The sequence below is a fragment of the Capsicum annuum genome, chromosome 5 (genome assembly GCF_002878395.1).
Source record: "Capsicum annuum cultivar UCD-10X-F1 chromosome 5, UCD10Xv1.1, whole genome shotgun sequence".
In the NCBI taxonomy this organism is placed as follows: domain Eukaryota; kingdom Viridiplantae; phylum Streptophyta; class Magnoliopsida; order Solanales; family Solanaceae; genus Capsicum; species Capsicum annuum.
The window spans coordinates 101075821-101147909 of record NC_061115.1 but is presented as its reverse complement, the minus strand read 5'-3'; the positions used below and the strand labels follow the sequence as shown (position 1 = coordinate 101147909).

General features: G+C 37.3%; 1 protein-coding gene across 8 annotated transcripts; it reads right to left on the bottom strand.

Annotated features, from left to right (window-relative positions):
- Positions 1-39110: 39110 nt before the first annotated feature.
- On the bottom strand, positions 39111-58571 carry LOC107870734 (VIN3-like protein 1). Of its 8 annotated transcripts, none has more exons than XM_047413111.1 (6): positions 58361-58571; positions 56734-56809; positions 55869-56111; positions 42024-42632; positions 40733-41043; positions 39111-40630 (listed from the first exon to the last, which is right to left on the bottom strand). In XM_047413111.1, the coding sequence occupies exons 4-6, from the start codon at positions 42473-42475 to the stop codon at positions 39456-39458; spliced, it is 1938 nt and encodes a 645-aa protein (XP_047269067.1). In that variant the 5' UTR covers positions 42476-42632; positions 55869-56111; positions 56734-56809; positions 58361-58571; the 3' UTR covers positions 39111-39455. The 8 variants fall into 8 exon arrangements, with proteins under 8 accessions (XP_047269067.1, XP_047269066.1, XP_047269064.1 ...); XM_047413110.1 differs by having other exon boundaries at positions 56734-56788; XM_047413108.1 differs by having other exon boundaries at positions 55869-56107; positions 56734-56788.
- Between the last annotated feature and the right edge of the window lie 13518 nt (positions 58572-72089).

The following is a 72089-nucleotide window of genomic DNA, read 5'->3' as shown; positions in this document are numbered from 1 at the left end:
GTGGTACTTCTGGGATTAGTATGGGCGGGATCGGTATTGGGGTCAGCCTTGGCATTAGAATAAGCCGGTGGGCTGATATCATTGGACGATATTGTTGGTTGTTCCATCATATTACATTTTGGATTGATTTTCATATTATGTTTTGGTATTTTCTTTGGTTTATGGTCTATAGGTTTGGTTTGGTTTGGTTTGGTACGATTGATTGGTTAGTTAGGTACGGCTGGACTCGGTTGGTTTGGTCATAGTTGTGACCCTATCCTAGAGTCTTAATGAGAACAATAATGTTGTCTAGTTATATGTTTGAAATTTAGCCCATCTAAGGATGGATATAGGTGGTTGGGTTGGGGAACAGAGGGCTGTCTCTAATCCTCGGTGGACTTGTGTGATACCCCAAAAAATCCAAACCAATATTAGAGCCATGTACCAAGCTCATTCATAGTACATCATGGTTCTTTTATAGTTTTATGATTAAGTTAGATGTATATTAAGGCTTCAAATAACTCCCAGCTATCAGACGAATCAAAACATTCCTTACCGATTGAATTCTTGAGAAGGGTATTGGTATAGTGAACTTTAACCTAGAATATATATCATTATACTTGGAATTTTTGATCTCATAACCTATCAACACATAGATAATTGAATTAGATTTCCAACGATACCAATTTCGTCTAAATCCGATATCAGAGCAAAGAGTTATTCCTATTTTACTCCAGCATGTCAGGCTGGAAACTGTGTGACGACATTCGTGGTAGCTTACCACATTTGTGACGCCTTACCACGAAGGTCGTCAGCCTTAGGCAGAAATCAGCTCCTAAGTGACGACATTCGTGGTAGCTTACCACATTTGTGATGCCTTACCACGAAGGTCGTCATCCTTAGGCAGAAACCAGCTCCTAAGTGACGACATTCGTGGTAGCTTACCACATTTGTGACGCCTTACCACGAAGGTCGTCAGCCTTAGGCAGAAACCAGCTCCTAAGTGATGACATTCGTGATAGCTTACCATATTTTTGATGCCTTACCATGAAGTTCGTCAGCCTTAGGCAGAAAGCAGCTTCTGTGTGACGACATTCATGGTAGCTTACCATATTTTTGATGCCTTGTCACAAATATCGTCAGCTATGATTTTTTAGTAACTGGAAATTTATTTCATAAGGGTATTTTGGTCTTTTTCCTTCACTTCCCACAACTTATAACCCTAAAGAGGCATAATTTTTCTCATTTTTTTGTTCAGTTAAGCATCTCAAAAATCCTCTCTTACGCTCTCAACCACAAGATTAGGGTTTCCATCAAACTCATCTCTCAAAAGCAAGATTCAAGCCTTTTTTCAAGATAATCAAGAATTTAGTTTCCCAATCCAAGAACTCTCCAGCAAATCATCAAGGTTTCCTTTCTAAGGTATGCGTAGTATTCATCTATGGATCCAATCCCTTCATAGATCTCAAGAACCATGATTTAAATATTATTTTGTAAACGTTTTATGGTGATATGAGTATGTACATGTTGATGATTGTTGTTTAAGTTTCAAGATGATATCTAGCGGTGTTTTCATGGAATATATATGCTTATTAGTTGAAAATTATAAACCTTAGATGGTGTAAAATGGTACAAGTTATGAAACACACCTATGCCTTAAATATTGTATGCAAGGTGTTCGATAAAATGCTTAGGATGCTAGAAATTCATGTTTATATGGTTCCATGATGTCTAAATGACAAGTCCATGTTAGCTATATATTTTAATATGAATTCTATGCTTTTCATGTGTTGCTATTGTTGTGGTATAAAGCATGTATGATAATGGAGATATACAATATGCACATGAAATATAGCTACGCACTCCCTACCATGCTTAATATGTTGAGGAATTACATGATGTATAATATCCCCTACTTATGAAAATGTGAATTGTGGACTCTAATCTTATGATCAAGTCAGTCATGTTGTGCTACTTTCCTTCTATCGAGTCCTGGGGGTATTCGTACCCAAAAATATAGTTGTGTGCCTAGATCCATGTCATGTTATCATGATACTCTCAGTCAGGCCATGATCTATAGAATTCAGCCAGTCATGTGACTCAGGAAAATCCAGTAATCTCAGTAGTTCAGTAATTTCAGTGATCTCGTACTCAGTATTATTTGTAACCTCAGTATTCAAAGTCAATCTCAGTAACTTCAATACTCTCAGCCAGTCCTCAAAACTCAGTACATTCCGTCAGTCGTCGGAATCCAGTAAACTTAGTTTAGCTCCGCTAAATAATACCACTAGTATCAATTTAGTTAATCAGTATCAGTTCAGATAATCAGTTTAATTCAGTTATTTAGTTTAGCCTAGTTATTTAGTTCAGTTTCTTTCAGATAAAAGTAGGATTCAGCACCGAGTAAGCCTAGGGATGGGTACGCACCCACTAGATTAGGACTGAGATCCTTAGAAGCAATCCCTAAGTTTCAGAACTACATGCTAGCGTAGGTATGAGATGGCACTCGTTAGATAGGACTGACATACTCAGGGGTCACCCGTTAGCACATTTATATGTATAGGACTGATCCCAGGAGTCATCCGCTAGATTAGGACTGACTCCACAGCAAATGTCTTTACTGGTGGCGCGGTACTGACACCCTTCCAGTCAGGGAAGAGATTGGACCCCGGTCAGCTTAGCTTAGGGCATGTCAGTTAGATGAACACATCCCACAGTTTCAGTTACAGATTTAGGACTGCCAGACACAGTCAACTCAGCTTAGTAGTACAGATTCAGTACTGTTAGATACAGTCAATGCTTATCATTGTAAATAGACTTCAAGATCACCCATTAGCTAGGACTGATCTTAACTATGATTAATCAGTATTAGAATCATTAGATTTAAAGATCACCCTCTAGATAGGACTGATCTCAAACTAAGTCAAATCATCCTTATTATCAGTATACTCATGATCACCCGCTAGATAAGACTGATCTTAGATTTAGTTATTCCAAGTAGAATGGAACTCTGATAGTTCCATCAGAACTTAGACTGTCAGATACAGTCGCTCAATATCGGTTATATTGATTAGTCCGATCATTACAGTTATATCAGCTACATCAATTGTCATAGCTCACGTACCAGTATTCATTTTTAGGACTGTTAGACACAGTCATTCAAACCAGTTCTTCATAATTTGAACTATCAAAAATAGCCAATAATATTTTCAGTACCTCAGTAACAGTAAAGTCATGTCATCAGCATTCAGACTTAGTAGTTAGCATCATCACGAGTTTAGTTATAGTTGTTTATGCATGTATGTATTCTTACATTTATATTAGTCAGCATTGTTATGCATATAACCCTTTGCATTTAGCCTACCTCACTCGTATATTCTGTACATTCAGACGTACTGACACATTTGCGTTATAGTTCTTTCTCTTATGTTACACCATAGGTTCAGAGGCACAAGCTCCAGATCAGTAGTAGCATTCCAGTGTTTAGAGTTTGCAGTGAGTCCTTTTCATTCGAGAACGATATGATTATTGTTATATTTACTATTCAGTTGCTAGATGGATTTAGTTAGAGACATGTTCCTTCAACTCCTTATTCAGTTCAGTTAAAGGCTTTCAGACTAGATGTCAGATTAGATATTCAGATCTCATTATTTTCAGTATTTATGACTTGTTTTGGTATTGTTATACCTTTTTCATACATTTTGTTATCAGACATTTATTCAGTTCAAACCTTATGGCCTTTCATGTTCATGTTTCTGTATTTTATGATATATTATGCAGTATACAGGTACAAATATCTGTCATGGGTTAGCTTGTGGTCCTTCGGGGTCATGAGCACCGTGTAGCATTCCGATTTAGAAAATCTAGGTATTACAACTTGGGATGCCCATTACGACAAGGCTCAAGGTCGAGTCGTGTCAAAGATAATACTAATATTGAAATAGATAAAATAAAAAAATATCAATCTTCTATATGGGTGTCTGCTCCAGAAGCTACATAGAGCATATTTGCTCTTCCTATTAGTGAAATAAGTCCATCTGTTTATCATCTTCAACTACATCTTGAAGGCCAATAATTTGTATCTTTTAAAGAAGTGGACAGCTTAGACAATATTAAGAATAACCCTATGATTAAGAAAACAATGTTAATAGAATTTTTATTGATTAATAAAAATATAAAGATGCTAAAAAACTTGACTTATTACATATATAGAATTTTTCCAACATTTTGTGTGGTCAACAACATACAAAATGTGGACACGAAGTCACCTATGTAATGTTATTGATCGTATTGTCATGTGTCATCCTACAGAAGGAGAAAGATACTATTTAAGGCTTTTATTAATGAATATATATGTCCAAAATCATACAAAAATCTTCAAAAATAGATGAGAAATATTGCGAAACATTTAGAGAATCTGCTGAAAAAAAGAATTGTTACATTATAAGAACAACTTAGTGGAATGTATGTTAGAAGTTTTATCTTATCAAATGTCTTATAGTTTACGTCATATATTTGCTACATTATTAGTATATTTCAATCTTGATAATCCAAAAAAATTATGGTAATAATTTGAATATTAAATGTCTAAAGACTTCAATAATTACCATACATAAATCTAAAACATACTCAATATTCAGTTCCAAATCATATTAATGATATATTACCAGTGGCGGAGCCATGATTTTCACTAAGGGGGTTCACAAATGAACATACGAACTAATTGAAGGGGGTTCAACATATGCTATTTATACATAAAAAATAATCTTAACCATGTAAATGTAGTATAATTTTTTGCCGAAGGGGGTTCGGATGAACCCCTATACATAGGGTAGCTCCGCCCATGTATATTACATAGCATGGGACATGATATTAATGAGTACAAACTTGTTTATGAAAATATCTTACACTCAAGAATAAAATTAGAAGCAAAAGATATTGCCTTTGAAAGAAATATAATTGTTAATGGAGAAGATTTACTATTGTATAAGAAATCAAACACCGAATAAAAAACAGCATATGATATTATTATTCAAAGGATTTTCATAAATAAATCAAGAACTTTTTTTATTGATGGTTTGGGAGGAAGCATAAAACAGTTTTATACTGTATGTTATTAGCCACTATAAGATTCAAAGGACTTATAAATTTGGGAACAACAACCTCTGATGTTGCAGCCTTAATTCTTTCTGGGGGATAAATGGCCCATTCACATTTTAAAATTTCTATTAATATTGATGAGCATTTATCTTGCAATATCAATAAGCAAAGATCTAATGGGTCGTTAATTCATGAGGCATAATTAATTGTATAGGATGACGTATCAATGTCAAAAAAAATGATTGAAAGTTTTTATTCACTGATGAAAAACTTAACAGACACAAACATGCTCTTGGGTGGAAAAGTAGTAGTGGTCAGTGCTGATTTTAGAAAACATCTCCTATTGTCCGAAGTGGAACGAAGGAATACTTTATTTCTAAAATCTTATTGAGCTCCCAAATTTGGAATCAATTTGAAAAATTGAAATCATCAGAAAATATGTGTGCCAAAGTTGATCTTGCTTTTTGAGAATACCTCATGTGAATTGAAAAAGAAAAAGAAAAATAATATCAACAGTAAAATAAAAATTTCAAAGCAGTTTATTATTCATTTCACTACTAAAAAAGAATCATTAGATCTCTTGTTCAAAGTAATATATCCAATGTTACATGACTCTTTTAATGATTCTTCTTTTATGACCTCTCGAATTATCTTGAGTATAAAGAATGACTTTGTTGATGAAATAAATAATAGACCCATAACTTAATTTCGAAAAAATTCTAAAATATTCATCGCTACTAATGAAATGATTAAATCGAATGATCAAATTCAATTTGAAGATTTCTTGCACACTATAAACCTTTTTGTCCTACCTCCACACAAATTAATATTAAAACAAAATTGTTTGTTATATGATTAAGAAATTTAAATTCTTCGGAAGGTTGATGTATTGGAATACGACTGGTATGTTGCAATTTTAAAAAGCATGTTATAATTTGTAAAATTTGAAGTGGTGATTTCAAGTATAAACATATATTCATACCTAGAATACCATTACAATCATCGGAGGATGAAAAAGTACATGTTTCTTTTAAGAAAATATAAGTTTCAATGAGCTTGTGTTTTCCTATGACGATAAATAAAGCTTAAGGACAAACATTAAATTATGTTGGTACCTATTTATGTGAACCATTTTTTCTCACGATCAATTATATGTTGCTTTATTGAGAGTAAAAAATTTCAACTGTATAAATATATTGATCAGGTCACCTACTGTATCAATGATGATAAATCAGTCGACTTATAAAAATACGTACAATGAGATCATTCAAAAAGCTTTATTGTAAACATATTTATGCTATCTTTATACTAAAGTTTACCTGTTTGCATTATTTTTATCAAATCCCCTCAAATCTCACTCCTTAAAAAAAATTACCTGTTTACGTTATTTTCATTGATTTTTCTTAAATCTACCTCTAATTTCCTTAATATGCATCTCTGGTTCCTCTTTCTCTACTATACTCAATTGTTATTCTTAATGATATGAAAATTACAAAAGAAGCACCAACATTTTTCATGCTAAGATAATACAAGTCAACTATCAGGTACCATTGTTCTATTCTGGTTCATTGTTGAGATTTAAAAAATCAGCTATGTTGGAAAGGTACGTCGCCTTCAGGGTAATCATGATGAAAAAATTCTCAATATCAAATTGTTCCATATACTTAATATCTTCCTATGTGACTTAACAAAAAAATGTTAATTTGGTTGGGTCTAGCTCTGACAACTTTCATAAGGTACCATTGTTCTATTCTGGTTCATTATTGAGTTCTAACAGTTGATTATTCTTTGATCTATTCCGATATAATCATGCTACCATAATTAATTATTCGGAACTATATCATAGTTAAAAGAATCAGAAATAGTTCATGGCATCTAAGCTAAAAAAAACAATAAAGTTTTTGAGTTTGTATTCCAATTACTTTAGTTATTTTAAAAAATTATTTATTTTTAATTATTCCACTCTATTCATTTTATTTGGCCCATTTTTTATATAGTATCATATATCTTTGTCCCTACAAGAAATACATATTTCATACAAAAAGAAATCTAAGAAAAATAAATCCCAAGAAACTAAGAGGGTGCGGGAAGATGAGATGATTTATATGCCAGCTTGAAGTATCAACTGCAGTGTACTTAAGTTGTGATTCAAGGTAAGTTGTTGTGTTGTGGGGCGGCTTAGAATGTAAATAAAAGAACATGAAAATTGATCAAAAAATATAATACTGAGTTAGAGGATGTACCGCGTATCAAAACAGAAAAAAACCATTCTTCTGTTTTGACAATTTCTAAGAGAGATCAATAAAATGGTTCTAAAATTGTTCCTTCACTGCCTTTATTAGATAATTCTTTCTAGATTATAATTTTTTTAAATGTGATGTTAAAAACATTTTATATTTACTAATTGAGAAAAACATCTATAGTGTTTATGGTGGTGGCATATATTTATTTATTTATGCAGGTTGTTGTGATGAGAGTTTCACTTTATTGTCAAGGTTGTGTTGGTGATGTAAAGAAACATCTCTCTAAGATGGAAGATACATGTGTTAGAACCCTTGGAGGTTGCACCACACAGTGAGGGACCAGGTCCCTCAAAGTCAAACACAAGCAAAAACACAGTAAAGCAAATAGGAATAAAAGGCAGTGCAGGAAAAGTACAAATACACGATCTTAACGTGGAAACCCCTTGCTCAAGGAAGGAACCATTGATTGCCATTACAAGTACCTCAGAAATCCACTATAATTAAATTCTTGATTATAGACTTGATTTCAGCCTAACTCTAGGCACATCCTGCTTGTAGTAACTCTACTACAGTTTAACCTTAGAACCTTTACCAAGACGCCCTAACCACTGGTTAACTCTAACCAGTTTTAGACTTAGTCAACTCTACCTAAACACTCTCAAACAAGAATGAAAGTTCATTACTCTTATAAACCAAGCAATTCATTTACAAATCAGGACTCACTTAAGACACTCTCTAATTTAGCACACAAAAATAAGAACTTGAGCTAAACTTGGGTTTTTGGCTTTTTCCTCTCTTCACTCTTTAAATTTGCAAAAACATCATTTGATGAAGAAGCATCTTTTTCCTTTTATAGAGCAATAATGATTAGGGCTAAAATGTCATTAGACCAGGTAACCTAATCAGCATGAGTAACACCTACCAATTTGTTACGTAAGAGGACAAATTTGTGCAGCCAGGCATGCCAGCTGTATTGTAGCCATGAACATCTAGGGACCTGGTCCCTTGTAGTCATCTTATCATCATCAAAACTACATATATAAATTTTTACCTTTTTTGATGATGACAAGCCAACCATAAATCTTTGAACATCAATGAACATTCATCATATTTAATCAGTATGATTACCACTCTTAAGATGAATGTTCTCCTCATCATCATGTTTCTACCATCATGCAACATAGGGACCTGGTCCCTTGTTTTCATTTACTTATCAAGCTTTAAATTATTTCCCCTGTCATCATGAATTATTCATTCATCTATTCAGCATATCACTTACTTCCTCCTATCAGCATGCCATTTAAATCTATAACTCAACTCATCATAAGCATCTTCATCAGTTGCACTACACATGTTTCTCACACAACTATTTAAATCTGCAACTCAACTCCTCATAAACATATTCATCAGTTACACTACATCTATTCCTTACATAATAAACCAATATTTACCCTTTTGGCATCATTGAAAAGTGAGTACAGTGAACCAAGAGTAAAATAAGCAAATAAGCACAAATTAGTTAACGCATGGACACTATGCACCACTAAAATGAAGAACCTTTTTAAGGTAGAAATAGATAAAGATAATAAAATCAATAACTCATTCATAGTAAACAAATTATGTATCATCGCAGTGAAAAATTTACATTTTATGTACATAGAAAAAGACAGAGAAGTTGGAGAAGTTAAAAAGGTAAAAGATTTTGGAAGAAATTTTGGAGAAGTAAAATCATCTTATGATAGTGTAACTGTCAGGATTTAGAATTAACAACTTTGTTGTTTAATTCAAGCTCAAAAGCTCATCGAATAGAGTGGTAACCTTCTTCTTTAGTTCAAGCTCAAAACTTTTTTAAAAATTTCTGACTTTGCAGACTTTTATTTTTAGACTATCATTTTGGTTCTTGGGACCATCCAAACTTATTTTTGTATGTATGTAAGGTTTGTGTGCATATGGATGTTTTACTTTATTTATAATTGGCATTATTTTATCCTTATCTTGAGTTTATGCTAGCGTTCACCCGCTAACCCATCTTTAGGCAGCTGTATCCCCACGTAATGCAAGAACCGGTCATTTTACTCCATCTGCTTAGGATTTAAACACTTGGGGGATAGCTTTGGATTGAAGTAGTGAGCTTTCATCTATTTGAAAGTGATACACTACTAACTTGGAGCGTATCAAATCTACCACAAAATCAGTCCAAACACACTTTAATTCCGAGATCTTGAAGATAACAACTCCAATATGTGAAGACAACAACAATCATGAAATTTTGAAGGAATACCAACACCAAAACAGTAGCTACACAAGGAGAACAAGGAGATAACAATAACATTAAACAATGGTTCAACAACAAAAGATAATAGATTACAAAGAGTACAATGTTAACAACAAGAACAACAAATGGCAGTAACTATAGTGAATCAAAAATTAGCCCCACACGGCTTTACTAAGTTACTACAAAGTTTCAAGAGTACAAAATGAAAGATAGTAACTTGACACAAAGATATCTTAGAATCTATGAACCCTAACTTGAAGAAAGGACCCTAAGACCAAAAGATTTCAGTACCAAGTTCTTACTTAGACAGGAACTCATGAACCTCAAGATCTCAAGTTTCTAGCCAAGAAACAACACAAGTGTAACTACACTTGTTGGACAGATTTCAGGTTCTACTCTCAAGAACAAGAGAGAGAAATCTTCGATGTTACAAGACTTGTTGTTGTAAAATATGAAGAATGAACTAAGTGCTGAAAATAACCCAAATAGCATCTTTTTATAGTACACACAAAATGAAGGACAAATGACCTTCCTACCCTTCAGTCATGGGGTGCCCTTAGAGTGTAATTTATTACACTTTAAGGCTCATTTTCACACTTAAAAACGTTGAAGCTCTTTGGCGGATCAAGTACCAACTCACATGCAGCCATTTGCATGAACATGGCTTGTAGTTTTTGTAACACCTGAGCTTGACTTCTTGTGAATGGTCAAGAACGTATTAGACAGCTTTGTACACCCATATCATCCTCTCCATCTTGAGAGGAATTTGACCTCAAATTCAGCATTTGGTCATCCTCAACCGCATCCACTGGAGAAAGATCACACAGGTTGAAAGTGTTGTGCACTTGGTATTCCGGGGGAAGGTCAATCTTGTAGGCATTATCATTGATCCGTTCAAGTACTTGGAATGGACCATCGCCTCTTGGCATCAATTTGGACTTTCTTTGAGATGGGAACCTATCCTTTCTAAGGTGAACCCACACTCAATCTCCCGATTCAAGAATGATTTTCTTTCGCTCCATGTTGACTCTCCTTGGAATGTCTTGATTTTTCTTCTCAAGTCGAAGCCACACCTTCTTATGTAACTTCTTCATCGAATCTGCCCGCTTGCTTCCATCTAAGCTAATCATAACATCACTGGGTAAAGGAGTTAAATCAATAGGGGTAAGGGGGTTGAGGCCATATATGCACTCAAAGGGAGTCATTCCCGTACTTGAGTGTATGACACGGTTATATGCAAACTCAATCAATGGTAGGTGTTCCTCCCAAGAAGTTAATTTTTCCTTTACCATGGAATGTAGCATAGCACCCAAAGCCCTATTTACCACTTTCGTTTGATCATCAGTTTGTGGGTGGCAAGATGTAGAGAATAACAACTTGGTTCCAAGCCTACCCTACATGGATTTTCAAAAGTGACTTAGGAACTTAGAGTCCCTATCACTCACAATGGTCCTCGGAACACCATGCAACTTGACAACATTATCAACAAACAAAGAGGCCACACTAGGTGCATCATCACATTTAAAGCATGGAATAAAGTGTGCCATCTTAGAAAACCGATCGACCATAACAAAGATACTGTCCCGACCTCGTCTAGTCCTAGGCATCCCTAACACAAAATCCATAGATATGTCAATCCAAAGGCGTAAAGAAATGGGCAGCGGGGTGTACAACCCATGAGGTAGGAGCTGTGATTTGGCTCCTTTACAATCTATGCATTGGCCACAAATCTTGGCCACATCCTTGTGCTTTTTTGGCCAATAGAATTGCTCCTCCAATATTCCAAGGGTCTTTTCGATCCCAAAGTGACCCATTAGACCGCCATTATGTGCTTCCCTCACAAATAACTCTCTCCAAGAACTGGAGGGTATGCACAATCGTCTACCGTTAAACAAGTATCCATTAAAATTGGCATAGGGATTTGAACCCCTAGCCGAATCCCATTTGTCCCTACCCATTTCTTCGCATTTCCTAAAGATAGGAGCAAAGTGAGGGTCCTCGGGATACAATTCTTTCAAACTCTTAAAACCCATTAATTTTGAAGATAATGGTGACACAAGAACATGTTTTCTAGACAAAGCATCGGCTACTACGTTGTCCTTACCCTTTTTGTATTGAATAACATATGGGAAGGTTTCAAGAAACTCAATCCATTTTGCATGCTGCTTGTTAAGCTTGTCTTGTGCCCGAAGATGCTTCAAGGATTCATGGTCCATTCGGATCACGAACTCCTTGGGCCACAAATAGTGCTGCCAAGTGGCCAAAGCTCGAATCAAGGCATACAACTCTAGATCGTACGTGGAGTAGTTTAGAGTTGCTCCTTTGAGATTTTCACTAAAATAAGCAATGGGTTTTAAATCTTACATCAAAACAGCCCCTATGCCCACTTTACTAGCATCGCACTCAACTTCAAATGTCTTATCAAAGTTGGGAAATTGTAATAAAGACGCGAAAATGAGCATAACTTTCAAGGTTTCAAAAGCCTTAGCTTGCTCTTCACCCCACTTGAAGGGTTGGTCTTTTGAATGACCGCGGTCAAAGGAGCGGCTATGGTGCTGAATCCTTTGACAAACCTTCTATAAAAACTAGCTAACCCGTGGAAGCTTCTTGCTTTGCTAATGGTTTGCGGGGTTGGCCAACTTTTGATAGCATCTATCTTTGATTTATCCACTTATACCCCTCTTGAACTAATAACAAAACCTAAGAAAACAACTTCATTAACACCAAAAGAGCACTTCTCCAGATTTGCATACAACCTTTCCTTTCTAAGGACATCAAACACACATTGTAAATGCATCACATGCTCATCAATTGACTTACTATAGACCAAGACATCATCAAAGTAAACAACAACAAACTTTCGAATAAATGGCTTCATCACATGATTCATTAGCCTCATGAAAGTTCTTGGGGTATTTTTTAGGCCGAATGGCATAACCATCCATTCATAGAGATCAAATTTAGTCTTGAAGGTGGTTTTTCATTCATCACCAGGTTGCATTCTTATTTGGTGATAGCCACTACTTAAATCAATCTTGGAAAATAAACATGAACCATTCAATTCATCAAGCATATCATCTAACCTAGGGATAGGGGGATGATATTTTACCGTAATCTTATTGATGGCTTGGGAGTCCATACACATACGCCATGTTCCATCTTTCTTAGGCACCAGTAGCACCAAAACCGCGCACGAACTCATGCTCTTCTTGATATACCCTTTGTTGAGGAGTTTCTCAACTTGACTTTGTAATTCTTTGGTGTCCGTAGGGTTGCTTCTGTAAGCCAACTTATTTGGTAATTGTGAGCCCGGCACAAAGTCAATTTGATGCTCAATTCCCCGAAGCAAGGCAATCCTTGCTTTGGGAAATACATCTTCATAATCCTGCAACACACAAGAAATCAAAGGAGAAATAGAAGAATTAGTGGGGTTAGTATTAAAACAATGAGCCAAAAGAAGCATAGGCATGTCCACATCATAATCCAAGAAGAGTTCCATCTTTTTAGCCAACATCACCATGTTTTCTTACCTATTTGACGTTGAAGCAGTCTCAAAAATCCCTACTGCCCTACCCACAGTTTTCTCCTCCTTTTCACCATTTTCGAGTTTCTTTCCCTTCCCCTTCAACTCCCTCATCTTTTGATGTAATTCATTCACTTGTGATGGCAAAAGAGGATAAAGAGTGACCTTTCGACCATCTTTCTCAAGTGAATATCGGTTGGTCCTCCCATCATGTTTGGTAGACCTATCATATTGCCAAGGTCTACCTAACAATAAATGACATGCTTGCATTGGTATAACATCACAAAGAACTTCGTCTTGGTAGTTCCCTACCTTAAACCGTATCACACATCGCCTCAGGACCTTTAATTCACCACATTCGTTCAACCATTGCAACTTGTAAGGGCTAGTATGAAGTGTAGTTGGTAATTTTAGAAAGTTCACCATAGCGACATTAACGACATTCGCACAACTACCACTATGAATCACTAAAGTGCACACATTCCCCTTTACAAGGCATTTAGTATGGAATAGATTCTCCCTTTGGCTAGGGTCGTCTATTGCCTTACTAATCATAGCGCGTCTAACTACAAAGTTTGGAACAACACACTCCCCTTCTTGTGGGTAAATAACTTCACCATCATCATCATCATCATCATCAAGTGGCCTATTTCTAGTTTCCTCTCCATCTTGAGGCTCGACCTCATCCTACTCTTTTTCAAGACCCACCTCCTCACCAAGGTAATACAATCTCCCTTCCCATAGTATCACATTGTGTCAATTTGGACATTCATTGGATTTATGTCCCCAACCTTAGATCTTGAAACATTGGAATCTTTTTGGGTTTGGATACTTATGAACTTCTTGTTTTAGAGGAATTTTGTGGACTATTTTGGGCTTGGGCAGCCTTGTAGTAGCGGGTTGGTCCTTGTTTTTGGGCCAACCCAAAGAGGATTGTACCACGTCCTTGCTTCTAGGCCAACCCGAGATGGATTGTCCCCTTGCCTTGAGCGACGACCTCTCTTTAAGCTCCCTTTCAATCTCAAGAGCCGCTTGGAAAATACCTTCAACGGTATCAAATTTGTGAAGTGTCAAATAAGTGGAGATCTCTTTGTTCAACCCACACTTGAACCGGATGATGTCATGACTGATTTGTTTCCCACGATGATCAAGATTCAACATGAGTTATCGAAACTCATCATAATATGCCATCATACTTTTATTGCCTTGACGCAAGTTGTACAATATAGCCAGCAATTCATAGCGATAACTCTCGAGAAGGTACCGTTGCCTCATCAAGTACCTTAACCAAAACCAAGGTGGTGGTTGCCCATCAACTATTTCATCACCAAAACACTTGACGTACTCCCACCAAGTGTTGGATAACCCTCAAAATGAGCTATGGCATAACAACTTTTCTTTTCTTTAGAGATATCATTAACTTGAAAAACATTGTCACAAGCTGATTCCCAAGCTAAGTAGGCCTCGGGGTCACTTTCACCCTTAAAGATAGGTAAGCTCAATTTGATGGTATTGATGCCTACGTCTCTTTCTTGGAGTTGATTTCCCCTTTCTCTATACCCTCGATACCTTCTTGGATCAACACGGCCCCTTCTTAGCTCCTCCTCTCTTATGTAAGCATCATCAAAGGATCCATATCCATCATACTCATCTCTACCATGTTCCTCAAAGTGAGCTGGTCGGTTTTGGTGATTTGGAATTTGATTTGGAGGCATTGGGATTTGTGGAGGTGGTGGTCTTTGATTTGGTGGATTTTGGTAAGGTACGCTCAGATTTTTTGGAGTTAATGAATGGCTACATACTTCTTGTGGAATTGGAGGAGTTTGGGAATGGCGTGGTCTATTCACTTCTTGATTTGGAGGGAAAGTAGTGGTATGATTTATGGCATTTAGTGGGGCTAGAGGTGGATTCATTATTTGGTGCAATGTTTCTAGTGAGATAATTGTGGATGAAGTTCTTTCATGCCCACTTGAAGGAATATGATGAGGAGTGGATGGACGAGAGTTCCTTTGACTCTCCACTTGCTCCAATCTCCCACTTATCGTAGTCAAATCTCCCCTCATTGCCCCAACTTCCATGTTCAACCTCTCTAAACTTCTGGTAATGGCCTCAAGTGTGGCCTTCATAGTGTCTTGTTCAGTAGTACCCCCACTTTGGGATGTGCTTCCTTCCATGTTAAGGTGTTACCTACACAAACAGCAAACAAGTTAGCATTAAACCTCTCCTCACTCACACTCTCTCGGTTCACTCACACTTGAGCTCCACAAATATTGTAGATTGGCTAGTAACAGTGAATCCTTAAGATATGAGTAAAGCTCTTGTTTGGAGTGGATTTTTTTTGAAACTCAAAGAATTCTCGACAGACTAGAGTTAAGAAGTTACAACGTATTCAAACGAATAAAAGCACCCAACTAAACATGGACATGAACAAGGGAATTCAAAAGGACTAATTGACAACCTAGTAGGAGTGTACTAGCATGTTAATTAGTTCTAGAACCAAGTAATGAAACTAAGAATCAACAATTAGATCCTTACACAATTTGGAAAGGATGACAATTGGTCTTGGAGGGAAAACATAAATCTTGAAATAAGAAAAGTACCTTGTCCCACAACACTAGGTTCTTGAAAAAAGAAAAAGTACTTGTCCCACAACACAAGGTTCTTGAAATAAGAAAAGGTATCTTGTCACACAACACTAGGTTCTTGAAATAAGAAAAAGGTATCTGGTCACACAGCACTAGGTTCTTGAAATAAGAAAAAAAGTTGCTGAAAAGTATAAGCTTAGTCTAAGAAATGATGGGTTCAAGGCTTTTCACAACATGCTTTACAATTTTCAGCTTCAACTCTTGAATTTATATCACACTTTTTAGTTGTCTAAATTTGAAAGAACAGATGAAGAGCTTGATGAACACCACAACAACCTTCAAGAACTCAACAAAAACTTCTTCAAAAACACAACGAACCACCAATTGTCAACAACAAGTAACAACAAACAGCCAACCACAAGGCACCACAACTATTGTCAATATTATAAGCTCAATCTTTAGATCTTGACATCTTTAGTGTTGGTGAGAAAGAAACCAACACTAGAAACACTCTATACAAGCAAAATAATACAAGATCTAGCCAAAAAAAACAAGAAAATCTCAGCCCATACAACAACACATCACAATTTTTGGCCAAGAACACAAAGGTAGCAGATTTGACTATTTCTGGAATTTTCAGATTTCGGTTTTTTTTTTTGTAGTTTTCAAGTCTCAAGCCTAAGATTGATCTTGTTAGAACAAAATTAAAGATGGATTTGATACCAAATGATACACTACTAACTTGGAGCATATCAAATCTACCCCAAAATCAGTCCAAACACACTACAATTCCGAGAGCTTGAAGATAACAACTCCAATATGTGAAGACAACAAAAATCATGAAATTTTAAAGGAATACCAACACCAAAACAATAGCAACACAAGGAGAACAAGAAGATAACAATAACATTAAACAATGGTTCAACAACAAAAGGTGATAGATTACAAAGAGTACAATGTTAACAACAAGAACAACAAATGGCAGTAACTATAGTGAATCGGAAATTAGCCCCACATGGCTTTACTAAGTTACTACAAAGTTTCAAGAGTACAAAATGAAAGATAGTAACTTGACACAAAGATATCTTAGAATCTATGAACCCTTACTTGAAGAAAGGGCCCTAAGACCAAAAGATTTCAGTACCAAGTTCTTACTTAGACCAAAAGGACCTCATGAACCTCAAGATCTCAAGTTTCTAGCCAAGAAACAACACAAGTGTAACTACACTTGTTGGACAGATTTCAGGTTCTACTCTCAAGAATAAGAGAGAGAGAGAAATATTCAATGTTACAAGACTTGTTGTTGTGAAATATGAAGAATGAACTAAGTGCTGAAAATAACCCTAATAGCATCTATTTATATTACACACAAAATTAAGGACAAATGACCTTCCTACCCTTCAGTCATGGGGTGCCCTTAGAGTGTAATTTATTACACTTCAAGGCTCATTTTCACACTTAAAAATGTTGAAGCTCTTTGGCGGATCAAGTACCAACTCACACGCAGCCATTTGCATGAACATGGCTTGTATTTTTTGTAACTCCCGAGCTTGACTTTGTGTGAATGGTCAAGAATGTATTGGACAGCTTTGTACACCCATAATTTCATGGATGTTATTTCGTACTCTCAATTATTTATGGATATTGGTTTTGGCGATGGTTGGGGACATGTCCCAATCAAATATTTGTATTCTTTTTGTAAGAGGATTTTATTGAACTACTATGGGTTAAAATAGCGGGATTTGTATTGGTGTCAGCCTTAGCATTGGTATTAGTATTGGGGGTTGATATCGAATGACAATATAATGGTTGTTCCATCCTCTTTTATTTGGGGATTATATATAGTTATTATGAAACTTGTGTGGTCATGAATTAGATTATGGATTGGCTGGTTTTGGTTTGGTTTAGTATGGTTGAACAGTTGATTTGGGACAGTTGGACTCGGTTGGGATGGTCATAATTATGATCCTATCCCAGAGTCCTTATATGAGCTATTACACTATATTTTTATATTCTCAAAATCTAGCTAACTCAGTGCAAGCAGCTAGAGGTGGGTTTGGGTAGCGAGGGTGGTCTTCGATCTTGGTTGGACTTAGAACGCCCATTACAATCAGGCCTCGGGTTGGTTCGTGTCAAGTTGGTATCAAAACTTTAGGTTCATGGTCAATTAGGAGTCCACAAAATCGTGTTTGGTAGAGTCTTTTTTAGGGGTTTGTAGCACGCCACACTCATAAGAGAGAGGCTATAAGGCATTTAAGAATATTTTACTTTCTTGGTATTATATTTTCAAGTTGGAGTCTAAGTCCTAGAATCTTCTCTAATCCTTGTTTGTTCACTTTTTAGATCATGCCTCGATGATCTAAAACATAAGGAAATTTTTCTATTCTATTTTGGGATGATATTGATGGGGTACGTCCTACACCTGGAGTTCACACTCGTTCTCAAGGTCCTATCCCTGATTGTTTTGGAGTTTCTCTGGTTGCTACTAGTCATTCTTAGGGTGAGGTAACTACTATAGAATTTTGCAAATCTATTCATACTATTGCTAAGTTGGTTGCTTCTCATGTTAAGCAGGATACGTCTGGTAGGTTATTTGCTAAGGCCATAAGGGTTGTCCAGTTTTTAAGCTAAACCCTCCTACTTTTACTAGTGTAAAGGCAGAAGAGGATCTTCAGGGTTTGTTGAATGAAACAGAGAAGATATTCAGGGTGATGTTCGATATTAATATGAAAGGTGTAAACTTTGGAGCTTATCAGCTCAAGGATGTTGTGTACTAATGGTACAAGGAGTGGGATAGGAATAAAGGTAATATGGATAAGTTGTCCTTATGGGATGCTTTTTCTAATACTTTTATGGATAATGTATTTCATCAAGAGCTAAGGAAATCGAAGATGGAGGAGTTTATGATCTCAAGCAAGGTAAAATGTCTATCAATAAATATGCCTTGAAGCTTCATCAGCTGTCAAGGTATGCTCCTAATTTGGTGGCGGGCATGAGGGCAAGGATGAGAAAGTTCACTTTTAGTCTATCTCGAGATCAGATCCTTAAAAGCAATACTGATTTACTAATTAAGGCTATGGATATTTTGAGGTTGGTTAGCCACATACAGTGGGTGGAGAATGAAAAGAGAAAATAAGTAAAGTTTTGTGAAAGAATGGGTAAGAGGAGTAAGTTCTCTGAGTAGAGTGGTGCTCAACAGCAGGGTGGTCGGGATGGAGGTAAAGGGTCAAAGAAGAAGTGGAGAAGTTCTGGTTCCTTCTTTATTGCTAGAGCTACTTACACGAGGCAGTTGGGTGATAGGTGTCTGCAAGATGGTGATAGTTTCCAGGCACAAGGTGCCCAATCTCAGGTGAGTGGAGGTCTATCAGCTTCTTCATGCCATCTTTGCCGGTTTTATGGTTATCTTCATCAAGGCTATTATGACAAAGGTAGGGATAAGTGTTTTAAATATGGCCAGCCAGGCCATAGCTCAAGAATTTTCCAGTTAATAAGGAAGCTTTGGGAACGGTCAAAGATCTGATTGCTTCACCTTCTACTCCTACGCCTAGTAGTGCAGCTTTGGTGTCTGCTCCTACTTTTAGTATTGATACAAGCCAGAATAGGTTGTATGCTCTTATATCTCGACAGTAATCTGAGGCATCACCTGATATCGTTACTAGTATGTTACAACTCTTTTCTTCTGACATGTATTATTTGCTTGATTGGGGGTCCACTCTTTCTTATATGACCCTATTCATGGCTATATACATTGGTTTTGATCCTGAGGTTGTTTGGATCTTTTTTCTATTTCTACCCTGATAAGTGACTCAGTTATTGCTGAGAGAGTATATAGGTATTGTGTGATATTTGTTGGTAGCAAGCTAATCTTGGTAGATCTATTTGAGCTGGATATAGTGGATTTTGACGTATTCTAGGGATGCATTAGTTTAACTCTTATTACATGTCCTTGGATTGTTGGACCCGTAGGGTTATTTTTAGGTTCCCTGGTAAACTGGCTATAGAATGGGATGAGGATATCCCTAAGAAGGCTTTTCGTACTTGATATGGGCACTTTAAATTCTTGATAATGTCATTTGGTTTGACTATGCCCCAGCGGTATTTATAGATTTGATGAACAGGTTTTTTAAGTAGTTTTTGGATCTCTTTGTCATTGTGTTTATTGATGACATTCTGGTTTATTCCAAGAATAAGGTGGATTATGCAATCACCTCCTTGTGGTATTATAGTCCTTGAAGGTACAGCAGTTGTATGCCAAGTTCTCTAAATATGAGTTTTGGTTGAAAATTGTGAATTTTTTTGGTCATATTATTTTTAGTGAGGGGATCATGGTGGATCCTCAAAAAGTGGCGATAGTTAAAAGGTGTCCTAAACCCATGACTCCAACTGACATTCAAAGTTTCTTGGGTTTGGTTGGGTATTATCGGTGGTTTATGGAAAACGTTTTGACAATAGCTACTCCTTTGACTAAGTTAACTCAGAAAAAGGTAAAGTTTTCTTGGTCAGATGCTTGTAAGGGGAGCTTCGAGGTTGGTCCTTTGACTAAGTTGACTCAAAAAAAGGTAATTTTTTCTTAGTCGAATGCTAGTAAGGGTAGTTTTAATAAGTTGAAAGATAAGCTAACCTCGACTCTAATTTTGACATTGCCTGAGGGCACTGAGGGGTTTGTGATTTATTGTGATGCATCTAGGGTGGACTTAGTTGTGTCTTGATACAACATGGGAAGGTCATGATTTGGAGTTGTTGGTAGTGGTTTTTGCTTTAAAAATCTGGTGGTATTACTTGTATGGAATGCAAGTGGACATATTTTTTGATCATAAGAGTATACAGTATGTGTTCACACAGAAGAAGCTAAATCTCAAGCAGATAAGATGGCTGGAGCTTCTGAATGACTGATATGATTCTTCATTATCACCCAAGTAAAGCTAAACATGGTTGCTAATGCTCTAAGCAGGTTGTCCATGGGGAGTTTGGCTCATGTAGAGAAAGGAAAGCAGGAATTGGTGAAGGATATTCATTGTTTGGCTAATCTTGGAGTTTATTTTTTGGACTTCAAGGATGGTGAGGTGATGGTACAGAAAGTAGTTTGATTATCTCTGGGTGCAGAGGTTAAGAAAAAGCAAGTGTTAGATCCTGTCTTAATAAAAATCAAGAGAAGTGTGGGTATGCAAAAGGTAATAGTCTTTGAGATCTATGGCGATGGTACTTTAAGGTACCAATAGAGGTTGTGTGTTCTTCATGTCTTACGGTAAAGGATCATAGTTGAGGCAAATGAATCACGCTACATTGTACATTTTGGATCAACAAAGATGTATCATGATCTCAAGGAGATATATTAGTGGAATCGTATAAAAAGGAATGTGGCTTATTTTGTGGCCAAGTGCATGGTGTGTTAAAAAGTTAAGGTTGAGCACATGAGGCCAGGTGGGTTATATCAATAAATTGAATTACCAGAATAGAAATGGGAGGTAATCAATATGGATTTCATTACGGGTCTTCCTCTATCACAGAACCAATTTGATTCGGTTTGGGTCATTATGGATAGAATGATCAGGTCTGCTTATTTCTTGCCAGTAAGGATTACCTTTTCGGTGAAGTATTATGCGAAGTTGTACCTTTAAGAGATTGTGAAGCTGTATGGGGTAACTATTTTGATTTTATATGATCATGGTACACAGTTTTCATCTTATTTCTAGCAGTTTTCTAGAAAGAGTAGGGTACCAAGGTTATTCTGAGTAGTGATTTCCATTCGTAGTTAGATGGACAAGCAGAGAGGACAATTTAGACATTGGAGGATATACTTCGGGCATATGTGATTGATTATGGTGCAGTTGAGTTGAGAATCTACCTTTGGTAGAGTTTGCTTACAACAATAGTTATCATTCTAGTATTCGTATGGCTCCTTTTAACGCATTGTATGGTAGAAGTTGTAGATCACCTATTGGTTGGTTCAAGCTTGGTAAGACAAATATGTTTGGTTATAATTTAGTCTATCAGGCTATGGAAAAGGTGGAGGTGATCTGGGATGGCTTAAGGCTGCCCAACACCAAAAGTCCTATGCAGATGTAAGGCATAGAGACTTGGAGTTTGAGGTTGGGGATAGGGTGTTCCTAAAGGTATCTCCCATGAAGAAAGTGATGCGGTTGGTAAAAAAAGAAAGCTCAGTCCCTGATATATTGGTCCTTATGTGGTTCTATAAAGGGTTGGTAATGTGGCTTATGAATTGGAATTGTCTTCTAGTTTGAGTTCCATTCATTTGTATTTCATGTTTCCATATTAAGTAAATGCATTGATGATCCTTTTTCTATTGTTCCTTTAGAGGGGTTGGGTGTCTCAGACTCTTTTTCTAATGAAGAGCTCACGATTGAGATCTTCTATAGGCAGGTTCATCGATTGTGAACGAAGGATGTGGCTTCGGTTAAGGTTATTTGGTGGAACCATAAGGTGGAAGAAGCTACATGAGAAGCGGAGGAGGACCTGAAGTCCAAGTATCCGAATCTGTTTTCTATTAATGGGATTCATGCGAAAGGTATATGTTCTTCAACATATATTTTTTTTTGAGTTTATTAAAGGAAAGATTAATATCCTTGCATCTTTTTTGTAAAACTTTGTTAAAGATTGGAAATATATTTGATAACGCAAACGACTTGTGTATATGGTTACCTCTACCTTGTCCATCATTCGAGGACGAATGTTCCTAGTGGGGAAGACTGAAACACCTTGGTTTCTGAAACTTAGAAAATTTCCTTGATTTCTGGTTTCAGGGATAATACGACTTAGGGAATGAGTTGTACACTTGGGTACGGGTAGTATGGTCCAGTCGTACGCTGACCAGTATTGGTTGGTAGGATGGATTTAGTCACTAGAATAGGTACGACTTAGGTGGTACAAGTCGTATCGGTGGATACGGGTTGTTTGGTTTCTTTATTTAACCTTAGACTTGATAACATAGGTTGGATCTAAGTACGAGTGGCTCACCATGAGTCGTAAGCCAGGGTATGATTCATACCCAAGACTCATATGGTGGTCAATGTTCAAATCTCCCGAATTCTATTCTATCAGGGGTACGGTTTATAGGTACTAGTCATACACTTAGATACGACTTTGGTTTAGGTATGCCCTAACTTGGACTGTGTTAGGTTCAAGGGATAAAGCCTAGGGTACAAGAGATGAGTACCACTCATACAGTATGGGTACGACTTGTAAGGGTCAGTCGTACCCTATGACCAGAATTATATGCAGTTTAAGTAATGACAATCTATACATTTCCCCATTTATCCTAATGAGGTCCTACGACTAATATTCTAATTGGGAGATTATTTGCCCTAATATTTCATTCTTAAATAGTTAGAAAACACTCTTAAATCCTCTCTAGAGTTCTTGGGCAAAGAAAGCTAGGATTTCATCTTAAGGAGTAAATTAGGGCTTGTCTTGGTGATTTATCTCCATCGTCATCTTGATTTAAGGCATTTTCTCTTCCCTCACTGTTAGTTTCAACTAAAGGCATGGTTTTATGCAATGTTTTCATGATTTGAATGTTGTATGATTTTGGGTTTTCAAATATAAATTGGGGGTTTTGGTTATGGTTTTGGATAATTGGTTGCATGGTAATGGTTATTTGATAATGAACTTTGGTTTTGGAAATACTATGCCCCCAAAGTGTTTGATAAAATACCTATAATAATACTTTCACTATAATATTGGTTTTTCAGTGGAACTTATGTATGGTTTATACTTGGTAATGGAACCCTAAATAATATGAATGGTTTAAATGGTTTTGGAATGGTTTGGATTTATAAACATACTTGTGGGGTACATGGGAATGCCCCAGGTTAATTGGATAATATGATCTATGGGTACATAGGAATCCCTTGATCTCAAAAAGGTTTGGCTAATGACAATACTTGCAAGTTATAGTCGGTAGGACGATATCACTACTAATGGACTTGGTTAATAATAAATAGAAAATAGTATTGTTGTTTGGTAATGGTTTAAATTGGGCTTAAATGGGGGTGTATCTGTAATGCCCTGATTTTTTGAAATCGGAATGCCACACGGTGCTCATGATCCCGAAGGACCACAAGCTAACCTTTTTTTGATATTTGTACCTGAGCACTGCATAATATACTGAAATAAATACAAAAAACTAGCGGAATCTTTCCATAAGGTTCAAAACATCTAAATTACTCAAAACTGAATACTGATACATTTGTTCGAAAAGCCTCTAAGCTATTTGAACTGTAGAGTTGATGGAACATGTCCCTAACTAACTCCATCTATAAAAAATAAACTGAGTCAAATGCCATAATAAAATAAGGATCATCCTCAAATAATGAGGACTCAATGCTAAGTCAACTACTGCTGGCTGAGTGTGGACTGCTAAGGATGCCCTGGCTCTCGCTCTTCTAAACCTATGGTATAAGACACCATAGCACAAGAGAAAAGTATGCATCAGTACTTTGAATGTACTGGTATGCTAGATAAGGTAAGGCTAAACGCAAGGGCTTATGCATGAACATAACTTAACTGAATAACATGAGAGTACTGAATGAGGATATATGTATGGACTGAAACTTTCTTCTGAATACTTGAACTTCTGACAACTGATTTTATTAATACTGATATCTATGTTTATTAACACTGAGAGTCTGAATCACTGTGTCAACTGATAATTGAACTCTGAGCTTACTAATATCGACTGATTGAAATTAAAATCAAACCAATCTAGCAGATGATCTTCAAATCTAGTAATAATGATAAGGAATGATTGAATCTGAGTTTAAGATCAGGCCTATCTAGAGTGCTACTATGATGGCCGAGACTGAACTGTTACTATAGGAGTTCTTACTTAATCGACATGCCCTAAACCTGAACTAGTAGGGTAAACCTGTAACCTCAGCTGGAAGAGTGTCAGTACCGTGCCATGGTTATAGACACTACTATAGTCTAGCCTCTCTAATGGGTGAACCTGAACAAAAAGTCAAGCCTAAGGCAACGGGCGACTCCAAGAAGGTAGTCAAGCCTTAACTAGCAGGTGACTCCTGATCCTACGCTGGCTACGTAGTTCTAGAGTACAAAGATTGCTGCTAACAAATCTACCTCTCTAACGGGGAAGTCGTCATCCCTGCACTCGCTCGGTGCTAGTTCCTACTCCAAATTGAAAGATTCTAAACTGATTCTTAACTGAACTTAGACGGAGAAGAATCTGTTGTTAACTATATTACTTGATTGATCTGACAGAGTTTGCTTGGTTTTGTTATCTGACTGAATACTGCTTGGATTCTGCTATCTGACTGAATGCTACCTAATTCTTGTTAGCTTACTGAGTTTCATTGAAGCCTGAACCAAATACTGAATACTATTGAACCGAAACTGCATACTGAGTTGAATTTGACTGATACTAAGACTGAATTGCACTAATACTGAGATTACTAAATTTCCTTATGTTCTGTAACTGTCTGAATTCTACTGAGCATTTCTTGATTGAGAGTATCTTGAAAATTGACACTGGCTCAAGACTTGCAGCTATTATTTTGGGTATAAATACCCCCAGGACTCGATAACATAAAAGTTAAACATAACCATTCTTGAATAACCATGACAATAGACTTTTATTCACCATTACAATCACTAAAGCATTTCTTCAAGCACTTGGGAATCTTAAAACATATAAAGGTATAGGGATGCATACTAATTTCTCATAATTCGTTCAATAAGGAATACACAAGCATAAGAATGCATGCAACACATCATAATTCACTCACTAAGTCATTTCAACAAACACTTGGCATACATGAATTTATACATAATTTGGGGATTTTTTGTCAACATACTATAATGACCCTATTTCCTTCACACAAGCATTTTATCAAACATATGGGGAGCATGCTTTGGTTATACAACAAATACTATACCTAAGTATCATGATTTCATCAACCAACATACAACTTGAAGAGGGTTTATCATGAACATCACACAATTAATCACATGTTAGAATCAATTCTTAATACCTGTAGTCTAAATCATGAATTAAAACTCAACAACACATAATCATGAACTTCAATGCACATAAATCATGAAATCTCATAAATACATAAACTTTGTAATTTTGGAAAGGATTCTTGGACTTCTTGGGTGGAAGGAACCTAAGAATCAACATCTAACATACCTTAGGAGACTCCTTCTTGAAGGTTCTTGGAGAGATTCTTGATTTTTTGAGTTTTCTTGATGAAGGGTTTTGATCTTGTTCTTAGGTTTTTGATCTTGAAAGAAACCCTAGCTTTTGGTGTTATAGATTAATATGGAGTTACAAGCCTTGATCTAATTTAAATAGGTGTTAAAAGGGGATGGAAAAAGTCCAAAAATCCCTTTCTAAAACAACTAAAAATCAATGAACGAGATATGCGACAGTGGGTGCGATGGTTCGTTGAGGGCTCGACGGTTTGTCGGTCCTGACCGTCGCATCTGGGCTCTATCTCGTCTGTGATGGCTCGGGCGATGGTACGCCGCTAGCATGACGGTCTACTGGACCTCTCCGTCACACTTATCCAGAGAGTGGACTCACTGTCTCAGCTGCGACGGTCTGGTCGATGGTCCGTCGGACCTCTCCAGCACACCTAGGTAGTTTAGACTGCTTTCTATAAAACATCCATAACTTTTTACCCCAATATCATATTTTTACGAAATTGGTATCATTGGAAAGCTAATTCAATTCCCCACATGATAATATCTCCCCCTTAGGAACATTTGTCCTTGAATGGTGCTTGTTAGGCTAAGAGTATTGATCAACTAAACTTACTTAAGGGATGTGAAAATCTGAATCATGACTATGTGACTGAAACTACTAACTGACTGAGTTCTTATACTGGGCATGCATATCTGATGCATGGAATGCACGACTGAAGTTATTGATAGGCTAAATTCTCATGATGGACATACATATCTAATGTATGGATACATGATTGAGTTGTTCTCATGAATGTATGACTGAATATACTGATAAGCTAAACTTTTTCTACTGAGCATGCATAACTAATGCATGAATATCTGACTGAACTGACTCTTGAAAGCATGACTGACGATGCAATGATAACTGATGCAAAACTCGTAATGAGAATCTGAGCATGAAACTAAATGGGTTTAAGGAATTGAAAACTTCGGGGAGTTATAGGGTATCTCCCCCTTGGGACACTATGTCCCTCTAGGAATGCTTACTTTACTGATATACTGAGGTGATGCACAAGGTATCTACGAACCAAATCGAAACTAGGCATCCGGGATCTAGACTAATGCATGATTCATTAACTGAGTTATATTCGCGACTGCTAGAATATCCTATCTTAGAATAGTTACATTCTGAGATTTCTGATAGTATGATTAGATGAAGAGATAGGAAAATAAGCATCTATCTGCTATAAAGAATTACCAGTTGTTCAAAGTAAATCATACTGAAAGCTTAAACTTACATGGGAGCAAAGGATCTAACAATGCATATCATGAAGAAAAAGACTCATAACGTACCCGAATCAATGTCAGGGAAACTTTCTGGTCATAGCGAGTCTGAAGTGCATAGAGTCAGTTCTGACGTTGGCCACTAGGAGTGGCGCCCTGCTGACGCGAATATCTACCCTTCTGAGCTAGAACTCTACACTCCCATATTTTGTGGCTTAGTTTACCACATCCAAAACATACCTGACTGTTTGCTCTACACACACCTAGGTGTTCTTGCCACACTCTCCACAAAGTGGACAGGTACGAAGACTACTTGCACTACCCTAGGTTTTGGAGTCTGGCGCTCCATCCTGACTGACATCCCCAAACTTTGGTATGGGTATAGTAGATGGGGATGAAGCTGGAACTGAAAAATTATGGCTATGCTAAAAATGACTGCCACCCTGTGATCTGGCCTGAGAAAAGCTATAACTACCTGCTCTGGATCTCTTACTAGATCTCTCTTTCTCCTTAGATTTGTCTTTCTCTATCTGCTGAGCATGCATCATTAATCTAGAAAGATCCATGTCTCTATTGAGCATCGTAGTTCTACACTCCTTCAACACCAACTTGGATATACCAGTCACAAACTTACTCATTCTAGATCTAGGGTCAGCTATCAAGTCAGGAGCATACTTAGCTAATTGATTGAACTTAAAACAATACTCTTTTACTATCATGGAGCCTTGCCTCAGGTTCATGAACTCTTCCACCTTAGCTTCCCTCATCTCTAATGGGAAAAACTTATCTAAAAAAGTATCCTGAAATGCTTGCCAAGTCATGGGAGCAGAATCCTCCCCTCTACTATTCTTCCACATCACTACCAAATCATGAGTAACATCCTTCAACCTATAGGATGCTAATTCTATACTCTCCTCCTCAGACACATGCATAATCTGGGTGATCTTTTTTACCTCCTCTAGATAAAGCTGTGGGTCCTCACCTGTTAATGACCTAAAGAATTTTGGCAGGTTTATTTTTATGAAATCTCTGATTCTGGCTGCAGCTAAACCCCCATCTTGCTGAGGTGGGACTGCAGTCTGACGGTTTCCCTGAAAACTAGTGGTCACAGCTTGGGCTAGCACCTGAAAAACTACCTGAAACTCTACATGTGACACATTCTCATTCTCGGGATCTACTGGCTGAGGTGGATGGTTATCATCCCTACAGGCATTGGCTTTGTGAGAAGGCATACTCTGTAAATGAAAAAAAGAATGGATTAGACTGAGGATCAACTGGGACTTATGCATACTCGCACGACATAAACACTAAAAGAAGGAAAACCATTCCTAAGACATCTTATAGCCTTTTGTACATAAATGTGGTGCACAATACACCCATGCATAAGACAATACTAGATGCGACTTTCAGACTTCCTAGGACACTGTTAAACCTTAGGCTTTGATACCAAGTTTGTAACACTCCAATTTTCTAAAACTGAAATGCCACACGGTGCTCAATTTGTACCTGAGCACTGCATAATATACTAAAATAAATATAGAAAGCTAGCGAAATCTTTCCATAAGGTTCAAAACATATAAAATACTCAAAACTAAAAACTAAATACTGATATATTTGTCTGAAAAGCCTCTAAACTATCTGAACTGTGGATTTGATAGGATATGTCCCTAACTAACTTTGTGTACTGAAAATAAACTAAGTCTAATGCCATAATAAAATAAGGATCATATTTGAATGATGAGAACTCACTGCTAAGTCAACTATTGTAGACGGAGTCTGGACTGATAAGGGTGCCCTAGCTCTCGCTCTTCTGAACCTATGGTATAAGACACCATAGAGCAAGAGAAAAGTATGCGCCAGTACTTTAAATGTACTGGTATGCTATATGAGGTAAGGCTAAATGAAGGTCTTATGCATGAACATAACTTAACTGAATAACATGAGAGTACTGAATAAGGATATATGTATAGACTGAATACTAAATTCTGAATACTTGAACTTCTAACAACTGTGTTTACTAATACTGATATCTGCGTTTACTAATACTGAGAATATGAATAATGAAGTCTACTAATAACTAAAATCTGAGCTTACTAATATCGACTGATTGAAATTAATATCAAACCCATCTAGCGGATGATCTTCAAATCTAGTAATAATGAAAAGGAATGATTGAATCTGAGTTTGAGATCAGGACTATCTAGCAGGCGATCTCTGAATCAATTAATACTGATACTGGTTAACTTCATGTGAGACCAGGCCTTTCTAGTGGGTGGTCTATAATCTATGGAATAATCTAAGTTCCTCACTGAGTTGAATGACCGTATCTGACAGTCCTAATTTTTGTGTGCTACTGTGATGACTGAGACTGAACTGTAACTGTGGGAGTTATTACTTAACAGGCATGCCCCAAATCTGAACTAGTGGGGTACAACCTATAATCCCCGCTGGAAGAGTGTCAATACTATGCCACGTGTATAGACACTACAATGGTCAAACCTCTCTAACGGGTGACCCTGAATAGAAAGTCAAGCCTAAGGAAAATGGTGACTCCTAGAAGGTAGTCAAGCCTTAATCTAGCGGGTGACTCCTGATCCTGCACTGGCTATGCAGTTTTGGAGTATAGAGATTGTTTCTAACGACTCTGCCTCTTTAACGGGGAAGCCGTCATCCCTACACTCGCTCGGTGCTAGTTCTTACTCCCAACTGAAAGACTCTGAACTAATTCTTAACTTAACTTAGATGGAGCTGAATATGTTTTTAACTATATTACTTGACTGATCTGGCTGAGTTTGCTTGGTTCCGTTATTTGATGGAATGCTGCTTAGATTCAACTATCTGACTGAATACTACTGAATTCTTGTTAGCTTACTGAGTTTTACTGAAGCCTGAACTAAATATTGAATATTACTGAATACTATTGAACCAAAATTAGATACTAAGTTGGATTTGATTGATACTGAGACTAAATTGCACTAATACTGAGATTAATGAATTTCCTTACGTTCTGTAACTGTCTAAATTCTACTGATCATGGCTTGATTGAGAGTATCTTAAAATTGAAACTGGCTCTAGACTTGCAGCTAATTTGTCGGGTATAAATACCCCCAGGACTCGATAACATAAAGTTAAACGTAACCATTCTTGAATAACCATGACAATGGACTTTCATTCACCATTACAATCACTAAAGCATTTCTTCAAGCACTTAGGAATCTTAAAATGTGTAAAAGTATAGGGATGCATACTAATTTCTCATAATTCATTCAATAAGGAATGCACAAGCATAATAATGCATGCAACACATCATAATTCACTCACTAAGTTATTTCAACAAATACTTGGCATACATGAATTTATACATAATTTGGGGATTTCTTATCAACATACTATAATGACCCTATTTCCTTTACACAAGCATTTGATCAAATATATGGGGAGCATGCTTTGGTTATAAAACAAATACTACACCTAAGTATCATGATTTCATCAATCAACATGCAACTTGAAGAGGGTTTATCATGAATATCACATAATTAATCACATGCTAGAATCAATTCTTAATACCTGTAGTCTAAATCTTGAATTAAAACTCAACAACACATAATCATGAACTTTAGTAAACATAAATCAAGAAATCTCATAAATACATAAACTTTGTAATTTTAAAAAGGATTCTTGGACTTCTTGGGTGGAAGAAACCCAAGAATCAACATCTAACATACCTTAGGAGACTCTTTCTTGAAGGTTCTTGGAGAGATTCTTGGTTTCTTGAATTTTCTTGAAGAAGGGTTTTGATCTTGTTCTTAGGTTTTTGATCTTGAAAGAAACCCTAGAATTTGGTGTTATAGATGAATATGGAGTTATAAGCCTTGATCTGATTTAAATACGTGTTAAAAAAGGGTGGAAAAAGTCCAAAAAGCCCTTTCTAAAATGACTAAAAATCACTAAACGGGATATGTGATGGTCCATCGAGGGACCGACGGTCCGTCGATCCTGATCGTCACATCTGGGCCAGAACTGGTTTCACAGTCTCATCTACAACGGCTTGGGCGACGATCCATCACTAGCTCGACGGTCCGTCAAACCTCTCTGTCGTACTTAGCCAGAGAGTGGACTTACTACCTCAGCTATGACGGTCTGTTTGACGGCCTGTCGCTAGCTCGACAATCCGTCGGACCTCTCCATCATACTTGGGTAGTTCAGACTGCTTTCTGTAAAACATCCATAACTTTTTATCCTGATATTGGATTTTTGTGAAATTAGTATCGTTGGAAAGATAATTCAATTTTCCATATGATAAATAGTCAGAATTAGGGAAATTATGTCTGATTTACATATTACTCACTTAGGAAATCATCCCTAAATCTTTTGATGACTAAATTAGACTTTAAAGAAAGTTTGGGGTAGTACTGTATCAAAGTCATAGAAGGTGAAGGTCCTGAGGGAACTGAAACTAGAAACGCATATTTTTCGATGTGAGGTTTGGTCCTAGTAACCATATGCATGAGGTTTGGTCCTAGTAACCATATGCATGATGTCACACATTATATTTCGGGCGATGTACTAGTCTTCCCAGGTTCTTTTCTCTAGTTGTGTGGCTTCACGCAGTGGTGCCCTTTCAACAGGAGAAAATGAACCCATATAGCCTGTGGATAGTTTTAGGATGGTAAATTTACACAGCACAGGTAAAGGTTTTAATGGCATGCTAAACCCAATTCCCTTTCCCGACATAGTTTTATCTATATATATACATATATATATTTATGGTTTGTGTGCATATGGATGGTTTTATAATTGGCATTATTTTATCCTTATCATGAGTTCATGCTAGCATTCACCCGCTAACCCATCTTTAGACGGCTATATCCCCATGCGATGCAGGAATTGACCATTCTACTCTTCCTGCTTAGCATTCGGATACTCGAGGGTCAGTTTTGGATTAAAGTGGTGAGCTTCCATCTATTCGAAAGGCTCCATTTCATGGATATTATTTCTTACTCTAGATTATTTATGGATATTGGTTTTGGCTATGGTTAGGGGCATGTCTTAACCGAATATTTGTATTATTTTGGTTAGAGGCTTTTGTGGAACTACTATGGGTTGGAATGGGCGTGATCAGTATTGGTCTCAACCTTAGCATTGTACTGGTATTGGGGTTGATACCTATTGACGATATTATTGGTTTTTCCATCCACTTTCATTTGGGGATTATATATAATTATTATGGGCTCGTGTGGTCATAGTTTGAATTATGGATTAGTTGGTTTTGGTTTGGTTTGGTATGGTTGGACGGTTGGTATGGGATGGTTGGACTCAGTTGGGTTGGTCACAGTCGTGATCCTATCCCAGAGTCTTTATAAGAGATGTTACACTATTTTCCTATATTCTCGACATCCATCCAACTCAGGGAAAGTGGTTAGAGGTTGGGTTGGTTAGCGGGGGTGGTCTCTGGTCCCGGTCGGACTTGGGACGCCCATTACGACAAGGCCTCGAGTTGGGTCGTGTCATTCAAGGAAGGAAAATCATGGCTTGGCCTCACAAGCACCTCATAAATCAACTATAATCAACCTCTTGATTACAGACTTGATTTCATCCGAACTCTAGGCATCTCCTGCTTGTAGTAACTCTACTACATCTTAACCTTGGCAACTCTACCAAAGACACCCTCACCACTAGTTAACTATAACCTACTTTGGACTTAGGTAACTCTGCCTAAGCACTCTCAATCAAGAAGAAAAGTTCATTACTCTTATAAACTGAGTAATTCATTTACGAATCAGAACTCACTCAAGACACTCTCTAATTCAGCGCACAAAAATAAAAACTTGAGCTAAACTTGGGTTTTTGCCTTTTTCCTCTCTTTACTCTTTGAATTTGAAAAAAATCCATTTGATGAAGAAGAATATTTTTCCTTTTATAGAGAAGTGATGATTAGGGAAAAATTATCATTGAACTAGGTGTCCTATTTACATGACTTATGATGAGTGGTGATTTTACCATTCATTCTCACTCATTATGTGTACATATTATCTTGTTTTGACAAAATCAACGAGACATAACTGAGATTATTTTCACTAAATCTCCACTCCTTGCAGGCATAGAGTTAATAAGATGAGAAGATGTGGATTGGGGCTTGAAATGTTAAAAGAAATCAAGAAAATGCTGCTAATAACTCAGAGTAGAAGGGGTCTCGATTACCGCAATTGTGGTCTGAACACCACAATCACCACTAGTTAAGTAGGGAGCATATCCATCCTTGGTTAACGCGATCACGATCAGAAGAAAGTGGTCACTGTCTGTCAAATCTGCCAACATACCACGATTGCTCGATCATAGCCACGACTGTGGTTGCGCGATCGCAGTCGAAGATCCGCGACCGCGGCACAGCGGGATAAATGAGTAAAGGGCATTGTATTCAATTTGGACAGCTGAATCAAAGACTTAAATGGAGGATTCAAAACACTTTAGAAAGAGAGAGGGAAAAGACAGGAAAACCCTAGAATTTTAGAGTGACAAATTAATTGTTCATAGTTATTGAAATTATTATTCCAAGAAGAAATTACTGACATTGGAGTATGGAATTGAAGATTATTTTTACACCCTATTATCATGAGCACCATGGATGAAATATCTAGTAAAATTCTTTTCTCTTATCTCATGAGTAACTAACTTCTTTAGTCTTGGGATTATGTTGAACTAAAGTGTAATTCTGTGAGGGTGTTGTTGTGTTTGCATGATTTTAGTTGTTGAGTATGGATTCCCCCATTGCTTGGGTTAATGAGTTGGAATTTGATGGGTGAAAACCTAAAATCTCCAAATGGGTTTGATGGGTGAAAACCCCAAAAAACTGTAGAAACCCTTTATCATCCTTGAAAAGGAGATGGAGGTGAATATATGGTAACCCATAACATCCTTGAATGAGGGTTATAGGGGAACAAGGTAATGGTGGAAAATTAAGTATATGGTTAACTACCTTTTGCAATCTTAGAAATAAGTGTGATTGGAGTGTAAGTCATGTCAAGAGCATCATCCTAGAAATAAGGATATTTGATTGAGGTTTTAGGTGATTATAAGTTTTACACTTGTTAGGTGCTCGAAAAAGTCCATGGGTGAAATCGTTGTAGTTTTATTGGAAGATTGGCCATAATGACTATAGATCCAGTCTATCCTTTACTTAACAACTATTTTTCATGTTAAACCATCAACAACCCACATGCTTTACTTTTAGGTAGACATAATCCCAAGATCTCTTCAAATTTTAATTTTAAATCAATAGTATTACCTTGGTGTATTGTAGTCGAAACTTGTTTCAAACCAACCTCAAGATTACTTCCCCCAATTTTATTATATGTCATGTTTATTGACACTCCAGGTACCCTTCTAGTGATTAGAGCATCCATAAGACTCAAAATTTAAAATTCGCTCCCTGTGGATTCGACCTCAACTCTAGTTGGGTTAATGACAACGACTACCTCACCCCTCAAACATGGAAGTTAGTTGAGCGTTATCAACCTGACTGGGGGCCTTTTCCTAATAGGTGTCCCAAGTCCAACCGATACTAGATACCACCCCCGTTACCCAACCCAACCTCCAGTTGTCTACCCTGAGTTAGCTGAATTTCGAACATATAACAAGATAGCATAATCAGACAAGAACTAACTTTGGGATAGGTTTATTCCCAGACCAGCCCTACCAAGTCATCCCGTCATACCAAACCATACCAACCAAACCACCAAGCCAAACCAAGGGCCATAAACCAGGACATAACCAAATGAGATCCAAAACACAATATGATTAATCCTAAAATGAAATATGATGGAACAGTGAGAAATTATATCCAATGATGTCAGCCCCAATACCAATGAAATATTAAGGTCGACACCAATAATGCTTCTGCCTGTAGAAGTACCACAATGCCTCTAACCAAAAAAATACCAAAATTTTGTTAGGAGGTGCCCCCAACCATAGCCAAAACCAATATCCATAAACAAGTCAAAGTATGAAATAACATCCATGAAATGGAACCTTCCAAATAGATGGAATCTCACCATTTCAATCCAAATGCTGACCTCGAAGTTCGAATCGCTAAGCAGGAAGAGTGAAATGGTTGGTTCCTGCATCACGTGGGGATACAGCACCCGATAATAACCAGTAAAAACCATTTATACGCATACAACCATACATGTATATATATAACCAGGTCGGGAAAGAGAACGGGGTTTAACATGCCATTAAAACCTTTACCTGGGTTGTGTATCTTTGTCGTCCTAAACCATCCACGGGATATATGAGTATAGCTCTCCCTACTGAAAGGGCCCCAGTGCGTGAAGCCACACGACCAGGAAAAAAACTTGGGATGACTAGTATATCCCCCAAATATATAGTGTGACATCATGGACATGGTCACTAGGACCAAACCTCACATTAACAAATATGAGTTTCCAGTTTAGATCCCTCTGGAACCTCTACCTTCCACGGTTTTGCTACACATCACTCATTTAAGCCCAATTAAAATCATTTTCCAACCAAACCATTATTCTATTTTTTATTAATCAAGGCTATTAGTAGTGGTATCTTCATACCAACAATAACTTTCAAGTATTATCCTTAGCCAAACCTTAGGAGATTCCCATGTATCCCATATGATTTCCAATTAACCAAAACCATGGCCACCAAGGCCTTTCCAATCCATTTAAAACCATTTAAATCATTCATATCATTTAGGGTTCCATTACCAAGTTTAAACCATGCATAAGTTCCATTGAAAAACCAATATTTTAGTGAAAACATAGTTATAGGCATTTTATCAAACACATTGGGGGTATAGTATTTCCAAAATCAAAGTCCATTACCAAAGAACCGTTCCCATGCAACCAATTATCCAAAAATACCATTAATGCATATAAAAGCATAATTAAGACATGGAAAAACCATAACTACTCAAATCATTTTTGAAAAACTAAAATCATACAACATTCAAATCATAAAAAAATTATATAAAACCATGCCTTTTAGTTGAAACTAACAATGAGGGAAGAGAACATGCCTTAAACCAAGATGATGATGAAGAGAAATCACCAAGACAAGCCCCAATTTACTCCTTAACATGAAACCCTAGCTTCCTTTGGCCAAGAAATCTAGAGATGATTTAAGAGTGTTTTTCCAAGTGTTTAAGAATAGAATAATAGGAAAAATAACCTCCCAAGTGCAATATAAGTTATGGGACCTTATTAGGATAAGTGGAAAAATGTCCAGCTTTCCCCCACTTAAGTTGCACAAAAATTTCGACATAGGAATACGACTGACCCTTGCGAGTCGTATTCTCCATGTGCGAGTGGTACCAACCACTCGTACCCTTGGCCTCCCCCTTGGATCCAACACTGTCCAAGGTATGACACACCTAAACCTAAGTCGTATTCAAGTGTACGATTGGTACCCATCAACCGCACCCCCTGGCAGAATCGAATCCTAATAGGATTGAACACTATCCACCATACGAGTCCTCGGTACGAGTTATACCCTAAATTACAACTCACAGTGAGCCACTCGTACTCAGATCCAACTTAAGTTACCAAATCTAAGGTTAAGTGAAGGAACCAAATAATCTGTATCCAACCATACGACTCGTACCACTATGCCGTATCCATTCCAGTGACCAAAATCCATTCCACCAACCAACACTGGTTAGCATACGACTGGACCATACTATTTGTACCCCAACATGCGGCTCATACCCATGAGTCGTATTGGGTCTAGAAACCATAAATCAAGAAAATTTTCTAAGGTCCAGAAATCAGGGTGTTTTACCTAATCAGTACAAGCAGCACCTGCCAGTTTGTAACACAAGAGGACAAAAGTGTGCAGACACACGTACCAACTATATTGTAGCCATGAACATCCAAAGGCCTGGTCCCTTGTAGTCATCTGCTCATCGTCAAAACTACATACAGCAATATGTATATCTAATAGCTATTTTTGCCAACTCCATTGCTCTTCTTTCTTCTATTTTTTAATTTAAATCCTCCTACGTTTTTACATGATTTTCTCTTCGAGAACACTTACCTCATCTATTCTTCCCTCCATTCTTTATTTTCTTTATATCTTGGACATTAGGACTGCCATAATTTTCTACTCCTGCTAGTAGTTTTGGTTATTCGTTGTTGTTACTATGAGATCCTGAAGCATAAGGAGGAAACCTCTTTTTGCTCTCCATAGAGTTTGTGTCCAACTTGATAATTTGATTACAGAAAATTCGAAAGTAGAAAAATCAATCAAGATAATATAGCACTGGCGCAATTTCATCTGTACAAGTTTGAATATCATTAGGCGAAAAGAACACAATTTTATTAAGAAGAAAAAAACATTGTAAAACTTGCAGTTCTTTTTTGGGGAGGGAAAGGGTTTGGTTGGGTGTTAGGGGCAGGGGGATTTATCAAACTTGAAATGTTTCAGTTTATCATGGAAATAAGTTGAAAGTGAAATTGCTAAATTAACTCATATGAAAGCTCTTGTGTAAGTTTTTCTTGATCTCTTGTTTGCATGGTGTGTTTATTTGGCTTTTTCTACGTCTTTTTTGCATTTGGTATGTGGTAGTCACTTTAGTTTTGACTAATTCAAATTTGTGTCCAAAAATTTTACTTGAAATAAAGCGTCATCTCTAAAAGAGAAAACCCTGTTCAACTCTCGAACTCAAACCCTTTAGTCAATCTAAAAGTTCCACTTAAATAAAGCTTTCTTTACCAGCTCTCTACTAAAGGTGGCTCTACACTTTTGAAGTCGATATAGTTTGGGGATAATTATGAGCAGAAAGATGAGGTGCAGAGAAATTGACATAATTGTAAACTCCGCGGCAACAACTAAATTTGATGAAAGGTAAAAATAGAATTAAATTCTTTTTTCTAAATTAGAACAAAAAAGTTTATTCCATATTAGTACAGATACGATACTGCTATCGGTGTCAATGTATTGGGTCCCATGCATGTTGTTAAATTTTCCAAGCAGTGTTCTAAACTAAAGATGTTTCTCCACGTAAGCACGGATCAGCTCCATCATATGTGTGCTTAACCAAATTTCGTTATCATGTGACCTCTTTGACATATACATCAACTTTATTGTAACTATTGATTTTTTCAGCCTATGTTTGTGGGAAAAGGCAGAACTGATACTACAGAAGACATTGAACTATGGCGAGATACTTAATGGAGGCGCTCGCTTAGATAGTCGCAGAGAAAAAATTCGCAGAGGAGACACTAAAGGGCCTTCAAGATAGGAATGCCACTGAAAATGAAACGATTGTAGTTATGACAGTTCTAGTTATTCAAAGGTACCCGATTCTCATCATCCTATGGCCAACAATTATATTGAGCACTTATAAGGAGCCATTTCCTTGATGGATTGAAGGATTAAAATAATAACTATACTCGGTTTATACATGCACGCATGAAAATTGAAGAATTGTGTCTTATTAGTAAACTAATAATATATCTGTTTCTTCCTTACCACAGAATTGCGGATATCTTCACTGTAAACTATGGTAAAGGAACGTTGAATGTTGCAATGGGTGACAGAGAATCAATAATGGCATACTTGTGTTTGTTTGTAATATATATAATTTTTTCCATACAATATGAGAACATTTTCACCAGCGCGGGCTCTTCCATCTAGTATATTAGCATAGATACGGATATGTTACAGTGGTATCACAAATACTGTCGGTCTCTAATAATTCAATCTTTAAAAGAAAATAAGGCAAAGAAGTTAAACTCACATAACAAGATTAAAGACATCATTCTCCATGGAAGCAACTTCTTTTACATGACTGCCACCAATCATTCACTAAATAGCTCATTAGAGTTTGCGAGCCATTTAACTATAAGCTTTCAGCTAGTAAGTCGTATATTTATTTATAAATTCAAAAGAAAATACATAAGGTAAGGGGGAAAACATAGTTTAAATTTTCTTCTTAAAAAGCCTTGTGATGCCTATCAGCCATTCATCTTTTCTTTCAAGTACAAAAAGTCGTTAATTGAATTTCTCATGCAATCAAGGCTGAGAAATGAGAGACATTGTTTCCTACAAATGTGAATTTCCTTCAATCTAATTCTCTCCCACGGAGAAAGTCAAGAACTGTCTACATGAATAACAACCCAAATCTTGTAGCTGGACAGGCTTGTCCACTACACAAATGAATCATTCACTACAGACTACAGAGAAAAAATTGTGTTAAGACAGCGGCAAGATGGTCTGTAAGACTACTATCATCTAGGTAGAAGTTTTTGATCCTTTGTGCACTTGATAAGCTAATGCCAAAGCTTGCAACAAAAACCATTCTGCGGCCTCTTGCTGGATGCTATTTCTGAAAAGGTATCAACCAATTGACCAGCCAAGCTACTTGGATCATCTATTAGCGTTTGAATGAAGGTATTTACCACCCTACGCTCCTGCACTGTTGATCTCAAGCTAAACCAAGTAAGCAACTTTAACCTGAACTCCTTCTCAATCAGACCCTGACATTCCAGCCAGCGGATGATCTTGACACAATATTCAAAGTTCTCATCCAAGCCTCCTGTTCGAATTCGGATAGGTGAACCATTGATTAGGGTGCTGTCGGAGTCGTGTGTGTCACCATTATTGCTAGATCCTCTCTTCCGACAATCCTCCATCTGAGAATCAACAACTGACGCATCTCCATTCTTCCCCTGGTTCCAGTTTTGGGAATCTCCACTACCATGTGATCTGGAAAGACCATTCCTCTCAATGCCATGGGAAGTGGCATCATCATCTGCTTCAACAGTCTGCTCTAAAGTGCAGCAGTTATCTTCATCTCTGGATGAAGGGGTTAACTCTTCATTTAAATCAGGTACTGAAGAAACATTTAAGTCGAGCTGGCGAGAAGTAGATGGCTTCCTCTCTTCCTGTACAGGTTCAGGCTTAACAGTACAAGACTCACAGCATTTTGCAGATGCAGGTCCAGAGAATCCTTTTAAACAGCCTTGCTGTTGAGCCCATGCAAGTCTTAGAATTTTGCCAAGGTCACGGACCTTGAAGCCAGAATCGAATTCAATGTCTTTTCCAGTGTAGTAGCTTTCCTTGGAACCAGAGGTTCCTCCAGTATCCTGATTGACCTTTCTTTTGTGTCCTGCTACTGAATTAGACTTCCTGTGAATTATCTCAACGCTCTTTGTAAAACACTTCGCCTCAGAGTGCCCCACATCGCTGGCCTCTGTATAAGAAACTATCCGAAACGAATACTCTGTGCAAGGCTGCAAATTCGATATCAAAATCCTTCTCTGAGTTCTTGGAAAGACAGAGACAGGTTCTTTTGTATAAGTGTCTTCTCTGGCCTTGCAGTACCAGAGCTTGTAGCCCTTAACATCTTCAGAGGATGCAGTGGATACTTCTATCAATACAATCACAACTGAAGATGATGTCACTTCCTCAAAAAGGAATTTGCACGCTGCAGGAAATGAACCCTCTGGCAAGAAGTAGCACCGAGAAAGTATTACAAATAAAGTACTCTTAACTTCAATTTGCCGCAAGATAATGCCACCTTGAAGAGTAAAATAAGAAATGGTACCTGAGGAATTAGGAAGTTTGCTAGTCTTTGTTAGCAGCCATTCATCAGCTTTCTCAATGGCAATCGAGCACAATGACTGAACATCAGTGGCAACAGAAAGTCTGCTAACAATACCTCGCGCCATCTTCGATGACGATCCATTCACTGGGCCAACTTCCGTCTCCAATTTAGCCTTGGCTTCTTTAATAATTTCATGGAGTTCTTTAAATCTGGATGTCACGTCCAGGAGCCTGTAACTCAGGTATATTCTGTAGCAGAGGACATCAACACGGCGAGCATCCTTAGCTACACAAAGCTGTTTCTTCCAAAACCTACCAAGATCAACAGGTGAAGAGAAAAAACGTTCAACTTCTGCAACAAGTCTACTGGTGGATTACAAAAGAGAACCAATTTATGCGATTCTAGGACCACTACAGATACAATAATGGAGAATGAAACACGACAATATTAACAAGCATTACTCACAAGAAAATAACAAATGCTTCCCTTCATGCAGGAGGGCTAAAATGGATGGGTAAAATTGCAGAATCACTGCAATGAAGAGGATTTATAAGGTCTAGCTTTGTAAAAAATGCCACAGCTTGCCACTCTAAAATTCACTCGAAATGATAGTTAATTCTGGAAACTACTGCCTATCACTAGGTCGGGACTTTTTCTATAGGTTTACATGTTATTTAAGAAAGAGCTATTGACTATTCTAATCAACCAAAAGAAGTAAGAACTAACTTTAGTACTTAAAATAACTATTCAAGATTTGAATAGAGATAAGCAATTAACATCTTCACATCACCACTGCGATGTGACACTTGAAGGCAGGAAGCTAATAAAAGAATTCAGAGGGAGATGGCTTCAAGACTTCTCCCTCTGCACATTTGTGCCAAGGGAATAAGTCCTCTTTCAACCTTCCTTTTGTAGGTCAACAGCATGCAGAGTAGATTCCTGGGTCACACATTTTTACCCTCAACACACACACACATAAATCTCGAGAGAAAATACAATTACTGCCAGCTCCAAATCATGCGTAGGGTAGTTCATTTCATGGTTCTTAAGCTTCCTAGAGGCGCATCAGAAGAGGTTGGGGAAGACTTGGCAGTGGTGAATCAAGTACGGGTTAGGTCAAGGGATTTCAGACAGAAGTCCAATCCAAATAAAAGGATGTTCCAGGAAAGAAGGGAACAGAGATATACTGGCCCTTCCACTTTGGTGTAGCTTTAGTTTATATTGGCACTGAATGAAAATATCAGCAGCATTGGAAAGTGAGAATTATTATATTTATCTAAAAGAAACTTACCCAAGAATTCCTGAGACTTTACCACAAGAAGCACAACAATAGCTCCCATCTAGCTGCATCAGTTGTCCCAGATCAACAACGCCCACCTTCCCACGTTGGAGGGCACACTCAACGTGGCAAGTCAGGCCACATGAGTCCCCCGGACCAGATTCAGATGTGCACTCCAACCAAAGACTAGGATCCTTGTTGTCATCAAATAAGTGACAAATGCAACAAGAGCACCTCTTGCAAAAAGTGTCATCTATAGAAATAGTTGCCCTGCATGCAGAATTTTTGCAGATCCATGAATTTGAACATTTCACATCTGCACAATGCTCTGGTAGAATTCGGAGAGGGTTTTCCCCTTTCCTGAGCTGCTTTCTAGAAGAATGATCCTTGGGACTTGAAGATATTCGTCTTTGATCCTGAGTCTTCAATTGCTTTTTACTCAACTTTGGGAGTTGCTCAGACATTTTGCACTTGGATAAAATCAATTGCTTCTTTTCCTTGTCCTGATAAACTCCAAAAGATCTTTCCTTGGACCAAATTTCAAGAATTTTTGAAGTCTTTAAAATTCTTGAATTTCTTTGTAATGCTTTCCACACTTGATGAAAACAAAGAACACCATAACTGGATATAAAAAACGCATGTTAGAATACAAAGAATCTACAGGTGTGGCAAACTGAAAAAATTGAGTGGATCTCATCAAAAGAAATGAAATAAGGATTTGTATCCGCGAAAGTAAATATGATTTAACCCGTCTTTTGAGCAAGAAACTTATATATAATTGCTTACAGTGGGTTTTGAGTGCCAATAACTGACATTTCATCCCCTTTTCAAGGTGAAGTCAAAACTCTATGACATTTGAAATAGGGAAGCTTAAAAGGGAGTCGAAGTTTATTTTAGCATTTATTTAATGCTACCAAAAACGATGATCCAGCATAAATTTTCAAAGTGAATTTAATGAAATAAGAAGAGTAAAAAGCAGAATATATTTAAAGATGGCAGAAGTTATTACAATTGTCGCAAGAAAAGAGAACCAAGAAGATCTATAAAAAGGTTTAAAATAATATTAGTACTCGATATTATCAATGTCTTTCAAATGTAAATTTCTCAACTTCTGTGAACAATAATTCCTACCATCAAACTGTTAAGCCTTTAGGATCATTATATCAAGGTTCTCAATGGACATCAGAGAAGACTCCTGTAGTGCTCAGGGGTAGTTTGATAGTTGGTTATAGTTATGTCAGGTATTAGTCATGCGGAGATAACTTAGTTATGAGAGAATCTGAGTATTATTTTATCCAGGTATTATAAAGCAGCGTTTAGTTATTCATGTACTAATTATTCCACCTTCATCTTGCATAAAACATTAAATAAATTCCCTCTTACTTGCATAAAACATTAAATAAATTCCCTCTACTTGTACATGCATTATGTGAAAAATATAGGAGAAAAAAATACTATTGAATTATTGTATCTACATTATTGCATTGAGACTCTATTTATAGACACTATCTAAGTTGCTTGGACTCTTCAAAAATGTCTACGGGTGCGTGTCTGATCCTCCAAAAATAGTGTATAGTGTATTTTTGAAGGATCCGACATGGGTGCGGCAACATTTTTGGAGAGTCCGAGCAACTTAGGACACTATAATCCTTTTCCAACTAGGAGACTACACTATAATCCTTTTCGAATTAGGACACCACAATGAAATCCTTGTCCAAGTACGATTCTATATACTACTCCTGTTTCTACTCTAATTCTAACACTCCCCCTCAAACTAGCGCATGCAAGTCATATGTACCTAACTTGTTACAGATGTAATTAATATGAGGACCGGTGAGAGACTTGTCAAAGATATCTGCAAGAAAACTAGACTTGGCGAAGATATCTGCAAGAAAACTAGTAAGGACCGCTCTGGACATCTGGCAGACCACAGTTGAAAAGGAACAAACTGAAAAAGTGATCAGAAAAGTAGTAAACATCGCCGGAAAGTCGATCTGTCGCAAGAAAATTGCCGAAAACTGGTATAAATATATATAGGTCAGCTCGAAATCAAAAAATGAGTAGATCTTGAAAAGAAAGTCATCAAAAAATTGGTCGGAACATGCTCACACGCCGAATTATTAGATTTGATGGTTGAAAAGTGATCACAATCTGAGAAAAAATTATATGGGTAGGGTCGGAATGATAGTACAACACTACTGAAAAAGAGAAATTATATAGGTAAGGTCAAAATGAAGGCACAACCCAACTGGAAAATAAAAATTATATGGGTAGGGTCAGAATGACAGCATGACCCAACGCAAATTATATCTGAGGAGTCACCAAAAAAGATGCACGGTGCTATGCAACTCAAATATGAGAAAATAGTCCGAAAAAATGCATAGTAGTACGCAAATTAAATATGAGTAGTAGTCTGAAGAGATGAACAGTTCTATTCAAACTGTAGTCACCTAAAAGATGCACAGTGCTACGCAAATTAGATATGAGGAAATCGTCACTAGAAAAAAGCACGATGGCCCAATCATTTGCTAACATGATCATTGCCAAACAGGGCGGCACAGAGGGGTTATAGCCGTCCGACGATAGCGGAAACTCTTTGATTCTCTACCAAGATTGTAAAGGACATGGATATGATACCATGTGAGAAATATAAGAGAAAAAAATATTATTGAATTGATGCATCTACATTGTTACATTAAGACCCTATTTATAGACACTACACTATAATCTTTTTCCAACTAAGAGACTACACAATAATACTTTTCCAATTAGGATACCACAATGCAATCCTTTTCCAATTAGGACACCACAATGCAATCCTTTTTCAAGTAGGATTTTATATACTACTGTTCCTACTACAATTCTAACACATTAGTTATGCAAGTTTCAAGCAAACCAAACACAGCACTAATTTAATACATGAATAACTTACCTCCTAACCAACAACAAAACATGGTATTACTTGTGTGGCATTTAATACCTACACAACTCACGTCCAAACAAGTTAACAAAAGACCCCTCAAATCTTTGGTCATGTTAATTTTTAGCCACTTCCCCCGGGATCGACCCCCAACCCCAACCCCCTAAAAAAGTACAACAACAACATACCTAGTGTATTCCCACAAAGTGTGATCTAAGAAGGGTAAATTGTGGCAAGTCCATACCACTGCCTCAGATGAAATAGAGAGATTGTTTCTGATAGACCCTCGGCTCAGGACAAAACACTATAAAAGATGTAATAAAAATAAAAAGACAAAATGGAATAACACACTAATAGAGAATAACAGAAACAAGACATCCACATAGTAGTACTATAAACTATCTATCTGAAATCACAAACATCACCAAAACACCACAAACAAGAAACTACAAGACACGCGCATAGCACTATAACTACTGGCACGACGACAAACAAAGCATCCCTTCCAACTAGTAAGGACACACTCCCACCTACTAACCTTCTACCCTAATTTGAGTCCTCCACACCTTCTCATCTAGGGTCATGTCCTCAGTAAGCTGTAACTCCTCCACGTTATGTTTAATCACCTCCTTTCTATACTTCTTCGGCCTACTTCTACCCCACCTAAAGTCATCCATAGCCAACCTCTCACATCTTCGTAATGGGACATCCATGCACATCCTCTGCTTGAACCATTTCAACCTCACTTCTCGCATCTTGCCTTCCACCGAAGCCACACCCACCTTCTCTCAAATAATCGTATTTCTAACCCTATATCTCCTAGTAAGTCCACACACCCAATGCAACATCCTCATCTCCACTACCTTCAACTTTTGGATGTAGGAGTTCTTGACTGACCAACACTCCGTTCCATACAACATTGTCGGTCGGATCGTCACTTTGTGAAACTTGCCTTTAAGTTTAGGAGACACCTTTTTATCACAAAAAACTCCAAAGGCGAGCCTCTATTTCTTCCACCTGCACCAATATGGTGTGTGATATCCTCATCAATCTCTCCATTACCCTAGATAATAAACCCAAGATACTTAAAACTATCTCTCTTCCGATGGCCTGAGAATCCAACTTCACTACCACGTCAGTCTCATGAGTTAAATCACTGAACTTGCACTCCAAGTATTCCTTCTTGGTCCTGCTCAACCTAAATCCTATAGTTGTTGTAACTCTGAATGTCATCCTCGTCAATCTCTCCATTCCACCCAAAAAAGTAATGAAGCAAAAGAGAATAGACATAAATACATCATTAAAGTTGTCTCGAATTTTAAAAAAAACACCTAAAATTTATGGGGTGTCCTATTACCCCACGAAACTAGTCCTAACCATAATAAATACACACTTTCACACCAATTGTGTTCTCAGCCTCACAACGTGCATCTCACTCCCTAATTAAATAATATAATATTATTTTTTTCTATCCTTTTAATATAGGGTCGGATAAAACTCCAACCCATAACATTTCTACCCATTTCACTCTTCCATATCTATTTTTTTTCCAGCAGCAAAATCCTTCTCTTCTTTCTTTTCTTTCTCAGGCAAATTCCACGACTTTCTTGGTGGTGTCACTAAACACTCACATGCTCTTTCTGAGATTCGTCAGTTGTAGGTATAAGAGCTTGTCCTTTCTCTGTTAGAAACAAATCTTTTACCCTATAGTCCATAGCACAATTCGAACCTCTGGTTCCTTCACTGTTTTCCTCGATCTCTGACGACGCCTTTTGATATCAAACTCTCTTCTCCACCCAGATGGGGATAAAAAAACTTTCTTTCAATTGCTACCTGATTAGGGCAATTGTGACCATCCCTTTGTATTCTAATTCTTGCCCACTTCAAGTGATTCTTCAAACCTGTCTCCTCTTTAGTTGAAACCCATCCACCACAAAGATTTCCAATTTCTCTAAATATAAGTTACGACCAAAACTATGGCATATTGAAATTTTGATATATGATGGGAGATGAAATATGAAATCGAAGAGCGAGAAATTGTTAGCATGAGTGGGGTTTTGATTAAAGTGAATGGATGGAGTAGACACCATTTTTTTTTCTTTTTTAACATTGATGGAAGAACTCTGTGTAGATCCTCTTTCATGTTTGGAGAAGATGCCTTATTTGGAGAAGACAAGTTGGTAATGCCACATGGCAATTTTATATTGGCTTAGAGGTGAACTTTAACTCATTCACGCGTCCACTCATCCGTGACATTGCACTTGCACTGAAAATAGGTCAAATTAGTCTATTTATTATGGTTGAAACTAGTTTTGTGGGGTAATAGGACTCACGCAAACTTTAGGTGTCTTGTTGAAAATTCAGGACAATCCTGATGGTGTCTTAATGTCTTTTCTCGAAGAAAACGACAGTGTTCATTGTCCATTAGCATGTCAATATTTATTTATTTCTTAAATAGAGACACATAAACCATCTTTCTCCTGAAGTTTTCAAAAGCTACAGAGATAGCATCTACCAACAAAAAGAATGCTCTTTTTATTAGGAAAAAACAAAAACAAAACAAAAAAAACGGTAACTTTGTATTCATGAGGGATATGCTGGCAACCTCCTAAAAAAAATGAGCTACTGAGTGAATATTACTTACCAAACTCCTACAAAATCCCCTATTTCATGCCTCTTGACACAGAGAACATCTAGATGCTGATTGTATTCTTCTTTTTCTGTAGAGCTTCAGGATAAACATTTCACCGTTGTTGATGTGATGTTCTTCCACACAAGCTTCCATAGGCCAGTTAAAACCAAAGTTGCTCGGACTCTCCAAAAAAAGTTTCCGCACCCGTGTCGGATCCTTCAAAAATAAACTATTTTTGAAGGATCCAACACACACCTGTCAGCATGTTTGAAGAGTCCGAGCAACATAGGATGAAACAACTAACAATTCGAATATCCCCCATATGTAAAACCTTTCACTGTCAACATTCCAAGAAATGATGCTTCCATCTAATTGTATCAGCTTCAACATTTGTGCCCAAGAAGTCCTCACCTGAGTCAGTAGTTTAGCCACACTTATCACTTCCCATCATATAGCAGCCTTCTGAATGATATGTCCCAACTTTGAGGTGTTTACAATTCTTCAATTGTGCAGTCAGGTTTGCTACTAATAGAGAAAACCTAGGGAAAAGTTCTTGTAGTGTTCCATTCCTAGTCCAAATATCTTCCCATAATAAAATCGTGATGCCATTTCCTATCTTATAACATGTACTCCTAAAATTGGGTCATAGAGATCTAATAGATCTCCACACAATCTTCACTCACCTACACCATATGTGTCTATAACATGTTTTGAACACCAGTGTCCTTAGCCAAACTTTTGCTGAACTACTTCCTTCCAAAGAGCTTGATGCTCCACATTTTATCTCCATAACCATTTCATAAGTGGGTTATTTATTTGCAAGCTTCAAATTCTTAACATGTACCTCTTTGATCTCTGTTTTGTTGAGCTATCTCCCACTTTACCAAGTGAAGACTCGTGCCCTCTTTATTGCCAATCCATAAGAAATCCTCAATTTGTCTAGGACGTCAATTGCCCTAATTGGCATAGGAAATGGAGACATTACATTTGTTGGTAGAGCCTCCAACAAATGAGTCTACTAAGATACCGAGACTTCCACAAAGTTAACTTCTCTGTTTTTCCAATGATTTCATTCCATATCTCTAAAACAGTGTTTTCATCCTAATGGCATACCTAGACAAACAATTGCTTCATGTTATATAATAAACTGCTTGTAGAATTTCATGATGGAATTTATAATGGCCTACAAGTCAGTAACATCTTCTATATCAACCTTCAGGGTCTCAACTGTGTTGAGTATTTTAAGTGAAGTGGTCATTCTGTTTTTGTCTCCATGTTTAATCCATTAGACACTTGATGTTTATGTCCAAGCAATTTCCTCATTCCTTGCTAATTCTCAAACTCAAAGGACAATCTTATGTACATGTTCATCATCAGTCAAAGGCCTTTGATTTTGGATGACTTCCAAGTTATTAATTTAGGTCAAAATATAATCCTTCTTCATCCCTCAAGCCTGCCTTTAAGAAGACTAAGTTTGGAAGCTAGCACAAAATCTGTCGTTCCTCTCACATTGAAAGATTTCCACCAATCTTGCACTTTACCTCTTAACCCCTCCACATTGAGCTACTAATTTTCAAACTTAAAATGTCTTCTTGAAATTCAAATGTCTACAAGTTAGCATAATTGGATTGTGATCCGATCCCATTTTTTAAAGCAGACTTTGGTTAATCTGCAGAGACCTTTCATGCCATAATGTTACCAGTGTCCAAAAAAAAAAAAGAAACCTTTTATGCCATAGTGATGAAAAAAGGAATTTGTCAATCCTAGAAGCACACATGTGATTCACACCCCTCCTCCATATAAAGGATTCCCCAAATAAAGAAGGAATATTAACTCCAGTCGTTGGTGCAATCCGAGAATTCAGCCACGGCTCCAATAATTCCATTTTAGTCAATTCTCTCCAATGGAAATCTGGCCACATTAAAGTTTCCCAAACCACCCAAGGACCCATGACCCTCCTCCCCCTGATAGTCGTTGTTTTCCACCCCAACTCCCTTCTCTTCATTTCCCACAATCCTTATATACCGTATATATTGCTCAGACTCTCCAAAAATGTCGCCACCCATGTCGAATCCTTTAAAAATGCACTACTTTGGAAGGATCCGACACGCATCCATCAGCCATGTATAATCCAACCATGTTCCTCCTACCCATCTATTTCCTCATAATTGTTGAAAATAATTTTCCACTGTCCCCCTCCCCCCATTTTTAAAAAGGCAACCTCATGCACTAAAGTTCCCGCTATGCGCAAGGTCTGGGGAAATGCTCCGCCACAAAAATGTATTGTACGCAGTTTTACCTTGTATTCTGCCAGAGGCTGTTTCCAAGGCATGAACTTGTGACCTCCTGGTCAAATGGCAGCAACTTTATTAGTTACTTCAAGGCTCCCCTCCCCCTGTTTTTGTCTCCATAAGTACATAAATACCTACTCCCCACTGATGTACTAATGATCTTTCCGGTTTCCTTTTAATCTCCTTGTTCAGCCCTAGCCCCCTCGCATTCCAAGATAAAAAATTTACCATCATTATGTACCAGTTTTTGTGTTTCTCCGTCCTGCTTCTTGAATCACTTTGTGGCTCTCCCTCAACTTTCATGACAAATTCATAATTTCTGAACTCTTTTGAGACCAATTGCTTATCAATCAATGTCTCTGCCACCAAAGTTATCTCCTTTTCCACCCTTTGTTTTAATATACTTACATCAATAAGCGAAAGCTTATTTTTTCACAACCTTTGAACGCAGCCCCAAATTCTTAGCTCATCATGATTATACTATTATGCACACAGAGTCGTATTATCTTTAATAGCTTTTTTTAAGACAATCGTGGTGTCAGGGCCAACGTGCGCGCACCTCGACGAAATCCACGAGATACCTGCCACCTCCCACCAACAACAGGTACCAGATAACTGTGTCCACCAAGGCTAGAACAATGGAAAAAATTCACTTAGTGGTTGTCGCTGCTGGGAATTGAACCTGAGACCTCATGGTGCTTATCTTTAATAACTCGATCGCTTATTGAAATAAACTCCTCAGATACTAGCAAGACAGATTGTAGGGGAACTGAGTAACCATGTACTATCAATTGTCAATTGACCCTCTGTTCGATCCTCGATTTCTTTAGTTTCTTTCTCCTCCATCGAAAGTCCATTAGTTGATTCTTGCATCCATCTCATTATCTGAATTTTGACACGCTCCTAGTTGCACCTTGTTTTTATCAACTTTGTTGTTCTCCCTTGCCAAACAACTTTCGACTTCTTTCGCTGAATAAACTTGAGTTGAGGCCTTAAAAATCACATCCAAGTTAATTTTTGTAACAAAGGGTTCAGCTGCTAATTTTTCGATAGGCTTTATTTGTTACAACAACATACCCAATATCACCCCACAACTGAGGTATAGGGAGGCTAAAGTGTACGCAGACCTTACCACTACCTCGGAGAGGCTGTTTCCAAAAGACCCTCAACTCAAGTGTAGCAAATCTAGATATAAAGAGAAGGAAAACAGTGAAGAAAATATAGCAACAAGAGAACAGTTTAAAATCTACAAGAAAAATAATAAATCAACAATAAAACAAGGCGATAATCGAAACATAATAAACAACAGCAGTGTGTATATCATACGGCTAAACTCTAAGCTACCATTTATGGCTAGTGCACGACCACACTCCTACCCAATTAACATTCTATTCTAATTTGTGTCCCCCACATCCTCCTATCTAATCTCATGTCCTTGATAACCTGAATATGGGCTTTATTTCTTCTTTATTTAAAAAGCCTATTTTTCGATCTTTCTCAATTAAATGGCCCAATTTACTACTATATTCTTTTACTATAACGGGGCCATCATCTGCTAGGGCCAACTTATTTAAAAGAACACCCTCAATCAAATGCCTTTCATCAACACCCTTAGAGCCAATAAAGGTACTTTCACCGACCTACAAAATTTTCAAGCAGGATCCATTTCCTCTTCGCTTCTACAGACGTAGACACAACCCCTCCACCTCGAAACTCCATACATGTTCTCTATCTACCCATACAAAGCTGACCTTTTTCTATTTTTCGATATCTCATGGAGATTCAACCCATATGGATAGCGAGAAAACAAGATTCACGTCGTAGATGTCAATCATTGTCGAAATTATCTTCAAGTGTACCTTAACTCAAACACAAGCCCATCTCTAATGATTCTTCAATTCAATTTCTTCCTTCATTTCCAACCAACCACCGCATCTTCACTGACTTTTTTAATAGAGAGCTTGACCAAAGATAAAGTGGAAGCCTATTATTAGAATCCAAAACCAGTCAAACGTATTATGATTTGAAAAGGCCCCAGTTATTGGTGTCCCTATTGCAATTTTAGTTGCCTCTTTGCCTCCACCATTCTCTCATCAGTACATGTTCTTCAACAACCCTAGGTAGAAACAAAAATTAAAATTCATTCTAACACACCCTAGCTTAGGATAAAAGTCCAACATCAGCAAAACACAAAAGAGATATTGGTTATATACGTACGCAAACTTACACCGAAGAGATGCATTTTAAAGTCGTGCGGGCATAGTCCTAAGGTAGCCAATATCACTAGTGGGCTGGCCCGTTGCAGATTGTACTGGGTCACTTGTGTCAGCCTTGTCGATGGTGGATCAGAGTTCAACTGAGTTTAGGTAAATCTCAAAAAGGCAGAGCAAGCCTCAGCCGAGTATAGGCGAATCCATGTAGCAGGGCAAACCTCAACGAGGACCCTAAGTCTATAAAAGGAGGTGTATGTGACACTCTCACGTAGGATAAGAGCCATACATCGGCAAAACATAAGAAATATACAAGGTCTTTAAGTGGGCCTTAAAACCCTAGTGACGTGTTTTAAAGCAAGACAGGCCTAGGCCTAAAGTGGACAATACCACCACGGGACTAGGCCATAACACATTAATATCCTACACTTGTACCCTTTGTGCATCGTTCCAGAATTAATAGGCCATCTTCTTACATCATTTATAGTTCGAGGATCCTCCTCACTCGAAAATTTTCCAACTAAGCAATTGCCCAAGATATCCTTGTCATCGAACTACACAGTAATATTTAGAGATACTCCCTCATCCCCTATCAATTGCTCCTTTGTGCCCATTTGCTTTTCTGTTATGCTCTTTTATAGTTCCCCTTCCTTAAGACGAGGTGATGTTTGTACCCCTTGAAACTTTATCTTTGTATCGAAAGGTCACTACTAATAAAGCTTTCTACTTTTGTCAAAAAATGTATCCATCCCTCAATAAATGTATTTTCAGGTAGAATAAAGGCATTGGAAGAATGGCATGACACTATAAAAGGGATAGCTTCCAGTTAAGAGATCTATTTGATCTTACACACTAACTAGCTCCGCGCGAACTGTCCATTTCATCGACTCCGAAAGAAGGAAAGAAGATGCTATTGAGAGAGCAGCAAAAGAGCTTTACTTGCCTAGCGAGGGCCTAAAGACATATTAAGTCAAGAACTCTCCTCTCGGTTTATTCTCTCCTTAGCAATCCACGAAGGTGTGGCACTTCTCCACCCTCGGCTAGCAGCTGTATGATATGATATTTATCAAGCGAAAAAAAAAAAGGTTCCTATTGGCACCCCAAACTAATACTACAACTGGAAATCCAACTTTAGGTGGTCATTATGATCAGAAACTCACTCTCACTCTCTGGAGAATTTTATTGACCTCGCAATCTTCACTGAGTCCGTGAGAGAACTCTCTATCCAATTTACTTCATCAGGAATCCTGAGGGTCCTACCCTTGCTCTTTATCTCAATATGGTTGACCACATTTCTATTTTCAACCTGGGTATGTCTTTGGTTCTGCTTATCGATCTGCTTCGACTCGATCGGATCACATCACATTCATGCATTTACGATTTATGTAACGGTATTGATAATCTTGAAAGTTGTTCTATTTGCTCGCAGTTCTCGCCAATTAGGAGGTACAAGAGATAGTTGGATCGTAAGACTTTCTCTCACATCTCACTCCCTTCCATGAGATAGTCAATTTTAGCATCTTTGAAGAATCATATTGAGAAAAAGAAAGAAGCCTGGGATAAAATGATGAGCCGAACCAAAACTTCTTGTTTCCGAGGGCGAATAACCAATCCAATAAGTCTTTCTGGCTGGATCTCCCCCAATAGACTCCAGCGGCATTCTCCCTAGAAACAATTACATTATGAAATTTCCCTAAAATCGAATCGCTTTTTGATAAAGGAACGTTTTCCGCCCCTAAATAAAAGGCGAGGTGGTCATTGAGTTCCTGCCGCCGTAGGGGGTATTACTACTATTTCTTGGCACTTGACAGATATGATAGAAATAAATCTCCCATGCTAATTAGATTTCTAAGACAAAAAAGGTTTATTGAGAAATTCCTACATCACAAAAACATGAAAGACTTTACTCTGTTTTTAGACACCTCCTTGAGCCTCTTGCAAATCCATAGTAGAGCTCATTTTCTTTATACTCAATCATTCCAAATCTATGCTTTAGATCTAGAAACAATAATAGCATATGTTCACCCCCTAGGAGAACGTAGATCCTATTATCCATGAATAAGAAAAGGGATATGACTAAAGAAATCAATTTTACAGGAACTACAATGGAGAAAGTCCACTGCAGCAAGGGCTACTAAGGCCAGCCCTTAAGGGACCTTAGTTAGAGACCCTAGGAAATGTGCTTAGGAGCATTTTTCAGAAGAGAGGTAGGGTTAATAAGGCCCATAAGGGACCTAAATCTTGATTATTGCAATCTTAAATGTATTTCTTAGAATTTTACCTATGATGAGGTACTCCTTACCATTTGTGGGATAATCTAGTTAAAACTTTTTCACCTAAGATCATCAAGAGGAAACAGTCAAGAAGAAATGCTCTTTCTTAGCAACAACATAAAATGCTATCTTCTTCAATCATAATAAAAATATTTTTAAAATGGAACTTGAGCTGAAGTCAAACCGAAAAGCTAGCTCACAAGGTGAGAATTGCCTAAAACCATATAAATAGGCCAATTCCACATCCCACAACCAATGTGCGATAACATAACACTCTCGCTACCACTTTATCAATCTTCTAATCCATGCAGGACTTGCTTTCACAGTCATGACCCAATTAGATCGAATGTGTTCTTTATAGTATTTTCTTCATCCAGATGTTAACAACTATGCAATAGTTGTTGTTCAAGTTAATAATAACATGCTAATCGAAACTTGAAGGAAATCAAGTTCTTGTAATTAAACATCGGATTTATAATAGCATCACACGCCATATGTGTTTCAGACAAAAAGGCAATTGTAAAGAGCCTCTTTGACATTAAGTGGGACTTCAATGTCCCATTAAGATTTTGACGTGAATCCAAAAAAGAAAAAAAAAATTGCATTCTCTACGTGTTTATCATGACGGACACCTAGTTTATAGGTCATCCAGCAGAAACACGATGCCCTTACAGGAACGTGGAAATTCCAAGGGAGGGAAAAAATGTTTACAATCAAACTTTGCTAACAATTGCGCAAATCCTATAAGTATATAGCATTATTAGGAAGGACAAGTGGTTGAGCAGCACGACATATTAAAAGATGAGTTTCCAAACATCTTCCAGATAGCTTGCGTCCAGATTCAACCATTCCAAGAATAAAGGCAACACATGGATCTACACTTAAGACTGAATATTCATGACTGGGAGATGAATGGTTTACTAGAGCTAGTAACAAAACTGGGCAGTTGCACGGTGAACACTACAGAGGATCAACAAACTAAAAGGGGGCAATACAAGAGATGGAACATTTTCAGTCAAAGCAACATCTGCCCACTTCTGTACCAACGCTTAACCTAAAAAAAAGATAAAGGCCCAGCAGAAATTACTTATATTTTGAGACCACGTTATAAGGGTAAACCACCACCACTCAGGTCCACCGACTGATTCTACCATGGAGGCCAGCGATAGACCTCCCACGTGGCTTTTAGTAGATAAATCAATTCCAAGTCCCACAATGAGATGATTAAATCACAGCCTTGAAAACTAATTTGGAGAACAAACTACCCATAAAAGTTCTGTTCAGCTGGACAGTCTTAATAGGGCTTTGACTCAAGACAATCTCCATATGCAGCTTGAAAATAGGTGTTATGTGTGTCAAAAGAACAGAAAACTCCAATCATTTGTTCTAAAAAGTTCAATAAAAACAGATTCTGTAGCATGTTCCTTTCAATTTTTGGACTAATTCAGGTCATGCCATTCAGTTTAAAAGTTGCCTATGAAATCTTGAGAACATGGAAAGTCCGTAAAGCCATCAAGAAAATCTAAATTACCTGCTAGTATTTATGGTGTGTAAAGGAATGGCAAATGTAACCACTCCCTGAAGACTAGATGTTTACTTGATTTGTTTAGTTGGTTCAATCTGACCCCTGTAAATAGCTCTGATCAGTATTTTGGACTTTGTCCGCTCCCTAGTTCTGCTCTTATCTGTTTTGCATTAGAGCTGACTTAACCTTTTTTTATCTCCCTTTTTATAACTTCTGCATCTTCTTGAGGCCATCCATGAAATGTACTTACTTCATAAAAAACAAAACATATGTATTCAACTAATATAAACTTCGCTTTATATACCCTAACAAATCCCTTAATTTATTGAGAATCATTTCTTAATTTTCTGCACCATGGTTTTCACTTTTTTACAAAGGACAGTAGCCTCAGATATCAGAGAAAACAACTACAATATACATGGATTTTAGGAGCTTCATCCTCAATTTAGTCTTATAGAGCTGATAAGTAATAGTTTAATCATAATTAACACCATAAGATTAAAACATTCACGCTGACCTAGATAATTAACCACAGCGAAATGAGTAAAAAGGGCAGTTAAATTGGATGGAGGCCAGAAGACTTACCATCCTACCTTCCCATGGCTAAAATAGCGAGCCTAGGACCAAGAATTGGTATATATATATACAAGAATCATTGTGACTATTATTTTATACTAAAATACCATGGAACATACAAGAATCACTGTGACTATTATTTTATACTAAAATATCATGGACGTCTGGAGAGGATTTTAACAAGCAATCTACAGATCCCAAGACAAAATACAACTTTATGCTAATGCAATTTCTTTTGCTAAGGTGGTTTAAGGTAGATAACTCCCAGGCCATGAGATTAAGTGGAAATTCTCACCTTTATAAATCCATCAATGATAGCCAAATACGGATGTAGCCGCAGCAACCCCTCCCTGTGACAATAAGATGTCAAGCTGCATAAGTGATATACTCTGCAGCTTAGGTCTCTAAAATGAGAGATAAACAGTTTCTTAAAATATTGATTACCCTTGTATCTCAGCATCTTAGGAACAGGCAATTCAAATTCCAAAATCAAAATTTTGAAGGACCATTAAAGTTACCCAGATTCAAAAATTCAATAGAAACACTCAGTTTCAAAAAAAAAAAATTCAATAGAAACACACACACACATGATGCTACATAGTCATTTACAGAAACCATACCAAAGACGAAAACTTATTCCTTCCATTTATGCCTTATTTTTGTTTTAAGTCTCGTCCTTTGTTTGTCTAAAAAGAATGGCACATTATATGTTTAGTGAGTTTTTAATTCCAATATTCCTATTTTACCCTTAATGAAACATCCTTAAACGAATGACATGACATAATATTTTTGGTATGTTACACACATCCTAGTTTAATACTACAAAATTCAAGTCAAATTACATTTTTAAACTTTGTGTCTAGTCAAACTAAAACACATAAACTAAACAACGAGAATATTAAATAGCATTAAAAGGATTATTAGAATCTCATAGATATTATAGATTATCCTAGGATCTTGTAAACATAGCATAGCTTGATTTACTCCTATAATTATGTATTTTGATCCTCTTTCCTTTCTAAGAATATGTATACTTACCTATTTAAACCTCAATTTCCCAAACAACCAAGATCTCCCTTGCTACCCTTTTTGGATTTAAGATTGGTCCACCCCACCCATTTGTTACTTCACACACTTTACACTTTTGCATCTATTACTTGGTCCCTTAATGCTTTTTTAGAAAGCACGGAGCAAAATCCTCCTTTTGCGACCTCCCTTAGTCACCATTCCTTTGTCAAGTTTTTTAGCTCTGACATCTAATGATATTATTCTAGTCATGGTTAAAGTAACGACACTTTCTCCTGCCTCACACAGCTCCCTCCTGCTTGCTTTTATTAATAAAACAACAAGTAAGAAAATTAAAGCTATAGTAACCACAGAAAATCCTCTCAATAACACAGAGGTGTCTGCAACCTTTAGTAAATCAGCACATGCATTAAGTGTTCAAGATAGAACCTGCCATACTGATATGGTGCTGATGGAAAAATCAGCTATTCCAACAAGAAATACTAAAATCATTCACACCAAAAAGGAATTCACACAATGAACATTTGGAAATTATTGGTGTCCTAGATCTTCACATTTCCCTTATTCAGCAAGAAAAAAAACCAACGATACCCAGCAACGTCTAGAATTACCTCGTAACAGACAGAACACCTCAAAAGAGCATTAAGGACCAAGTAATAGATGCAAAGCATTAAGGAACAAGTAATAGATGCAAAAATAGATATAGTACCCAGAAAAGAGAAACAATTAAGATTCAACAAAATTTCACAAAAACAAATCAACGAACACGAACCACAAGTCCACCACATGGAAAGAACAGTAACAGATCTGGAAGCAAACACATACAGCAGACAACAAATAAGAAACAAATATATAAAAACAAAACATGAAAAAATAGAGTAATCTGAAGAAAGTACCTGGGTGAATAATAGTGGAAGAAAAGAGAAGAGAAAAATTTAGGGTTATCGAAGGGAGGAGGAGAGGGGGGAGCGGGCTTAAGGGTTTTGTTTGTACGGAGAGTAATGAAAAATCCTGTTAATGTATGCTGTTGCTGTACGAAATTTCTGAGTATTTGCTTAACGCAGACTAATTAGAGGCGAAAAGGGATGATCCTCGTGCCTAGTTTAGAAGTGTGAAGGAAAAATAATTTGAATTTTTTGTTTTTTATTAAAAGTTTTATAAAATTATCTCTTTATTATTTTTTTTTATATTTAATAGTTTAAAATTAACTAAAATGGTAAGAGAAGAACAAAAAATTAGAGTAACAAAAATCATACAACTAAAAGGAAAGAAATACACAATTTGAGATCGGCCCATGATAGGCTTACGCCCCTACGCTGCCACCCATAAATAAACAAATTGAGATTGGCCCATGTTACACTTTTGCCCCTAAGCTGCCACCCGCATATAAGGTATCGATATCAGCCCATGCTAGGTTTACGCCCCTGAGCTGCCACCCCTTCAATTTAGATTTGTGTTACTTAGTTTATTTAACCTTTGAGATTGTTACTCTGGTGATCATATTGTTACTCTGGTGGTCATAACATTATTGTACTTTGGAACAATAATCTACCAATAAGATACATGTGAATAAATATTTAAAACAATAACAATGAGGTAGGGAGCGGTTTGTATACGAATGAAATGTTTAGGAGCTGAAAATAACACATGGGTCTTATTTGACTAAACAGAGAACTCCTGAAACTTTCTAGTGAAGGTAGGCGTGAAGACTTGATAATAAGCATGTATTAAGGTGTAACATTAGAGAGTGGGAACAATGTTGTTAGCTATATGGGAGACCATATGCTACCATTGTGTATCATTTGCTATAGGAGAACTTCGAAAGCTTACTTTGTGAGACATGTCCGATTTCATGCTAAAGAGTACAAGACAGAGTAATCTTACATATTTTGCTGTACAACTCCAATATTAACCTGAATTAATGTCACGGCCCGATTTACGAGTCATGATGGCACCTACTAAAACCTACCAGTGGGTCAGCCAACACCGTAACCCGGAGCTAAGGCAATGGGCTACTTTGGTGTACAACTGTATGATGACTTCCAAGCAACACCTTTTTTTAGATGATGATACGGTCGTTGTTAAGATATAGTAACCCAATTAAGGTTGGGGTCGAATCCCAAAGGAACACATGGTTTATAGTCATCCGTAGTTGTAGTCCACAATCAGTACTGAAAAGTAGATGAGTGTTTGTAGTAATCTCGAGAAAGTAATAATATTAACTCTGGTTGAAATCAGTTATGGGTGAAAACTAGGTTTGTATTTCCCCTAGCATCTCAACTCCATAGGTTTATCGTGCGTTATTGAACCAACTTAATATATTACATGCAGAACCGATAAGTTATGTACCTCATACAGTCTTTTGGACAAGTAAGAAGATTTTACCCTTTACCTATTGAGTCTCAGAGTGTTGCATTACTAACCCTTACCCTGGTCCTAGTTAACCATCACATTTTGAGTCTCAAGTTATTAGATGAAGGCTAATAGTCATTTGCATATACCATTGTACTGTAACAAATCAACTATTAACTCCCAAAATTACTGTTGTCTTTATCTTTTCCTAGTTACTACCACTTTGTTAGGGCAAGTTGTAATATCTAGGAGGGATCCTAACGCTTGCAACCGCTAAGACAACTATTATAATGAAGATAAAGCAATGCATGTCATGGGTATTGATTTCTCGTCAATAATCACACTTTCTCTACTTCGTCAATCTGTCAGGATTTCCACAACTGTAGCTATGGATTTTAGCTGCTCATGATTGTGAAGAAATCAATAACATTCATTTTGAAAGTAAAAATGAAATCACAATGATAAAATGAAAGAAAACTCACAACTGTAAACTGAATAATCAAACAAAGTCAATACAATGGAATCCCAAGATCAGAGATAGATCTTGAAATCAAAATATGTTTCTAAGTGTAAAAGTGTGTAATCTCTATCTCTCATATATATTTGACTAAAAAGTACATAAATGGTATTTATAGTACAAGAGAAAACCCTAAAAACTAAGCCCAAACAAAATAGGAGAAAATCGAGTCGGTGACCACCCGTTTTCTGCACCTGTGGTCTGGCAGGGTGTAGATACTACTTGTAGCCCAGGCACAGGGCACAAGTAGTAAGAGCAAAAATCCCACAATGTTTAAATCTTGAGATTTTGACTTTCTAGAACCTGTTTTATGTACATGCGGTCCGTAGGTCCTTCTTCCTGCCACATGTTGACTTGGTTTTCAGCTCTTCTTTGAATCTCAAACATGCATTAATCATGATGAAGCCGGAAAACATCCCAATTATCCATAATCGCTCTAAAAGTAACCAAAAAATCCCCTTTTCACTATTTTCACGAATTTATCATCCAAATCATGGTTTTCCGTAAAACATACCCCAAAATAGATCAAATCTAACAAAAAAACCTCAGAAACTTGCATATTTTCCTCGTTAAGCATCGAAAGTGCTATATTTCTATAGCACATCAACACCCTTAAGTTAAAATGTTTACATGTCCTCAAGCAACAAAAACACAATAAACAAAAACGACGCTTAACTAGGAGAATCTAAGATATTCAACACAGTCTGTCATCACATTTAGTTCAAAGCACAACATCTCCTCCTACATCTCTTTTTCAAAACCAATTGTGTATGCATGTGAAGCACAATAATGTGACATAAAAGAATTAAGTTATGGCAATTACATTAGCAACAAAAATCCACTCATATGTACAAATTGCACTACCCAAAACGAGCAAATAGCTAGCAACATAACTCAAGTGTCCTCATAACAAAGATGTCCCACTCACTCATATGAAATAATGTGTGATAATACAGGGACGGTCAAGAGACACTCATAATCAACTGAGAAGTTCCAGTCAATGCTTGTCAAATATCATAGACTTGCCCTTATTTTCTTTACCTTAGCATTCAGATAGCCATGTCAGGATTACTATAGGATTTTTCTCGTCTTGTAATAAAGGTTGGGGTTGGTATGATAGATATGGACATTTAAAGTGACTAAGCCTCCTTGGCACTACACTAACTTTTGGGGTCTCACTTACTAGCCAATTTCCTTTTTATTCCACCCTTATTTCTCCCATTTATTCTTTTATTGCATATTCAGGTGGAATGTGGTCTTTTATTCTTTCTTTTTCACTTTTTCAGAATAGTTCTTTATCTTTTTTTCTTTTTTTTCCTGCCATACCAATCCCTACTAACTTTTTCTCTTATAAACCCTTCTTCATACCCACTTTATACTACATACCCTATGATAGCCACCCTCAACTTAAACTTTTTGCCTGTGTTAAGGTGCATACTGTTCAAGAAGGAACAGGGCCAAAATAGGTAAATTGTAACACAAATGGGAAGGTGAGAGGTGTAACAAGGAAAATAAGCTATAAGGCTTAAAATATGGATCAAGGGTTACAATAAGCACATGGCAGGTCATTTAGGCTAAAGGTGGACTGGAATAAAAACAGCCTGTTATCCTTTCCTAATTGAATATCCTTCAACCTAAGAAAGACTAACCAGGCAAGTTCTGAATTTAACATACAAAGGGAACTAGGTAGCATCTCACACTCAGATAGCATAGATTCAATATCACCAACTACTACCTATTCGATTCATACAATTATCAGCAAATAATTATCATGTCCCTAATATTAATGCCATAACAAGATCCATGGAGTTTACATATATGTACATCAATCACAGTTCTAAAATATCATATTTTAGAGGGGTATCAAAAATCAGTCAAAATCTGACTACTGCTCTAAGAACTCAAAATCTCCTAATTACACAAAACATCATGAAACAAAACACAACACACCTAAATATGCTGGCTCTACTAGGAACAAACCTCCAGGGAAAAGAGGTACGACGACAAAAACCCCAGGAAGATATCAAGACCCATAAGCAGCCCCACCCCCAACTGAAAATCATGCATTGTCCCCGATGCATCAAACTAAAATGAGAGAGTTACGAACATACCTACAATACCACGGGTGTGAAGACCGATATTAATCACGTAATACGAATACAAACAGCATACCTTAGGTTGCCTCCCAAAAAACATCTAATTTACTGTCGCGACACAACTTAGATCCCTTGACTACTCAGACTTCATCAAGGTCCGTCTCTTCACAAACTCTTAACTTCTTCCAAGTTTCCATGTAATGTTTTACACGCTGCCTGTTTACTTTAAATGGGACGTCACCATCATGCTTTACCTCAATAGCACCATATGGGAACATCTTAACCACAGTGGATGGTCTAATCCATTATGAACTTAGCTTACCAGGAAACAAACGTAGTCTTGAATTGTATAGCAAGACCAAATCACTGAGTTTGAACATTCTCATCACTATTTTCTTATCATGGTACAACTTGATTCTCTCCTTGTATATCGCTGAACTCTCATAAGACCAGAGCTAGAATTCGCCTAACTCATTTACCTTGCTTAGCCTTAAATGTGTTGCCTCATGCCATTCAAAATTTAACTTTTTAATGCCCAAAGTACTTTATGCTCCAGCTCTACCGCTAAGTGACATGCTTTGCCATAAACAAGCTGATATGAAGATGTACCTATGGGAGTTTTATAAGCTGTCCACTATGCCCACAATACATCATCTAGCTTCCTAGACTAGTCGATCCTGTTGTCATTCACAGTCTTTGCCAATTTGGACTTAATTTCTCTGTTGGAGACTTCTGCTTGCCCGCTAGTTTGTGGATGGTAGTGTCTTTCCACCCTATGACTCACACCATATCTATCAAGCAAGGACTTGAACAACCAATTATAGAAGTGAGAACCACCATCTCTAATAATTACTTGTGGGGTGCCAAATCTAGAGGAGATGTTTCTCTTTAGAAAAATAGTGACACTTCTACCTTCATTATCCAGAAGTGCAACTGCCTCCACCCATTTTGATACATAGTCAATTGCTACCAGAATGTACCTTATACCATAGGAGCTCATAAATAGACCCATGAAACCAATCCCCAATACATCAAATAACTCCAACTTCAAGATAGGTGTCATAAGGAGTTCATGACGTCGCAAAATATTGCCTTGACACTGGCATTGGTCACAGGGTTGTTCAAAATCATGAGCATTCTTGTAGATTGTAGGCTAATAGAACCCACATTGCAGAATCTTATGGGTTGTCTGTGTACCACTATAATGACCCCCAACTGGTTATGAATGATAAGCCTCTACAACACTCAGTATCTCCACCTCTAGTATACATCTTCAAATCACTCCATCGGCATAAACCCTGAATAGATATGGCTCATCCTAAAAGAATTTCCTTACCTCATGCATAAATTTTGTTGCTGCTAGAAGGATAAATCTTCTGGAATGAGATCACTTGCTAAGTAGTTGGCAAAATCAGCAAACCAAGAAATAAAATCATGAGATGTTACTAGCACACACTCGTCTGGAAAATAATCATCTATCTCAAGATCATTCCTTAGTTTCTGGATTGTTTATTATTCAAGTCTGGATAAGTGGTCTACGACTTGATTCTCTTTTCTTTTTTGGTCCTTGACCTCAAAATCAAACTCTTGCAACAAGAGTACCCAACGAATTAATTAAGGTTTAGCATCTTTCTTTATTACCAAGTACGTCAATGTTGCATGGTTAGTGTGAACTATCACCTTGGTGTAGGACCTAAATTTTTCAAAAGCAAAACCACCATAAGTAGCTCCTTCTCTGAACCGTGTAATTTTTCTGTGCGGGGTTTAGGGCTTTACTTATATAATAAATGGGATGTAAGATTTTCTCTCTTCTTTGGCCAAGGACAACATCTAAGGTCACTCCGCTTGCATCACATATTACCTTAAAAGGTGCAGACTAGTCTGGTGACACAATAATAGGCGCTAAAATCAACCTTTTCTTCAGGTATTTGAAAGCCTTGAGATACTCATTATCTAACACAAATTTTACCTCTTTCTCTAAAATTTTGCATAGTGGGGTTGCAATTTTAGCGAAGTTCTTGATAAATTTTCTACAGAAATCGGTATGACCCAAAAAAATTTGTATACCTTTAACTAATACTGGCAGAGGCAATTTCTCAATCATCTTTATCATCACTTTGTCTACCTCAATGCCATGTTTAGAGATCTTGTGCCCTAGCACTATACCTTCTCTTACTTTCTCCCAATTTAGTATTAAATTACATTCTTCACATCTCTGCAGTGCACTGGCTAGATGTGCTAGGCAATCTTTACGAGAATATCCAACTACTAAGAAGTCATCCATGAATACCTTGATCGTATCTTCAATAATGTCAGAAAATATAGACATCATACATCTCTGAAAAGTGGCAGGTGCATTGCAAAGTTCGAATGGCATCCTCATGAATGCAAAGGTCCCATAGGGGCAAGTAAAGATAGTCTTTTCTTGATCCTCGAGAGCAATCATGATTTAATTGTATCCCGACTACCAGTTAAGAAAACAATACCAACCCCTACTGGCAAGTCTGTCCAGTATCTAATGGCATCAAAAAGTGGTCTTGTTAAGTCCATTTATTTAGCTTTCTGTAATCCATGCATACTTTTCATCCAGTCACTGGCCTTATTGGTACTTACTCATTCCTTTTATTTGAAACCACTGTGATCCCCCCTTTCTTTGGTATGTATTGAACCGGGTTAACCCACCAACTATCTATAATGGGGAAAACGACCCCAACGTCTAACTATTTAATTATCTTTTTTTCACCACTTCTTGCATCGGAGGTTTTAGTCATCTCTGATGCTAAATACTGGGAATGTTGTCTAGCTCAAGCTTTATCTTATGTGTGCATATACCTGGTGGGATCCCCACAATGTTAGCAATGGTCTATGCAATAGCCTTCTTAAATTTTCATAATATCGATATCAAAGCCTCCACTTGTGCGTCTGTTAAATCTGCAACAATGATCACTGGTAAGGTATTGTTGGTCCCTAGGAATACATAATACAAGTGAGGAGGGGGGCCTTTAATTCCAATATCAGTGATTCTTCAATCAATGGTCTCGCAGAAGGTATGGTTCTATTTTTTATGTCAAGATCGAGCTTCTTAGGGGGATACCTGTAAGAGCCCATGCCATGTAGAGCATGAACCATCTCATCATAGTCAGCTATTCCATCATCCTCAAAGTTTATGAATACTGTGACTAAGGTTTCTACCCCTAATCTTTTCTTAATAGGCACATCAACTGTGATTATGTTATCATACACCGTATCAATCACTGCCACAACTCACATATCATCTTCTTGTTGTACTGTCATGTATATATTCAAAATAATTTGCTCATCGTTTTACTTGATGGTGATCTCTTCTAAGTCAATGTCAATCAATACCCTGCCAATATCCAAGAAGAATCTACCTAATATAATACCTTGACTTCCATGTAACGTACGATACCTACTAGCTCCTTTATCGATGAATCCGCCATTAATAACCTTGCTGAGGTAAGCTATATTTCACCTTACCCCAAGAACTTGTATATCACCAATAACATAATATTTAATCCTACTCCAGCATCACATAGGGCTTGACTATCTCATATGGTTCAAAAGAACATGGAATATTGATTGTACCTGGATCTCTCTTCTTTTCAACTGTAGTTGTATGAAAACTTGAGCTATATTCATTAACTATGTTCTAGAGCTCTTCGCCAATTCAGTCATCATCAACATCACTGTCAAAATCGTTATTCGTATAACTCAGCTTCTCAAACCCTACCTCAAGTGGTTTTTCAGCATCACTATCCTTCTTCTTTTGCTCATTCGTCATAGATAAATAATGCTTGTCAGATAAAGATTTATCCAAAGTATCAATGGCCAAACAGTAAACAAGTATCGGAGGATGCTGCATATTATTACTAGGTACTGCTTCTGACTGTCTCTCCGACATTATGATAGATTTGCCCATACTGATGCTCTAGATGCCTAATAGCATTTTATATGACTCAAACTTTTGGGCTAATCTATAAATTTTAGCTTTAAGTTCATTCAAGCAAATCACTTGCCTCTCCTGACCCTTTATCAATATGGTCAACATCTCTTCTATTCTAAACTCTACCTCTCACCTGCTAGGTGGAATATGGTTATCTTTCTCATTATGATAGTTACAACCTTGATTCCCTTGCTTTTAGGCTTGGAAACCCACTAATTAATGATCCACGCACTTTGCCTCCTCAGATACCCTAAATTTATACACTTTTAAAGAATTGATGGTTGTAAATTGCTTGACCAACTCACTAATTTCCGTCTGTAGTAATGAAATCTCCTAGGCTACGATATCCTTAACTATTCTTTGTGTACTAGAAAGTTCAATGTCACACATAATTAAAACCTCTCTCAACCTCTCGAGTTTGCCACCCTCGATTAGTTAATGAGATCTGATCCATAATACCTAAAGCTATCTCCCATCATAATCTTATGAAGTCTCCTCAGGAAATAGTGTATGTCATCGCTCTTGAATTAGTAGTCAAGGCTCTATAGAATATCTTTGATAAGCTTATCCCTAATATTTGATGTTTAGGTACTATACTCAGTTTCATCTTGAATTGAAACTATGTATCATATATAGATTCTGAGTTCAGCTGCCTAAAATTTTAAATCTCATCCTTGAGCTGTAATACCCTGAATGGAGGAAAGAACTTATTCTAGAACTGTCTACGTAGCTCTTTCCATGTAGTAATAGTTTCTTTTGGCAGTTCCCTGAGCCATAATGATGCTTCTCCTGTAAGCGAGACAGAAAACCCCCCCAGTCTTAGTGCCTCCTAATCTACCCCTTGTATGGTGTATGAAGTGCATATATCAATAAAATTTGCCAAATACATGTTTGCGTCATCTGTTGGCAACCCCACAAACACACCTTTCAAGTATAAGAGCTGAATCATAATGGTGGAGATATTAAATTTCACATCAGGAGATAAGGTAGGAGAGATAATAGCTCCTGTATCAGTCGGCTCATCGTATCCCAAATTTTCATTATCATCGACATATAGATAAGCAAACTGACCTGCTGAGATCGCTTGAGGTCGGCTTCTGGTCTGATTTCAACCGAGTACTGCTCGACGGTTTACTGTCTGTCTCTCAAGAACATCCTGAACTCCATTTTCAAGGAGATTGTCCCTCGTTGCTTCTGACATCCTACTATATGATTGTACGATCTTATCTGAAATTAGCGGGAGTAAGGGTTACCTCTATTCCATGTGCTAAGCATACAACGGCATACGCCGAACTAAGAACAAGAAAAGAAAACCTAAAAACAGCAACAACTTTATCCATAAATCAACACCGTGCTCCTCAACAACGACGCCAATTTTTTATGAAGTCCAAACAGCACCTCCTTTTAGATGATGATACGATCACTGCCAAGATATAGTAACCCAACTAAGGTTGGGATCGAATCCCAAAGGAACACATGGTTTGCAGTTATCCGCAGTCGTAGTCCATAGGCAGTACTAGAAAGTAGATGGGGGGTTTTGTTTATAGTAATCTCAAGCAAGTAACACTATTAACTCTAGTTGAAACCAGTTATGGGTGAACATTAGGTTTGTGTTCCCACTGGTATCTTAACTCCATAGGTTTATCGTACGTTGTTGAACCAACTTAATACCTTGCATGCAATATTGATAAGTTATGTACCTCCTAAAGTCTTTTGGACGAGTAGAAAGATTTCACTCTTTACCTATTAAGTCTCAGAGTATTGTGTTACTAACCCTTACCCTGGTCCCAGTTAACTATCACCTTTTGAGTTTCAAGTTATTAGATGAAGGCTAATAGTCAATTATATATTCCGTTATACTGCAACGGATGAAGGCTAATAGTCATTTGCATATACCATTGTATTGCAACGGATCAACTATTAACTCCCCAAATTATTATTGTCTTTATCTTTTCCTAGCTATTACCTCTTTGTTAAAGCAAGTAGTAATGTCTAGTAGGGATCCTAACATTTGCAACCACTAAGACAACTATTATAATGAAGATAAAGCAATGCGTGCTATGGGTATTGGTTTTCCGTCAACAATCACACTTTTCCTACTTCGTCAATTTGCCAGGGTTTCCACAACCCTAGCTATGGGTTTTAGCCACTCATAATTGTAAAGAAATCAATAACATTCATGTTAAAAAGTAAAGATGAAATCACAATGATATGATGAAAGAAACCCCACAACCGTAAACTGAATAATCAAGCAAAGTCAATATAATGGAATCCCAAGATCAAAGATGGTTCTTTAAATCAAAATATGTCTCTAAATATTAAGTATATAACCACTATCTCTCATATATATCAAACTTAAAAGTTCATAAAAGGTATTTATAGTTCAAGAGAAAATCCTAATAACTAAGCCCGAATGAAATAAGAGAAGATCAGCTCGGTGGCCACCCGCTTTCTGCACCTGTAGTCTGGCAAGGCGCAGGTGCTACCCGCAGCCCAGGCACAGGGCGCAGGTAGCAAGTACAGGTAGTAAGAGCAAAAATCCTGCAATGTTCAGCTCTCGAGATTTTAACTTTCTAGCACCTGTTTTGTGGAGGTCGCGGATTAGGGTAGAAGGTTAATACATGTGTGGGTTATAGCTAGTAGTTAAGGAGCTCTGGTGTAGCTGGCTTAGTAAGCTTACAACTATGCTCTCTAGTAGGAGCCGTTAGTATATGCTACTATGAGGGGGTGGCCTTTTATTATTTCTTATTTACTGTTTTTTACTTTTGTATTGCTCTTATTTTCATGGCTCTCTTAGCTCTATTTATATTATTTCTCATTTCGTATCTCGGTTATGCCATCCATTCTACTTTAGGTATTACTATGACCGTGTTAAATATTTTTTATCTTGGGCCGGGGGTCTATCAGAATATGGACTGCGTACATTTTACCCTTCCCAGACCCCACTTGGTGGGAATTCACTGGGTTTGTTGTTGTTGTTGGCACCTACTTTATGTACATGCAGTTTGTAGGTCCTTCTTACGGCCATATATTTACTTGGTAGGTGCCGGGAGTTAGTTTTTCAGCTCTTCTTTGAATCTCAAACATCTATTAATCACGATCAAGCTGGAAAACATCCCAATCATCCATAATCGCTCCAAAAGTTACCAAAAACGTCTTTTTTACCATTTTCACGAACTTATCATCCAAATCATGGTTTTCTGCAAAACATACCCAAAACAGATCAAATAAAAAATTTACATATTTTCCTCATTTTAAGAGTCGAAAGTGCTATATTTCTATAGCACATTTGTAGAAATGCCCAACTAGGCCTGAACACATGTATAATCAACAAAATTCCACTAAAGATGACAATCAAAATACGGATACCAATCCCATGACCTGGTAGTATTAGTACAATAGCATCTAAGTATGATAATAGAAAATACAACCCAAAAGTCTAGAATAGTTAATAATTCTATCTCGAATACAAAAGACTGGACAAGGATAGAGGGAAATGGGGGACTCAAAACTCCAAGACTCACCATGTCTCCGAAAGATCAACACTGCACGGTCTCAACTCAGCGGAAGCAACTAGTACTAGGGTCTGCACCAAAAGGGTACATAACTGTAGTATGAGTACCAAATAACGCGTACTCAGTAGGCATCATCGGTCGACTGAGATAAATTATGAAATAAAGATGATATAATTCAAGATATTATCTCTAAGTTAAGGTACAAAATCGAACCTGAATCATCTTCATCACCACTGTACAATCTATGCATTATTATGAGAATATCAATACCCATATTGCACCATTGTGCTTTGGGTCCAAAATAATACCAAAACCCCTCAAGTGGGTCCCACTTATGGAAAATAAGTTTTTGAGACCAACTCATTGTTCAAATACCATTAGGGAGTTATATCCCTCAAGAAATAAGTGCAAGACAATCATATTTAGGCTAAAATCAAGCCTCAAGCTATTTGGGGTTTGCGTCAAATAATCAATGATTCAACATTATAAATGAAGGATTCATACCTTAGATTCGATGTTAATCATGAATATGCAAGTTATTTAAACTCCCAATCAACACCCAAGACTAAATTTATAGAATACACACTCTATTAGGGTTTATGGTACTCATGGAAATAGATAAAAGGCCAATTCCCAACCAAAAAAGGCATTTAAATACCCCTTTCCAGGTCGTCAGTTCAGGCGATTATGAACACGCAGGCCACGATTACGGCATTGTAGTCGTGATACAACCTCTGCAATCATGGTATCTTTATTGCACCAGATGACAACTAGAACTTGGAATAATTCGGCCAATGCCTCGAGATGCATCCAGAATCCAATATAAGCAAACGAAATATGCAACCATATTGATTTTGACATTCTGGATGCGTTGGCAAAGTCAGATTTTCCATTCAAGGATATTTCAACCCTATGTGGGCCCCACCTAAATTTCTAATTTACTAATTTTCCAACCAATAGGTGAAATGAGTTCGAGTGCAGCGGGACCCAAACCAAAGGTCTACCCAACCTAAAATCAATATTTTGGAACTGCTGGCACAGTCAAAATTTGCATTCGATATCATTTTACTAAAGATTTTAGTTGATGGCCATTTGGAACTAGCAAAGACTACTAAACGGGAAAATAGTTCTAAAAACCAAATGAACTGTCGGGTAACCAAACTATCAGTTCCAATAAGTCATAAATAACTTGGAGCAGCTATGGGGAACTCTTATGGCAAAAATAAGATAAAATCACGAGAAATAACCTGAAGGGTCATTACAACATCCACTCCTAAGTAACTTTCATCCTTAATAGTTTAAGGTGAAGAAAATACCTGAAGTCTCAAACAGGCGAGGATACTAGGCCCGCATCTCACTCTCGATCTCCCAAGTGGCCTCTTCCACTGGGCAGTGCCTCTACTAAACCTTAACTACAGGAATCTCTCTAGTACGCAACTACCTCACATTACTAGCCAAAATAAGTACTGGCTTCTCCATAAAGGTTAATTGCTTATCCAACTGGACTGAGTCACATATAAACACATGAGATAGATCAGGAATATACTTTTGCAACATGGAGACATGGAAAATCAGATGAACAGTAGTGAAAACTAGAGGTAAGGCTAATTCATAAGCCACCTTGCCAACTATGCGGAGAATCTCAAAAGGACCAATATATCGAGGGCTGAGCTTACCCTTCCTTGAAAACCTCATCAAACCCCCGATGGGTAAAACATAAAGGAATACACAGTCACTAACTCCGAATCTCAAGGCTTAGAGCCTACGACCAACATAGGCTTTCTACCTACTCTAGGCTCTCTCATCTTATCCTGAATTACCCTGACTCTATCTAGTGAGTCCTGAAGTAAATCCGTACCATGAGGTCTCACCTCAAAAGTCTCAAACCATTCTATCAAAGAACAACATCTCTTACCATATAAAGCCTCATAAGACATCATCTCAATACTCGAATGATAATTGTTGTGGTATGCGAACTCTGCCTATGCTAAGTGTTGATCCCACTGTCCTCTGAAATCTATAACACAAGCTCAGAGCATATCCTCAAGTACCTGAATGGTCTGCTCAAACTGAACATCTATCTGCGGGTGAAAAGCTGTACTCAAATTGACTCAAGTACCCAACTCCTCCAGGCATACTCTCTAATATCCCAAAGTAAATACAGAACCACGGTCTGATATG

Coding starts and splice junctions, on each gene's coding strand:
- LOC107870734 (XM_047413107.1), bottom strand. CDS start 42,475: ATGTCTGAGCAACTCCCAAAGTTGAGTAAAAAGCAATTGAAGACTCAG. Junction 41,044..42,023: donor AAAGTCTCAGGAATTCTTGG/GTAAGTTTCTTT, acceptor TGATCTTGGTAG/GTTTTGGAAGAAACAGCTTT. Junction 40,631..40,732: donor CAAACTTCCTAATTCCTCAG/GTACCATTTCTT, acceptor ACTTCTTGCCAG/AGGGTTCATTTCCTGCAGCG.